This window comes from Babylonia areolata, chromosome 6 (genome assembly GCF_041734735.1).
Source record: "Babylonia areolata isolate BAREFJ2019XMU chromosome 6, ASM4173473v1, whole genome shotgun sequence".
NCBI lineage: Eukaryota > Metazoa > Mollusca > Gastropoda > Neogastropoda > Buccinidae > Babylonia > Babylonia areolata.
This window is the reverse complement of record NC_134881.1, coordinates 36789651-36850594: the sequence shown is the minus strand read 5'-3', so window position 1 is coordinate 36850594 and position 60944 is coordinate 36789651. Positions and strand designations below refer to the sequence as shown.

General features: G+C 41.2%; 2 protein-coding genes and 1 long non-coding RNA gene across 5 annotated transcripts; 1 reads left to right on the top strand and 2 right to left on the bottom strand.

Moving 5' to 3' along the window:
- Window positions 1–9671: 9671 nt before the first annotated feature.
- On the bottom strand, window positions 9672–17611 carry LOC143283391 (uncharacterized). The gene is made up of 3 exons (XR_013055397.1): window positions 16713–17611; window positions 10467–10569; window positions 9672–9850 (listed from the first exon to the last, which is right to left on the bottom strand). It is a non-coding gene; the product is annotated as an uncharacterized LOC143283391 (long non-coding RNA).
- A 5579-nt stretch (window positions 17612–23190) lies between these two features.
- LOC143282980 (uncharacterized) lies at window positions 23191–39282 on the bottom strand. 2 transcript variants are annotated; one of them, XM_076588921.1, is made up of 6 exons: window positions 39127–39282; window positions 36236–36577; window positions 34591–34784; window positions 31102–33415; window positions 29099–29209; window positions 23191–27822 (listed from the first exon to the last, which is right to left on the bottom strand). In XM_076588921.1, exons 2-6 carry the CDS (start codon window positions 36531–36533, stop codon window positions 27221–27223), a joined length of 3519 nt encoding a protein of 1172 aa, XP_076445036.1. In that variant the 5' UTR covers window positions 36534–36577; window positions 39127–39282; the 3' UTR covers window positions 23191–27220. The 2 variants fall into 2 exon arrangements, with proteins under 2 accessions (XP_076445036.1, XP_076445037.1); XM_076588922.1 differs by lacking the exon at window positions 39127–39282 and adding an exon at window positions 38782–38954.
- Window positions 39283–40105: 823 nt separating this feature from the next.
- LOC143283390 (fatty-acid amide hydrolase 2-A-like) lies at window positions 40106–56338 on the top strand. Of its 2 annotated transcripts, none has more exons than XM_076589603.1 (9): window positions 40106–40217; window positions 45913–46456; window positions 47281–47500; window positions 47763–47972; window positions 49438–49557; window positions 50239–50393; window positions 52982–53080; window positions 53600–53781; window positions 54890–56338. In XM_076589603.1, the coding sequence occupies exons 2-9, from the start codon at window positions 46274–46276 to the stop codon at window positions 55302–55304; spliced, it is 1584 nt and encodes a 527-aa protein (XP_076445718.1). In that variant the 5' UTR covers window positions 40106–40217; window positions 45913–46273; the 3' UTR covers window positions 55305–56338. The 2 variants fall into 2 exon arrangements, with proteins under 2 accessions (XP_076445718.1, XP_076445717.1); XM_076589602.1 differs by lacking the exon at window positions 40106–40217 and adding an exon at window positions 40394–40593.
- The last annotated feature ends 4606 nt before the right edge of the window (window positions 56339–60944 follow it).

Genomic DNA, 60944 nt, shown 5'->3' with positions numbered 1-60944 from the left:
TTGGAGGTGATTGTACAGTATGATTCCAGTTCATCAAACACACACACACACACACACACACACACACACACACACACACACACACACACACACACACAGATTGATAACAGTGATTCTTCATGATTGTTGTCATTGTTACCATTTAGTTGTAGTGTTGACAGTTGTGTCTGCATGAACGCTGTGTGGTGTATTGTGTATATGTGTGTGTGTAGAATGTAAAGCATCAAAATAACCAGGTCTGCTGTTGAAGACTTGTACATCTGTGACCTATTGTGATGAGATGTTGGATTACCCACTCAGTGCTTGCCTGTTCAATGCCTTCATTGAAGGTGTAATAATCACAGGGGTTTTTTTTGTCGTTTATTGTCACCAGAGTTGAAGTATGTACAGTGCTGTGTGTGTGATGAAAGTAAAATGATATAGCATGCTGAGAACGATAGCATTAGCAGTTACTGTTTTAAATCTTTGTGGACAAAATGTTCTTGCCATTTGTCACATCTGAATGTGACACTGTTGGAATACAAGCCTATTTTATATATATGTGTTGATATGTTGATTTGGTTTTGAACTAGATTTGAAGGCTTTGAGTCTGAACAAGAATTAGTTTTGCACACGTTTTCAAAGCTCTGAGACTGAACAAGATTTAGTTTAGCACACGTTTTCAAGTTCTGAAGAAGTGGTTTTGCACCAGTTTTCAAGGCTCTGAAGACGAGGCTTTGCACCAGTTTTCAAGGGTATGAAATAACTGTTGTGATGAGATTATTGATATATGTGCAGTATGATTTGGTCTGATTTACACGTCACATTTCAACAGCAAAAGTTGGGCAGCGTACCGTCAAAACTGTGTGCTTCTGTAAAGAAAAGATATATATATGACACATATATATATATATATATATATCTATATGTGTGTGTGTGTGTGTGTGCATCAGGCTGGAGTGTACCTTGTGCCATGGCTTGGCAGTATTATTATCCCTACCTGTGATTATTCATTGAGGGTGTCTGGGGAAGGGGGAGGGGTGGGCATTGTCAGTGTATGTGACAAGGGAAGCTTTCACCTTGGGAACCTTGGGTAACATTCATTGTGCAGGACTGTATCCAGGCTGGCCACTGACTGGCTGGTCTGATGAAAGTGTATATATGAGGAGTTTGTCCTCATCAACTTGATTCACTACTTAACAGCTGTATAGATCAGCATGAAACATGTAAAAGAAAAATGAAACAATGTCAAAGAACATTTGCTTACCAACTTTTTTTTTTTTTTCACTCCGGGTATGGCAGGATGAATGGACACAGATTTATACACAAAATTTAAAAGAATTGTTTTGGTGGTGGGCTGGGCAATTAATATGATTTAATTTGTTTCACACCCAACCTTCAAAGGAGATAACATTATGTCCTCTGATGATAATGTCCACTTTAACTGAATTTGATCCCAAATGTCAGATAACACTAAAGAAGGAATGTAATCACAAACAACAGGCAACTATGGAAGTTGGCTGGGCTGATTTCCCGGAAGATTGATTCAGGGAGGAAAAAATGTGTGTGTGTGTATAGATACTCTTTTTTTTCTTTTTTTAATTTTTTAATGTGTGTGTATGCAACCCCACCCTCTCCTCTTCTCCAACAAAGTGTTCTACTGACTAATGAAATTGATAGTACTTCTCTATTGGATGGAATATCAGCCTTTTGGGCAGGAAATATTGCCTCTTGGGTTCATGATTAGAGAAAATTGTTTCATATGGGGAAAAGGTCAGTTATCCGTTTCCAAGATGTTTCCATGGTATTTTCTTTTCACATAATAACATCAATAATAACGACACTACCTCAAAGAAAAGCGCAAATTATTATTAGTAAAACAAAGATGTGAACTTTGTTTTGTGGATCATTCAGAGAAGGGCAGAACTGAACGCACAGTTTTAACCAACAGCAGGTTCCCCAGACACGGCAAAACTGCCCATGTCTACAGCTTTCCTGGTACAGTGTACAAACTGCTCATTTGTTCTTTTTTTTGGTTTTCATTTTCAAACTGTTTACATACTCCAGATCTGCAGATGCCTAAACCTACTCTTGTTCAGGGTCCTTTGTCGTCTTTTCCTTAAGAAGGGACTGTAAACCAGCCAACTGTTACCACCCTTGCAAACAGATTTCTTTTGTGTCCATATTCTTATATCACATGTTGTTGATTTTCTTTGAAGGTTGTTTAAGTCTTTCCATATTGAAAGCATTGTGTCTGTTGTTGTTTGGTGTTTTTTGTTTGTTTTTTTGGTCACTTTCTAGAGCAGCTTAAGACCCTGTCTGCATTGATAAGAAATCTTTGAAAGTATTGTTGATATTTGCACTACCATTTTCATTTTGTGTGTTACTTGACACTGCAAATAGTTCCAATGCTTTGGTTCCTTTTCTGGCCTGTTTGCACACATCATGCTGGTTTACTTGCTCTTGAAATATCTGGCCTGGTAAATTGGAATTGTGTGAATGCGTGCTAGTTGTTGCTGCTAGTGGCTGACTGTGGTGTTTGATATAGCGACATGGTTTGTCACGGCATAGAATCTTCATTCAGATGCTGCTTTGTTTCATTATTCTTTTTTCACTTGTTGGGAGATGCAGCATACACACACGCGCACACACACACACACACACACACACACACAGAGAAATCGAAATCATCCCCTCAGCCTTGTTCATTGAAACTTGAAAGAGAGAAAAGCTATGCACTGAGGCAGACTGATGACTTGGCAGCACTAACAGAATCTCTCTGGTATTGCTCATTGTGTCACAAGACATTTCGCAGAGTGAAAGAAGGGAGATTATTTGGCGCCATCCTGGGTTTTTCTGTCATGTTCTGTTAGGTCTTCAGGCACCAGCATTCTGTGAGGCTCCTGATATGATCTTGAACTGCCTTAGCCTTCAGCAGCACAAACAAGATTTGAATGACTATCATCACTTCAGTATTCATATTGTAATTATTTCTGATAATCACCCAAATGTGCAGGTATAGATCATTTAATTAATGATTCTTTTATTGTCTTTGTTCAAACAAAGTCTGTGGTCCTGAATCAGACTGACTAATTGTGTGTCCATTTGTAAAGGAATTTTGATGTTTTGTACCTGTTGGAATGCACAGGACTGTTTGCTCTTTTTTTTTTCTTCTTTTTTTTAACCTTCCATGTTCTGCCTGTTTGAATTCACAGGGCTGTTGACTCTTTTCTTTTCTTCTTTTCCCCTCAACATCCCTCTTTCTTACATTTTATTATCTTCAGCTTGAGATTACCCAGCACCCAACTTTCTTAATGTATTGGTACATACATTATATATTCTTTCCCCCCCCCCCCCCCCTTTCTTACATTTTATTATTTTCTGCTAGAGAACACCCACCTTGCTGTTTGTAGCAGTTCAAACTTTATACTGTTGTTGTTTTTCCCACCCCTCTTCCTTACATCTTGTTATTGTCTGCAAGAAATTCTCCACCTTGCTCTGTGTATCAGTTCAAAATTTGTACTGCATTCTTTCTTGAACACCACTCTTTCTTACATTTTATGCTGTGCTAGAGAATACCGAATTTGCTGCATGTACCTGTACATACTTCATGTACTGTTTGTTCCCCAGTGTGTTTGCTACAACCTGCACTGAATAGGAGTACATCTGAAGCCTGTCACAGACAGTGCTACTGTTTTCTTGTTTAATTCACGTGAATTCCACATACCTCAAGGGAAAATATTGAATTATCAGTTATTCACTGTTGATTAATGAATAAACCATAGCTATGGTGCTTGCAAATCAGCCCTGAGTGGGCTTTGGTGATAGAAAGTAAATCAGCATTGGAGGAGGAGATATGAGTAACGTTGTCATGGTGTTTGTCTGTCACTGTCACATCCCATGATGATGACTTTTGGCATCCAGCAATGGCAGCACATACGTCTTCAACACGGTAGAAAATTGGTAGCGCACAAATAAAAATGTTCTTTAAAAAAGGTCAGGTTGCAGCAGAAGTCTGTGGTCTGGACATTGGTGGAAGCTGCTGTGTGTCATCTTTCCCTGGCAGTGAGAGAGACACTGTCAGCCTTCTTGTTGTGTTGATGTACTTTATTTTTTGCCACAACAAATTTCCCTGAGTGAAATTCAAGATGCTCTCTCCAGCGCTAACGCTTCACCACAGTGCAGCGCCACACTTGTTGTTGTTTTTTTATTTTAAACCTGCAAGTGTAATTGTTTAATTACCAAAGTGTATTTTTGTACATAATTTTCGCAGGGACAACCCTTTTGCAGCAATGAATTCTTTTGTGTGCGCTAAAAGCATGCTGCTCACAGGACCTGAGATTTATCATCTCGTCCAAAAGCCTGGCACCCAAACCACCACTCAGGGTACAGTGAAGAGGGCAACAGGTACATCTCATTGAACGAAAATATTGTAATGGTGTTCATACAGACAAGAAATGGTGATTTGACACAAAAGACAAGCAAGGCGCCATTCAAACAAAACATGGATATCAATAAAAGGAAGAAATGAACGTTCACAGTGCCATGCTTCTTTGCCACATTGCTCTAACTGACAAGGTTCGCTGTGACAGGCAGAGCTGTGAAGAAGTTTCTCCTTTATCATCATCATCTTTTCTTTTTTTTTTTTTTTTTCTTTTTTTTCTATCCAAGATATCTCTTTCTTTTTCTTTTCTTTTTTTTTTTTCCTTGCGTTACATCTGGATACATCATCCTATAACTACTTCTGATTGATACTCATGCTTGATAACATCTACAGTCTGACTGCTCCCTTGGAGGATTTCCTTTTGCGTCCCTTCCATGGATTGGAGTTTTTCCCCTTTTGAAGTTTTCTCTCCCATTGATTGATGATTTGTATGGATACCTTGATGGATTGGAGTTTTTCCCCTTTTGAAGTTTTCTCTCCCATTGATTGATGATTTGTATGGATACCTTGATGGATTGGAGTTTTTCCCCTTTTGAAGTTTTCTCTCCCATTGATTGATGATTTGTATGGATACCTTGATGGATTGGAGTTTTCTCCCTTTTCATGGATTGACGTTTCCCCCATTTGAGGTTCCATCAGACTGGTAGTTTTGTGACTTGGTTTAATGTTTGTTGGGGGGGAGGGGGGGGGGGGTGCTGATATACAAAGATTCCATATGGTTGTTTTCTTCTTTTTTTTCTCCCTCTCATCTGTCATGTTTTGGGGTCAAGGGCACAGGTCATGGTTTAACCCAAGAGGAGGTAAATGGTACCAATGTTTATGCAACAAGATGCTATGCCACCAGGAGACGCTGTGCTCCTGACTGAAATCGTGTTTGAGGTTTGGTTTGGTTTGTTGTTTGTTTTTGCATATTGGGTTTTTTTGTGTGTGTTTTATAGGGTGGATGGGGGAGCGTTTTTTGTTGTTTTTTTTGTGTGTGTGGTTTGGTTTTTTTTCAAACAGTTGTGTGATTCAAGGTTTCATATATGACTTTGTGACTTGCATGCTGTTAGATTTCATTTTTATCTTCAGAATTGTATATGAATACACACACACACACACACACACACACACACACACACACAGAGATGAATCAATAAATTATCAGTCATGAATCCATGTAATTGAATCAGCCATCAGTGAACTGCTCTGAGTAGATTGATCAATGAGGAGAAAAGGATGTATGATTGTTGTTGGTTATTTGTTATTTTTACTCTTTTTTTTTTTCTCTCTCTCTCTCAAGGCCTGACTAAGCACGTTGGGTTACGCTGCTGGTCAGGCATCTGCTTGGCAGATATGGTGTAGCGTATATGAATTTGACTGAACGCAGTGACACATCCTTGAGCTACTGATACTGATACTGGTTGTGGATTGGATGACCATGCCTGTTATGGACAGTGTTGTTTTGCTGGTAGTTGGGTAGTTGTTGTTTTTTTGTGCAACAGTGTTTTGTTGAACACAGTTGATATTTTTTCTTTCTTTGTTTCCTTTTTTTTTATTTTTTTTTTAAGGTAGGTAGGTTGTCCTGATTTGGCCTTGCGCAGTCGGTTAGACCAGCAACAGCCATGTGAAATGTCAAGTTACCTGTTTGTGCAAGGTGTGTTCCTGGGTTCCAAGCTTGGCGTCAGTTCAGGGTTGATGTGAAACACTTGGAAGATGGCAAATTAGCATTTCTTGACTTTCAACATTTTGAATTCTGTTTCACAGTTATATATATGCAAGCATAGACAATCGCATATACATGCATGTACACACACACACACACACACACACACACACACACACACACACACATTGTCTGATATCACTAAACATTGAAAAGACGTAAAACTAAACACACATACACACACACTTGGTTAGACATTTTAGGACAGTTTGTTTGATTACATTTTCAACATCTTGTGATATAATAATAAAGAGTGGAAAAGACATCACTGACTTTATGGGGGTGGGGGTGGAGATTTTTACTATGCTGTGGCAATTATGTTTCATATGTGTGATATATTTTTGTGTGTATGATAGTCAGTGGTGTTTGACTATGATTACATACTTTTAACAAAAGAGCAAGGGTTCCTTTGCCTGTTCAGGTCAGCATGATAACACATTGTTTTTGCACAAGAAACGTTTTCCAGAGTGGTGAAAGAAAGTTAAAGCAGTGACTTGGTCAGAGCTCTGTAACTTGTGAAAAAAATTTTAAGGCCTTTGTACTTATCCACCTTGTTGTTGTTTTTGTTTGGGGAGGGGGGTCTGAAATGTGTGTGTGTGTGTGTGTGTGGTTGGGCATAATTGTGTGTGTAAAGTGTTAGATACATACTTTGGGGTAACCCCTTGTTGATTGAAAATGACAGGAGACATACTGAGCATCATGTTCTAGCCTTGGAGCTGGAACTGAATGATCACTTCACTAATGGTGTCAGGGTCACATGTCTTCTTGATTGAGACATTTCCAGAGGGAAATTGTAGTTGGTGTGTGTGTTTTTTTTTGGTTTTGTTTTTTTGTTTGTTTGTTTGGGGCGGGGGGTTGGGTGGAGGGGTGTTGGGGGGGGGGGGGGGGTGTTGGGGGAAAATAATAATTCTATACAGTTAGAGTTAATAAAAAAAAAAAAATGTAGAGAAGAAGTGTTTCACACATTTTGTTTGTGTTCAACTGCTGTTTGATGCATCAGATTTGTCAGATGAATTACTTGAAGGCTTTGAGATTATCTTCCAGAATGCCTGGTATATTTTTCATATCCAAATTACACGAGGCAAACACAGGACTCAACCCCATTTGTCTGGCGAGTGTACACACATGTATGCAGACATGCACTTTTGTGATAGGACACCAAAAGTATTTGTTATCTAAATGTATGGGTGTGTATGTGTGTGTAAACACAAGTGAAGGAGAGAAAGATGTCAGATTTTTTTTTAAATAATCATTTTGTGCATGTATGTTTTTGCGTGTATGTGTGATTAAAGATTGACCTGTTAAAAGTGTTACATATGTGTTTGTGTGTGTCACTGGTTATGATGTGCATTTCTGCATTCATGCATGCATTCGTGTGTATTAATTCCCACACCTGTTGCCAGCATTAGCTCAAGTAGGAATCTTTGCGTGTGCAAGATTACACTTAGTGGAAATCTTGTCACACAAGGTCATAGTTGGTGGAACTCTGCAACACCCAAGACAACAGATAGCCTGCACAGTGCTAACACTTTAAACAACAGCAACACGCTCAGTGAGCATGGTGTACTTACTTACTTATTAGCAATTATGATTATGAGTGATTATGATCCTGAGTATTGCTGCTGCTCATCAAACTCAAGGTCTCCATGTTTTTGTAGTCAGCATGGGGATGGTCTTTCATTCTTGGAGTAAACTGTCGGAACAGGAGTTACTCTGTTATTTACTATTTATTGAGAAATAGTTATGTGTTGATGACAACGTATTTACAATTGATTTTTTGTTTGCTTGTTTATTTGTATATGCTCAAGTAGATACCAGGCCTTGGTGTATACCCAGTGTGCTGGTCAGGATTTGACAGCCTGTCATTTGTAACCAGAAAACTTAAAGCTGTAGACTGCAATAACAGAAAAGCATTTTGAATGGGTCACAAGAAATAATCTTTACTGCTTACTGTCCCAAAACCATGAGGATAAAGATCTTTTTTCTTTTCAAGCCCCCCAAAAACATGGAACAGACTCCCTGACAACTCCAACACTGACTCCTGTGCCACTTTTAACTCTGTCCTCTCATCTTGTTTCTTCTCTCAGCAGTACCTTTTGTTGTGGCATGTCCAGCCAAACAGGATATACTTCTGTGCATGTGGTATGCCTGACGTTTTTTGTGAATAGAAATATATATGTTTGTACACATATGCATGTATGTGCCAGTGTGTGGTTGTATGTATGTATGTGTTGTGTTTATGTGTGTGTATAGTTTGTTAGGTACATTTTGGTGTGTGTATATATGACATAGAAGCACCTAGAGCAAATTTCTTGGAAAGATTGCTAGAAATGGTGTGCATCAGTATTATTATTATAACCCTCCAGGGTCATAGGGGCACTGCGCGGTGGAATGCTGTACCACAACGCACAAGAAATAATCAGAAGGTTATTGATGTGGGAATTGCCAGTATGATTTCTTTTTTTTCCAAGAAAGAGAGAACATGGAAGAGGTAGGACATTAATTATAATTGTTGGTGCAGAATAAGAGGAGACGGAACATGTACTGACTGCAGTCTGTTAACATGTATCACATTTCTTGTCACCAGCAGGCTTGTGTGTGTATGTCTGTATATGTGTGTGTGTGTGTGTCTATGTGTGTGTGAAATTTGAACCACCATACCTGCCGAAAGCATGTAAACCACACCACAGCAATGGGCATGAATAAATGTGTGGATTTGTGTTAAAGCGGTTGGTCATTAATTCAACGTCTATTCACCAAGATGATTTTTAAACAGGGAGAAAAATGTGTGTATTTATATTATCCAAGGAACTTTTTGAGGGGGAAAAAAGTAAGAGAATCTAACTAAGCATGAAATCAACTTAGCAATGAAAAACAGAGGCGTCACTGTGTTTGGTCAAATCCATAAACGCTACACCACATCTGCCAAGCAGATGCCTGACCAGCAGCGTAACCCAACGTGCTTAGTCAGGCCTTGAGAAAAAAAATTTTTTTAAATAAATAGATAAAAATGAAATAGAATAACAAAAATTAAAAACATAAATAAATAGATAAATAAAAAATAATAGATAAATACATAAAAAAAAATACTACTACTACTACTACTAATAATAATAATATTTATAAGGCGCAAAATCTTGATGAAGTAAACCACAGTACAGCGGTGTGTGTGTGTGTGTGTGTGTGTGCATTCTTGGTGGTTTTTTTGCTTTTGGGTTGTTTTTTGTTTTTGGGTGGGTTTGTTTTTAAGTGTTATGACATATGCTATATATGTTTTGTTACAAATTCAACCAAGAGAAACTCGTCTGCCCACAGTCATCCTCACACTTTTATTCCCACAACAGGGATCTGTTGGGATGTTTTGAATATACTGTACACGGCTCAAGTTTCTTTTTCATTATATCAAATCTCATGCTCTCTGTCTCCACTCTGTCACTCACTCACTCTCTTTCTCACTCTCTCTCTGTGGCCTGCTATACCCACCTCTACATTCTCCCTCCTTCCTCTCTCTGTCCACTCCCCCTCTCCACCCCCCACCCCCACATACCACTACCCCCCACCCCCCAAACTCCCAGGCCCACCACCCCTCCAAACAGAACCCAAAAAGGAAGTTGACAAGGTTCTCTTCCTGGATTATTCCTCTTGTCCCTGCGCCTTGCATAGGCTGTGGTCTGTTCACTGTTTCGCGAGACTGGACCGTTCTTCCTTCTTGATGACGGTTCCTGTGTGTAGGAAATCAGAAATCGCTGTGGTTTATGTTTGTGTCTTTCCTGTTAAGCTAGTCACCATGTTGAGAAAAGGGGTGTGCATTTTTCTTTTCATTTGTGTGGGTGTGTGTGGGGTGGGGGTGGGGATGTTGTTTTATGTTCTGTTTTGGTTTTTCTTTTAGCTTTGGATTTGGAGAAGGGTAAGAATGAGGTCATGAAACAAAAGTTATTTTTCACTTCTTTTTTTTTTTTTTTTTACCTAATGCTGCACTCTCCTACACACACACACACACACACACATACACACACACACACACACACAAACACACACACACACACACAAATCATCACCCCTTTGCACATTTTTGTTATTTGCAAAGGAACTGTTTGAAACAAGAACTGGCAACAAAACACCCAAATGTGAGGTTCCTGACAATATTTTGCTATACATATGCATTGATTGAAATTCTTCTGGACTGGGCATAAACACATTCAGCTGGTGCTGAAACTGAAACTGAAATACTCATGATCCGACACACATGCGAGTGCACACAGACATGCACATGCATGCATGCATGCACACACACATACACACACAAATAGAAAAAATATTGTTTCACTACCCTCTTACCCATGCATTGTGTTAATGCATTATAAAATGGCATGTCTGATCGTCTGCTTATGTGAGGGTGTTGGACTGGTCTCCTCATGTTCATGGTCAGAACCACCGTATTCTGGAAATGATGCAGCCATTTTTCCCTGGATTAACAATTTTTTCTTGCCATTTTGAAGAGAAATATGTTTCAGGGTTCAGTTCATCTTACTCATACATGCCCTTTTTGCTGATCTGTGATTTTTTTTTCTTCCATCTTTTATTCATCGTGGGTGAGCTACAACAGGTGTATTCTTCCTGAGCAGATTATTTTATCAATAATGAAAGTAATGTGATATTTTATTGGTTGGCTTTATAATGTTTGTAAAGTTAATATGACCATTGTTGTTACAAATGTGTAGAAATGTTCGGGAAGGTTGTTGGGCGTTTGGGGGTGGGGGGTAGATGGGAGGGGGGGGGGGAGATTAGGGGAGATGAAAACTAAAAGGTTGGGATGTGGATTGTGTCTGTTTAAATTGGAAAACAAAATAAACAGGGTGCTGGATTGAATAATGACTTTTTAATTAATTTTATTTGTTTATTTGATTTTTCAGGTGCTAATATGAGAAATGCACATGGTATTGTTTCAGTGATGGTAGAAAAACAAAGAATGATGCTGTGTTCCTACTATGGAAAACTTAAAAGAGCCACATGCATGAAAGCTCAGTGCAGCCGCCACACACACAAACAGATACACACACACACCATGTTCTCCCAGCCTTCATGTCCATTGACTCTTAATCCTGGTGTACTCACCCCACCCACACCCATCCACCATCTCTACAAACACCATTTTCTTCCTGTTTAGTAACCCTTAAGTCTGGCTCATCCCCTGCTCACCCCCACCACCACTCGCACCATTTTCTCCCAGCCTTCCTGTCCACTGGCCCGGGATCCTGGCTGACCACCACCATCCTCACACACACACACACACACACACACACACCTCCCCACCACACACACACACACACACACCTCCCCACCACACACACACACACATACCACCTCCCCACCACACACGCACACACACACACACACACACAACTCCCCAACACACACACACACACATACCACCACACCACACACACACACGCACACACACACCTCCCCACCACACACACACACACACACACACACCTCCCCACCACACACACACACATACCACTTCCCCACCACACACACACACACACACACATACCACCACACACACACACACACACACACCTCCCCACCACACACACACACACACACACATACACCTCCCCAACACACACACACATACCTCCCCAACACACACACACACACACACACACTGTTTTCCGAGCTTTTCTGTCCAGTGACTTTATCCTGGCTTCCAAACCCGCTCCCCCTCTCCCACAATAACTGTTCTATGAAGGATCTTCCATGCGCTCAGCACCCATTTTGGCGTCTAATATTTCACACACACACACACACACACACTTTTCAGTGCACTCGGCACCCATTTCGGGACATATTCATCCCCATTCATCCGCAGTGTGTTTTTATAAATGTTTTGATAGAAGATCATTAACATAATATTATATTCATATAGTGCATTCCAACCTCACAAAGCGCTGTACAATAAATCTTCAGTCAGACACAAAGCACACAAGACTGCACACACGCACATACACATACACACATGAACACAGACGCGCAATGACGCACACACGAACGCATACATAAACCCAGAATTTTCCACTGAGTGTTGTCCCCATGAATAAACTTACCATTCAGCTTCATTCACACGTCGACTACCCTGAAGAGCTGTTGACATCGTTGTCCCATTCACATCTTTTGTGAGACTTAAATTATCACACACACACACACACGCACACACACATACACATATATACATGATACCTTATGTATATATATGTGTAATTATTAGGAGAAAAAAAGAGAAGAAGAAAAAGGTCATTCATATGGTTGAGGGAGGAATGAGTTATATCTGTTCACACCACCTTTTTGAGTGTGCGTCTGTCGTTGCCTGTGTATACGTGTGTCTGTGCTTATGTACGCGAAAGAGATTGAGAGGAGGAAGACTTTTCTTAAATGGCCAGTCACACGTGCTGGTGTTCGTAGACATCTTTAGTTAAAGTATTATTTTTCACGTTTGAATGTAACTTTTAAATGAATTAGGAAGGCATGAGCGGAGGGTGGGTTGTGTGGTGAATTGCTAGAAACATGGTAGATGGATAATAGAACCAAGGATGAATATTTTAAGGAAATAGAAGTACAATAAAGAAAATTAGTGTTAATTAAATGACTTTGGCATTAAAAGGGGAGTCGTGAATTTTGCAAAAGTCAAAAACATCAGCGTTCACAGTGACATAAGATCACAATCAACATGCTTTCATGAAAGTGGGGCAAATTCATTTTGAGAGAAAGAGCAAATGATCCTTTTTTTTTTTCAATTCTTAAATCATATTTTGATCTTTCATTCCAAATCAGTCACAGACATGTGGTCTTTGGTCATGGAAGACTTTCTAGCCGGGTGTGGCAGTCAAATGGTCAGAACATTCATTTTTCGGTCTGAGGGCCTTGGGTTTGATCCGGGTACTGGCGCCTGATAGATAAAAGGGTAGAGGTTGTTTTGATCTCCCAGGTCAACATGTGTTCAGACCTGCTTGTGCTTTAATCCCCAGTGTGTGAATTCATATGCAAAAGATAAATACGCATGGTAAAGATCCCATAATCCCTGTGCGTGTTAACAGGTGTTTTTTGTTGTTGTTTTTGTTTTTGTTTTTTGTTGTTGTTTGGGTTTTTTTTAACCTGTCTCTCTTTCTCAGACACACATACACTGTGCGCACGTAAACACATGTGTACACACACTCACGCTTGTATTCACTCTCTCTCTCTCTCTCTCTCTCTCTCTCTCTCTGTCTGTCTGTGTACATGGATACATGTATTGAGAAAAACATTTATATGTGCATATGTTTGTATGCCTCTTAGAACAATGGCAGATATGTATGATGGCCAGTGTGCTAATATCTCGATCCACCGTTGGAAAAAGATTCATCCATTCTCTGTCTGTCTGTCTGTCTCTCTCTCTCTCTCTCTCTCTCTCTCACACATACACGCGCGCGCGCACAGAGACGCACAGTGGCTAATTAAGCTACAGTCTATGAATCGCAAACACGCACACTGACACACATACACCGATACAGTCATGATCATGAGACAACCACCTCCCACCCTCCTCCCACCCCACACACACTAAAAAAAAATTTTTTAATAAAAAATTATATATATATATATAAACAACAACAACAAAGCCCACACATTTAGCTAATGGGGCTTTTCCCTCTGACTTTTTTTCACTTGAACCTCACCCATGCACGCCCTATTTATTACTAATGGAGCGTACACAGCATGTCAGCCCCACCCCCACGACATACCCTCTACATCCTGTGTCTGACGCAAACTGCACCACAATGGGAACAACCCAGCTGTCATAGCACTGGGAAGGCCGAAGGAGATGATCTGTGTTCAGTTTTAGAAAGACACACACACACACAGTCATGTGTCATATGTGTGACATGACTGTGTGTGTGTGTGTGACGGTGAAGGATCGTGTTTTCCTTCCTGCCCCTATACAATGTATCCGCTTGCTGATAAGCTTTAATGTCCTTCAGCAGATCAAGTTGTCTCACGTGTGGTGAAATAGGTCTGTCATGACGACCATGGTGGTGGTGAATGATAATGCGCTTCCCGGTTTGTTTGTTTTTTAGCTGTTGAATTTAAAGTCATGTGATATTAACTTCTTCTTTTTTTTTTTTTCCTGTGGGGGTGAGAATGGTAGTGGGCGGTTGTTGTTTGGGGAGATATTGAAAAGGATATCTTTTATTAGGTGGTGGTAATTGAGTACTGTCTGTTCATCAGTCTCTCTCTCTCTTTCACTATCAAATAATTTATCAGTTTTGTTAGTCATTTACCGGTGCCGTGTGTGCAAACAGTATAGGCCAGGTCATATTTACGTAAACTGTACACATTATGATTAAGAGTTTTTTGTTTGTTTGTTTGTTGTTGTTGTTGTTGTTGTTTTTTGTGGGGTTTTTTGTGTTTTTTTGTTGTTGTTGTTGTTGTTTTTTTTTTGGGGGGGGTGAGTTTTTTTTTCCCCCAATGAATAAGGCGTGTGAAAGCACAAAACAAACATTGTGGTGCTCCATAATCTGCATGCAACCGAGGCCACCCCCACTCCCCCCCCCCAAAAAAAGAGAAGTTTTTGGCCCTCAAAATAGAATGAAAAATTGTAGGAAACTGATCACGACGTCTGCTAATGATAACACTGCTTCAACCGTACACGAAAAATTGCTAGAATTACTAGAATAGGAAATTACCCCCCGCCCACCCCTATCCCTTAAGTTATTTTTTTAAGTCGTGAAAATATGCAAGAGAATATGCCAAATGCGACAGGTGTGTCTGAAATTTGAAATTATGCAGAAAGTGGCGCCATAAATTTCTTCTGTGAAGCAGGCGTATAACTTGGTCAGGCTGCTCTTTCTCTGCACTGTGATGACTCCAAAGATCTTTATATATATGTATATATATATAACACAAAAACAGATAAATACATACTCAAATCATAACAATTTGTAAAGAAAAAAACACACAAACAAAAAGAAAAGAGAAATATTGAACTTATAATATCATTGAGAATGAGGAGATGAAGAAAGAACAAGATGACTGGAAAGAACTGAATTTTTCCAATTTTTATGCCTAATTTGGTGTCAACTGACAAAGTATTTGCAGAGAAAATGGCAATGTTAAAGTTTACCACGGACACACAGACACACACACACAGAGACAACCGAACACCGGATTAAAACATAGACTCACTTTGTTTACACAAGTGAGTCAATAAGGAGAAAATGACGTGGCACACAGAAAGGAAGAGAAGAGCACGTCTTTGATTGGAGGATGATACAAAAAGAAAAGGGTATTTCAAGATCATTCTTGTTGGGGAATGAAATGGTTGAAGATGCTCGTGAGAAATACGGCGTTGAGTTCAGTTTTATTTATTATGATGGTGGTGAGTTTGTGTGTGTTTTTTTCTGCCTCTGTTTTCTTGTTCTTTCTTTTTTTTTTAAACTAAAATTTGTAAGGGCAGTTTTAGTCATGTTAATAGTGCTATCATACCAACACATGACTGAATTCGTGATTCTAATATCCCCCGTAGTGAGAAGCACAAAGCAGCAGTGGCTTTAAGTTGTGTGCCTTTGTCTGGCCTTAATTTCAGAGAGTAACGGGGCTTGTTTAATATTCCACACACGTCAATTCATTTGATCATGATGAAGCGTGTGGTGAATTACAATGGTTCTTTTACAGCATTATTCCTGGGAGTGAAATTATGACATGCATGCTGCGTTTTGTGTTGAAAATGGAGTAATAATACAGAAACTAGTCATCGCAAATGGTTGAAAGAGAGTGATTCTGTGGTAACTGGTAATCACAATAATGGCCGTGAAAATGACGTTGTGCAACATCAGCCCATTCATAATCACAGTATAGAACTTGTATTTTGAAAATCACATGAACAGTAACTCAAAATCACATTGTGTTGACAAAGACTGCTGTGACCGGTAAACACAGTACACACTGACCTAGAATCATATTGAAGTAATTCATTATCACCGTGTGTAAAAACAGAGCAAGCCCACTGAGTAATTAGCTATCACATTATGTTGAAAATTAGATTACAGTTACTTGTAATCACTTTGTCTGACAAATAGACTTTTGTAACTCGTAATCACATTGTGTTTGAAGTAGAGGACAGCTCCAGTAAATTGTATTATTTATATATTTCTGTTGAAAATCAGACATTCATAATCACAGTATGTGGAAAATTGAGCAGGACTATCACAACTTATAATCATTGTGTGAATATTGAGCAGGACTTTTAAAATCAAGCAAGACTATCATAGCTCATGATCACATTGTGATGAAAATCAAGCAGGGCTGCCATTACTTAAAATCACAAATGCGTTGAAAATCAAGCAAGACTATCATTACTGTGATCACAATCATACAATGTTTTTAAAATCAAGCAGAACTATGTTGACAATAGAGTGAGAGTGATACGACCATAACTGATGATAACAGTGATATATATATATATATAACGATGTGTTTGCCATACTGGGGTCTTTTTCACTTGCAAATTAGTGTTCACTCATCTTCTCCTGAACGAAGAGAACTTACTTGAACTTCATCCGTTTTGTAGTCACAAGAAACATGACAATGGCGTTTCGTTCACTTGCGTGGGTCCACGAAATCTGACTTGTAAGCACAACTTTACCCCGAACATCCTGTTCGCTGTGATCCATTGTGTTCACACTGTAAACACATGGCTTCCTTGTTTGTTTGATTTTTTTTTTTTTTTTTTTGTTGTTGTTGTAATAACAAGATTTTCCATTGGACCACAGAACAAAGCAGTTGAATACAGGTTTATTACTTTTCCTTTTGTGTTTGCTGTTTCTTCTGTGTTTGTAGTTTACATCTTCTGTGTTTATTTGTATCTAGATCTGCCAGTGAGCTTTTATGTGTTGGACCATTTTTAACCCAATCATTAACTTAAGGCAGCCGTACTCGGTTTTCATGGGTGTCTACAAGCATACGAACGAAGCGCTCCAAAGACATGTAATTGGAGAGGAGTGAAACTGAACTCTTTGTGTGATATAAGACTTTCATGCGTTTGATTCCCACCCTCTATTCAGTTGTACAGGGTTTCATGGCCATGCTTTATCTGCCCACACCTCAGTCTTTTCATACTGGTTTCAACAGAGAAAACTGAATCATTCTTTTGTCGCCCAGTGTGGGAGATATGGGCGTGTTGATTTGTACACGCGAAAATGTGTGGTGTCACTTTTAAAACTGGCAGACAGCTTGGTCTTGTATATTTATGAAAAGTGTCACGGTGTGTTTGCCATGGTGTATTGTTGGAAGGTTGTTCAGTTTGTGTGTTGCTGTAAACAGATGGTATGGCATGATGTAACTGTCACATTGTTGATGAAAGTGTTGTGGGGTGTTTCGAGTTCCAATTGATGGTGGTTTTTCATGAGTTTCATTAAAAGATGCAATTTTTCTTATCATACATTACCTTTGTTATGTGTGTGTGTGTGTGTGTGTGTGTGTGTGTGTGTGTGTGAGAGAGAGCAATTCTTGCTGGCTCCCCACCCCCACCCCCCCTTGCCTGTTAGCTGTCTGCATGCCATTGTTCATTTTGATAACTGATGTTTTCTCAAAAGTCATCAACAGTCAACAGCATCACGTTTGAGCACACAAAACTGACAACAAAAATTCATGGTTATTTCAGTATACACCGAATCTAAAGCTTCATTTTCCGAGAGGCTTAGAAAATCATTACTTTTGAATTTTCCCCGATTTACGCTAACTCCAGCAACACCACAGTGAGCACAAGCAACATTTTGAAATTTCCCTGGTTAGAAATTAGCATTACTATTCATGTAATGTTAAATTTTAAGAGGATGACACAACCGTGTACAACACGACCACTTCCGAGGAGGATCAGTTCCATCTACAGGGAGACCTCACCATCTTGCTGGGAAGTGCTCCCTACAGACGCAAGACACAGACAAAATCAGTGGAATACAGGTCATACTGCTTTGTGTAGCTGCTTCGTTTGTAGGTTACACTACTTTATGTATCAGATCATGCAGTGAGTATTAAGTGGCCAGTTTTTCCAATCAGTAACTTGGCAGCCGCCTTTTCTGTGTTTTACAAATACCACAACGAAGCGTCCAAAGACATGTCAATGGAGAGAGAAACTGATAATTTTTTGATATAAAACTATCTTTTGATCCATCATATATGAATTTCATGCATGCTTTATTGCCAACCTAGTTTGATATGGATATTAAAGAGAACAAATCTTCTATTTAGATTGATATGTGTTTTGAAACGCGTAAATGCTTTACTTAGATCAAAAGTGGAATATGGTCATATTGTGTTGGCCCCATGCTATGTGGAAGTTGTTAGTTTGTTGTGGTAAACAGATGAGCAATAAGTACTTATGAAAGTGTATGTGCATTCTAAATGAGTGTTTACAGAGTTTCTTAAATATGCATTTACCAGTGACCCGCAACAGAAGAGTCCCGACTCACGACTATGAACTGCACGGGCATACTCGAAACCGTCACCAGCGTCAAGTACCAAGGAGTTACGATCAGTACCAACAGTTTTCGTTCCCACCAAGGACCATCAGGAATGGAACAGTCTACCTGATAATGTAGTGGAGGCCAAGACCATGGACACTTTCGTGTCAAGGGCCTCCAAACTTCAATAGGGCAGCACTTTATTTCCGGGGCCCGGGCTCCCCTGGATGAAAGGGGGGGGGGGCTAACGCTCGTGGCTAGGCTTCTTCTTTCTTTTCTTTTTTTTTTCCTAAGTCAGATTCCCCCTTTTTAAATGATAGAATAATCACAATGATAACTGTGGCCGCTGAAGAGGAAGAAGAAATGAAGTAGGGGCCTAGCTCTCGCACTCAACTTTCGCGTGCATGCATGACGTTGAACCAACGGGAGGAAAAGATAACACCTTGCTGACCTAGGGGGCTTAACGGTCGCACACAAACATCAGTCTCCTAGACCGCACCCCCGTATTGTGGATTGATGCCCTGTATAGGGATTAGCACTGGATTACGGACAAGACACGACAATAGAAGGCTGGGGAAACGATGGACGGAAAAAGGGAGGGTATGGGGGGGGGGGGGGGGGGGGGGGGGGGGGGGGGGCTATTCTTGAAAAAAAAAAAAAAAAAAAAGAGGTCAGTTTGAAAGAGCTGAATGCAGGGTTTTGAAGAAGTGAAAAAGAGAGGTTGTATTTTGTATTTCTTTTTATCACAACAGATTTCTCTGTGTGTGAAATTCGGGCTGCTTTCCCCAGGGAGAGCGCGTCGCTACACAACACCGCCGCCCACCCATTAAAAAAAAAAAAAAAAAAAAAAAAAAAAAAAAAATTCCTGCGTGCAGTTTTATTTGTTTTTCCTATCGAAGTGGATTTTTTTTTTTTTTTACAGAATTTTGCCAGGAACAACCCCTTTGTTGCCGTGGGTTCTTTTACGTGCGCTAAGTGCATGCTGCACACGGGACCTCGGTTTATCGTCTCATCCGAATGACTAACGTCCAGACCACCACTCAAGATCTAGCGGACGCGTTACCTCTAGGCCATCTCTCCACTAAGGAGTTACAATCAGAGTGTAGGGTCAGAGACAGACAAAGAGCGACAGTTGAATGTGGAGTTTTTGAATCCAGGAACATAAAAAGAGAGAGGAGCTGAAACTGACCATATTTGTGATGAACGTAACAGGCTTCAACAGGACATAAAGCAGGAATAATAGATTATAGTTAGATAAGTCTCATCTGTGTCTTTTTTTCTTTTCTTTTATCTTGCAGAATGAACTTGGGTGAGGTAAATTGTCTAACACACACACATGCACGCACACACGCACGCACGCGCGCGCACACGCACACTAATTATGAAATATACATTACCAACTTCAGATGACTTTAAAAACTCGGTAGTGTACAAAAAAAGTTGATTTTTTAATTCAGCATATGAATATCACATACTTTCAAAACCTTGTGCATTTTCAGTCATAACACTAGTTTTCTTTTTGTTTTCTTTTGTTTTTCTCTCCAGATTTTATCTTTTCTGTAAGAACATTGGTATCACATTATTCCACTTGCGTATGCCTACGTAGCATCTGGCTAATAATAACAATATCAATTTAACCACTAGTGTCTAAGACTGGACATTAACAAGTAGATTAATAATCTTAACTTAGAGTTATTTTAAGTTTTTTTTTCTTCCAAAAGCCGTAAGCTGACACTTATACATGCATCTGTTGATAAAAAGATTCCAAGGATCTAAAATCTGCATGTCAGAGTCCCAGCACAATTCTTACCACACAATTGTGTGACTGACACTTGATTTTGCTTCTGATCCAGGTTACTTGAGCTTTTTGATAATTTACTTTCAGGCCAGATGTGTCTGCAAATATAGTAAGAATTCTAACAGCTTAAACAAAGGATTCTTCATTTCCATCTAAGTTCAGGGCTACGTCATCAGCAAACTGCGATGGCCTGACTTCTTCATTGATATGAATACCTTTTATTTTCTCATTTTCATGCAACATATCTGGTATCTCCTCACACAGCAAGTACTAGTAAGGGGATACTGGGTTTCCTTGTCTTACACCATGATGAATACTGAACAATGATAATATGTGTCATTTACAGCAATACATGTGGATATGTCTGCATAGGAAGCTCTTATCGATTTATTTCAGGGCCAAAATTGTAATTGAAACTTTAAAAAATAAACTTCCATGAAATAGTGGCAAATGCCTTCTAAAAATCTACCAACAATGAAAGAGCGGTCATTTTCCTTTCATTGTTATACACCAACATGTCATATAAAGTTGGATGTTTTCCCTGCCTTTCATAAAACCGTTTTGGCCAGTGTAAATAAACCTTGGAAAAGCAGTTTTTAATCTGTTAGCAATACATGATGTATGTAATAAGGATATTGGAATCCAGTATATCTTTTTAAGCAATCCAATGTATCTTTTGTATTTTTCCTTGCATGAAGAAGAGTTCTACAATGAAATTGTGACAGAGATGAACATGGAAATGGCACACTGCATGGTCTGAGTGCCTAGGATGTTCTGAACATTTTTTACACTGCATGTAGCTGGGTCGTTGGGATGTTGTAAACATTTCTTACACTGCATGTTGCTGAGTCGTTGGGATGTTGCAAACATTTCTTACACTGCATGTTGCTGGGTCCTTGGATGTTGTAAACATTTCTTACACTGCATGTTGCTGGCACCTGGGTTGTTGCAAACATTTCTTATATAGCTTAGACTGCATGTTGCTGGTCCCTGGGATGTTCTGAACATCTCTTACACTGGTGGTCTATAAAGTGGGTCCCTGAGATGTTCTGAACATTCCTTGAACTAACACAATAAGTGAGAATGAAAATCTTGTTCCAAAGATTCAGTCTGATGCCAGCCAAGATCATCTGTAATAAAGAATTGTTTCTTTTTTGTCACTTCTTGACCTAGAACCGTAGATGACTATGTCTGGAAAGTCTGCCTGCATGCCTTTGTGTGAAGCAATGCAGATTTGATAAGTATGTGCAGCAGTGGGGTGATCCTCTGAAGGTACTCTGGCACCTCACAAGAATTATAGAGGAAGAGTAAACGAGTTAACCTTTAACTTTTTTTTTCAAACCTGTGTCACAGCATCAGGAGGGTGAGTAGCATGGTAAGCGGTAGTTCCCTGTGGACTACTGGTGCTGAGAAAACAATGGAACATGTGACTGTGTTCAGGAGTGTTGAGATCGTGGTGCGAAGAGCAACATCACTGTCAGTGCATACGATATGGCAGCAAAAAAAGAAAAGAAAAAACTCAAAGAAAAATGACTACTCCCCTGTCATTTTTTTTTTATTCCCCAGAACAATCTTAACAAGGGCAGTCCAAAGGAAAATTTAAGAAGAAATTGATTTCTTCTCAATCGTTTTTTCTCCCAAACAATCTTTAAACAAAATGATTCTAAAAACATTGATCAACTTAAAAGAAATTTTAAAAACATTAATTAAACTTGGATACAGATTACTTTTTTTTTTTTTTTTTTTTTTAGTGTGCAGAAAGTGCTGACAATCAGTAACAACACATTTTCAAAGTCTGATTTAAAATGAGCAAGATTGCTGTTGTAAATCACATTTTCATAATAGTCTGAGTTTGTCACATGACTGGGCTGTTCTTATACACAGTGTCTGTGGCTAACAACAGCATAATGTCACAGACAACAAATTCATTTGAAATCATAGTATGTACTCAACAGACCTTTTGAAACAGATATAAATACAACATTATAAGACCAGTTAACATCATGCTTACATTTTTTTTTAAGTGCAGATAATGTAAAATAAGTGGGAATGAAAAAAATGTATATTATACAAAAGGAAAACGGCTGTACTATACTGAAGGATCATACAGCCTGTGGTTTGTTTGTGTAATGAATTTTCAGTCTATAATCCAGCTACCTGTATCACAGTATGCATATCTATGTATTCACATTCTAAGGTCATATTCATACATATTCTAGGGTCATTTATGTATTTCCATAATGACAAACATGTCCATATTCTAAGGACATAAATATGTGCAAGTTACCTGTTCACCATAAAGTACATGATTACCAGAACAACAACAATTAAAAGTTTCTTGTATACTAAACCAGAAAATTATCTAAACTGAAATACACAGAGAGTTCAAAAATTCCCCTTCATTTATGAAAACCAAACTTTACAAACAGATTTGTTTGAATACATGGACAAAATACATGATGAAAAATTCATGATAAAACAGGAGCATAATTATACTTATTCAAAGAATGCGCCAACTGTTACACAAGGCATTTACTTGTAAGATATCTACATTTCACGTCCTGGTTCTGATAACTATATTTTACTTCCTGGTTCAAATGATCTCAACAAATGAGTGGTTAGGGCATTGGATTGTCAATGAGGGTCTTTGATTTCATCACACTGTCAGTACCTGGCGGATTAAGGATTGAGATTTTCCTAATCTCCCAGGTCAATACATATGTAGAACTGCTAGTGCTTTAATTACCCCTGTGTGAATACACATGCAAAAGATTTGTTAAAGATTCCGTAATCCAGGTCAGTGTTTGGTGGATTATGGGAACAAACATACCCAGCATGCATCTGAAATAGGAGAATGGCAGCCTAAGTGGCAGGGTTAAAAAGTCACACATTAAAGCCCACTCCTAGATAAATGGGAACATGGGAACCGCAGCCAACGAAGAGAGAAAGAAAAGACTTCCTTGATCCCCAACTCACGTAAACATCCAACTACATTCCACTTCCTGGTTTCAAAGTGCAATGCTAAAGGAAAGAAGGCTGTCTTTTTCTTTCGTTTTCTTCAGAAGGGATCTGGGCCAGAAGCAGACATGACCAACAATCAACAGAAAGAAAACTATGTCCACAAAAAAGTCTGAAGAAAAGACTGTCTGAGACTGTCTATTCAAATTTTGTTTTGTCCTGCGTTCACTAAATTTTGGTTGTTGCTATTCAACAACATCTAATTCCTTCCATGTGTGTTTGTGTGTGCATGCACATGTGTATGTGCTCTTGTGTGCTTTGTGTCTGACTGACATTGTAGTGTGAGGTGTGGAAGCAATATACAAATGTATTCTTCATCTTATTAGTATCTTTTTTTTTTCACTGTAGCTTTCACTTTCAAGTCTTAATCATTATCAGCTGGTTGAAAATGCTATCACATATTATTTTTCTTCTCATTCTTTTTTTCTTAAATGCCTGTCCTTGTAATCTTCATTCTTTGACCTCCTCAAGATGATGTTCAAATATCATACTATGTGTATACATTGTAAAAGACATATGCTAAGGTGTGCAAACTCTACAAACATTGCAAACTGCTAGATACATATATCACAAAAACATGCAAATAATTCAGCAAACTGGAAAATATGTTCATATGCACAATACTGGAAAACTGGGAACTCTGTACCATAACAACGCTCTCTTTATTACCTGCCATCAGTGTATGACTTGGCTGATGACTGCAGCACTCTGGCAGTGAGGCAGCGAGATTGTAAACAGTGAGAAGGGCACCAGTTGCACATCCTGAGCTGTTATGTTATGCCGATATACCTGGCCAGGTTTATGGATAAGGGGTTGTGGCATACAACAATATGTTTTGATTTCTTTTTTTACATTTCTTTTTATTTGGATATAATAAGCAGAATGCTTTCTGTTCAGACTGGTTATATTTCAGTGTAGTTACTGATTTCATGAATAATTTTTTGTATGTTCTACATGCTATCCCTACAGCTACAATTAGACTGTCACCTGAGTCTTGGCCATAAGCCTCTCAACTGTTTGGCCACTCAAGTAAATTCAGCTAAAACACTGACACGTGTATAAGGTAAAATCACTGATGACAATCATACAGTTTTGTATTACTGCACCACTCTGCCAAATCTTTTTTTTTTTTTTTTTTTTGCTGCCCCATCATCTGCACCGTTTCAGCGGCAGTCCACAGGGAACCATCAATGTTAGGTCGCCAGGAGGCCACACACCACAGGAAACCCTGCACTGCTGCTGAGTCACTTCGGTGGTGTTCAGTGGTGCCTGTTCTGATTTAACATACTTAGGACACCACCTACTAAGCTCCCTACTAACGAAAATAATGGCTTAGTCGCGGAGCCAGACTGAGTGAGCGTCCCTCCCAGAGTGGAGACCACCACCACGTCCCTTAAACAACAGCCCCCCATGAATCTGCCGACACTGAAGACTTCAGTCACACACACACACACACACATCTACATTTGAGCAACATGAAAGAATAATGAGGCAATGAGAGTAAATGATTAACAAACAATAAAGAGTGGTCACTCCCTTCATACACAAGGTACACAACTTTAAATCAATGCTGCTTATGCTACCAGTTTGTTTCAATGTACCTTTTATTTACCTGTGTGCTAGCTGAATCGGTAGCATAAGCAGCACTGACTCGAAGTTGTGTACCTTGTGTACGCAGAGAGTTACCACTCTTTTGTGTACATTATAGTGGATTTTTCTTCCACAGCTTCCATGTCATTCTAACAGCAAAGAAACAATGCCATGTTACACTAGGGGTGAAGGAGCGCAAAATGAAAGAAACTCAATAAAAGCAACATGCTATAGAAAAAAGTGAAAAAGACTGAAACCCTCTCTATCTTGTCAGGCAATAAGACATGATATATCACCACAGCCATATCCCATGAAGAAACAAAGCTGTATCTCCCATGCAGTTTCCAGTGATATAAAACATACATATACATAAGTGTCAGTGATAAAACACTTGCACTGTCCCAAATACTTGATACAGGTAGTCAAGAGATTTACAAGGTAAGACTTTTCATTATGTTCACCTCATGAAGCACTTACATTTATTTAGACATTGCTTGATATGCTATTCTTTTAAAATGTACGTATGTATGAATACATGTACATGTATGTGGATGTCACTGTTTGCGTGTGTGTGTGTGTGTGTGTGTGTGTGTGTGTGTGTGTGTGTGTGTGTGTGTGTGTGTGTGTGTGAGTGAATGTGTGTACAAAAATGTATTTGTCTCACTACATCTGTACTGTTCTTGATGTATTAATTTCTGTTTTGCTTGTCTTTTTATGTGTTCCTATGGATTGAGTAAAAAATAGAAAAAAAAAGAAAAAATGTGCTAGAGACAATACCAACCATCCACAACAAACCACCACCAACAAAATTGTAAAGACACAAAAAAGATTAGAATCTGTGTTATCAACTGTAAAGAAGACTTTTTCTTCTTCTTACGTGCATGACCATTTTTACTGCAATGGGGGACAGCAAATACAAACATCTGTAGGGGGGAAGAATAACAACATAAATACAACAAAATAAACACTGAAATAATTATGTCAAATAATATCTAATAATAAGGCTGAAAACACACACACAAAATTTTTAAATGATGCAGCAAATTGAACAGGCAACCAATGACATCCATATTTATCTTTGTCCTTGGGCAAACTGATTGCTCATTCCAATTCTATCCGTCCTGTTCTTTATGTCATGAAAAAGACAGTGCATTCTTAATGATTATTTTCAACAATATATACATTATATGTCTATATTTAGAACACTAACATCAATATATTTACAATATGCAAAATTGACAGTGTCCTCTCTCAATTATCCAGTCTCAACAGCCATGAGTGTCATCTTTCAGATATTTCCATCATTCTATCATTCTATTACATCCATGAGGGTTGCCTTTTATCAGAATTTCATCAATCTATGGCCTTGTTACATCCATGAGGGTAGCCTTTCATCAGTTATTTCCATCATTCTATGGTCTTGATACATCCATAAGGGTCATCTTTTATCAGATACATCCATCATTCTATGGTCTTGATACATGTATAAAGTTAGAGATAGGAAAAATCACGTGTGTACAATACTTTATGGCTTTGTCACGTGCATTACGTGAGAGCAAGGGAGATGAATACAATCCAACTCCCAAAACTTTCAGGTTATAAGCTCATCACAACCCAGTGTTTCATGAGAGGAAAATGGAGTGAAGGGATCAAGACAACTTTCTCGCAATCAGTCTGTTAAGCATGAAGAAACAATTACAACTTGATAGGCACTGCATATTACATGTCCTAGTAGGTGATTACTTACCATCCTTATTCTGGAGACAGAAAAAATACAAGAGCTGTGGCTTGTAATTCCAGTGATGCAGTTCATGAAAAACTATTAAATATACATCGACAAGATCAAGGTAAAGAGTTGTAAGGTTGGACAGCTGAGGGCTATGGGTGTTTAACACATAAGTAACACATGTTTCTCTGAACGAAAACCAAGGTAGAGATCTAAGATTCTCTGTACATCAAAATTCAAAGAATCCTCTCAGGAATAACAGGTGTTATCTTAGTTGAAATGTGGAAAGTTTGTGTCAAGCTACAGCTCAAGACACACATACAAATCCAAATATTGAATCTGATCCAACTGAAATCAGTTGCAATGAACAAAGACAACAATATCAAGCAAAGTCACATCAAGCAAAAAACCAAACAACAATAAAAATGAACAAAGAACAGTCAAAACAGTGCTTCCCATTTCTTCACCCGGTTTCTTCATCACCATAGATGGACCTCCTGATCATTTCATCATTGAATCTCTGTTCCTGCGCACAGCTGTTACAGAGACCTCCTTTGTCGCGGTTCCCGTAGTTGGTGCAGGAGGGATTCAGGCAGTTCCCTGTGTGGCGACCCGCCACGCGGTAATACGTCTCCCCCAGAGAGGGTGACCAGCGTGGAGCTGCCACGTTTGGGGGGCGGAGAGACGGTGGGGGGAAAGACACCTGGGAAGGAGGGAGAACGTTACCTGTTCCATACAGGGTGATGGAAGTGGGCGTGATTCGAACCTGGGAGGCATACCCCACGCTGGTGACCTGTGGTCGGCCGGTGGAGGCAGCCAGGCGGTGCGTTGCCTTGGCGATGGTGGACAGGTGTTGCTGGTAGTGGGTGAAGCACATGTCAGCATGACCGGGGTCTCCGTACAGTCTGCAGCCAGCCGCGGTGCAGGGTCGGCCATGACGATCCTGGGGCGTCACCACGTAGTTGAAGTCTGGCGGCACTGTGATGGTGCCAGATGTGGGCTGGTGGTGCTGGTGCTGGTGTGCTGGGGACGGAGCGGAGTGATGCGTCTCCTGTTCCACCTCCCCTGTGGAAGACAGGAAGAAATGTACAACACTGTAGCCACCAGGGGAAGCAATGGAGTGATGATCACTCTTCAATGATGAAACATTTACAAGAAAATGAAACAGAAAGATATGATCCATGTAGATAAACATCAAAACAGAAAGAAACATCTGTCCACATACATCTCATCACTCAGTCTGTAGTTTGACATATGTCTCATCAATCAGTGTGCATGTCCACATATGCCAAAGTGTTACTGTTGATTAATCCAAACAAAAGTCTGTCAAATACAACAGCCAACCAATGCCTCAGCTTCAATTTCCTGGCCACTTTGATCATGCCTGTATTGAGGTTAGAGTCAAGCTGTTCAATGTCAGCAAAATCATCAAGGGTCACCCGCTGGAGCTACCTACTAGCTGTTTCCACTCCAGGGGAAGTATCCACTGGTTCCACTGATCAAGACTGTCACTCAATGGCTTAGCGGTGGCGTCCTGTGCATGTTGGATTGGAGCAGGCACCACTGAACACCACTGCAGTGACTTAGCAGCAGCGCAGGGTCTTTTCTGGTGGGTGGCTTGTTTAACCCAACAACAGTCACAGGTCCTTGTGGACTACTGGTGCTTGGATGCCTTTCCATCTTTAATATCTATCACACTCAGGATACGTTGCACACTTGCATGTGTGCTCCAGACTTTGGACTCTGAAGTAACATGCATGTCCACCAATGATTTCCACTGATGATGGCACAACATACTGTCAGGTGCTGTTAGGAAACTGACATGAAAGCAGAAACATGCTAGAAAACTGACATGAAAGCAGGAGCATACTAGAAAACTGACATGAAAGCAGAAACATACTAGAAAACTGACATGAAAGCAGAAGCATACTAGAAAACTGACATGAAAGCAGAAACATACTTGAAAACTGACATGAAAGCAGACACATACAGAGGAGGTGCAGTTAGAGAACTGACGTGAAAACAGACACATACAGAGGAGGTGCAGTTAGAGAACTGACGTGAAAGCAGACACATACAGAGGAGGTGCAGTTAGAGAACTGACGTGAAAGCAGACACATACAGAGGAGGTGCAGTTAGAGAACTGACGTGAAAGCAGACACATACAGAGGAGGTGCAGTTAGAGAACTGACGTGAAAGCAGACACATACAGAGGAGGTGGAGTTAGAGAACTGACGTGAAAGCAGACACATACAGAGGAGGTGCAGTTAGAGAACTGACGTGAAAGCAGACACATACAGAGGAGGTGCAGTTAGAGAACTGACGTGAAAGCAGAACTTACTTTGGACATGTTCCCTGTAGCACCTCGTGCAGTAACCAAAGTTCTGCGGAGCACCAAAGTAGCTACAGCCTTCAGTCACACACTGCTGATGTTCCGTATTTCTTGATCCAGCTGGAAAAGGGGGGAAAAAAAGAAAAAAAAAGGAGAGAGAGAGAGAGAGAGAGGGGGAAGAGAGAGAGAGAGAAGTTTATAATAATAATAATAATAATAATGGATACTTATATAGCACACTATCCAGAAATCTGCTCTAGGTGCTTTACAAAAATGCTTTTGGTAACATAAAACATTATACCTATGTTACATACACACACCAAAATGTGACCACACACCCACACACACACACACACACACACACACACATGCACGCACGCACGCACACACACACACTGCATACATACATTTTAACATACATGTGTATCTAACAGCTACCCTAACACATACGCACACATAGGCAGGCACAAACTTACATTTACACACAAATTTATCATCATGAATACAAAATAAACGAAAAGGATTCTTACAAAAGCACATTATCCAAAATCCTGCTCTAGGTGTTCTACAAAACACACTTTACACACAGAAAGTTACATAACACATTACATCAATATTACATATATCTGGTGTCCCCCAAAAAGTGAACCGCTTTTTGACAAGTATTTTCTCAGTGATAGAGAAACCAAATTCATTGAAAATTTTCACACAGTAACCTTAGGGTATCATCAACAAGTCTGCAAAATATCTAAACGTTCGGACGCAAATTATACGAGTATTGTCAAATTCAAAAGAGCATGTAAAAAAATCCAAAATCTTGTGGTCTAGGGGTATTAGTGTTATCTAAGAAAAGTAAGTACAGTCCTACTTGATTCTGCTCAGTTCCTTTTCTTTTTCGTTTTTTTTTTTTTTCAAAGACATCCATCCCCAGTTTCTTTCTTCACAGCTTTAGCCTTGGACTGCCGATCACTCCATCACATAAGGTTAACAAGGAGACTGAGATGTTTTCCACAAATTCATAATCACGTTTCATAGACTTTGCTGGCCTTACACAGAGCCACAGTCCTAAAACCATGGAAGGTTGCACAACATCTGCAAATACTGATCATAAAAAGCACTGCCAAAAAACAAAACAAAAATTGGGTCTAACAAGTTAGCTCTGTTTTGTTGTTTTTTTTCTTCATAAACACTTTTTTTACCCAAAAAAAAGCAAGCAAAGATGACATGCACATTACATGAGTTAAAAACAATTTAAAGAGAGATAAGAGGTAGCAGAGAGAGATTAGCATAGAGAGATTAGAGGTAACACAGAGTAGAGGTAGCACAGAGAGATTAGAGGTACAGAAATGCCAACCCCTGTCAAGTGTTTAATCAGGAAATTTGGTAGGGACATTCTGAATTTTGTAGGAGCACTCAGACTCCAAGCCATATCAGCGGACGTACATCTTCAAGGCATACAAAAATTTGGGCCTACTTGCAACATGGTGTAACTGCTAGTGCTACAACTGAGCAGACTGGTTCAGTCAATGCTGTTTCAATGTAAACACGCATGCAATTAGCTGAGCATCAGCACGTGAGACCAAGGCTAGTAGTAACTACCCTGGCCTCATGATTGATAGGTGTAGAGCATCTGGATAATGTTACGACAGAAAAACATGTGACCATGCTATGTAGTCAAAAATGAACTTGTTGAAACAATTTTGACATGGCGTAACGTCAGAACAAACTGCGATCAAGCGTAACAAAATGCAGCAAAATCGTAACAGTTGGCATCTCTGGAGGTAGCACAGAGATCTGAGGTAGCACAAAGAGATTAGAGGTAGCATAGATATTCATGGTAACACAGATATAAGAGGTAGCACAAAGAGATTAGAGGTAGCATAGGTATTCATGGCAGCACAGAGGTAAGAGGTAGCACAGTGAGATTAGAAGTAGCACAGTGAGATTAGAGGTAGCACAGAGAGATTAGAGGTAGCAGAGACACACTGTAAGTCCAGTAACACTGATCCTACCTTGCTCAGAGGCTCCTGCAGAGGCCCCCTGTGCCTGGCGCGCATGTCGCAGGATGTCTTGACACTGCTGGCACAGCTTGCCTGCCTCAGGCACGGCATTTCCGCAACCAACCCCGATGCAGCGCTGTGTGGACGAGCAGCACTCCGCCCCTGAAGCGATCAGGTCGTTGTTGCCCACCTCACTCTCCGGTTTCTCTGGCAACCCTTGCGGGGGGCTCTTCTCCACTGTCTCTGTCACTGCAGCAGGCTGAGAGTCGGCGAACCTGCTGCCCTGCATCCAGCTGTTGATGTAGGTCGCAGGAGGGATGTTGCTTAGGTCTCGGAGGCTGGTTGGCTGACTCTTGCTTTCTGGGGGGATCCAACCTCCTGCCAGTTTGGTGTAGGTGGCACAGGACTTGGGGCCTGTGGCAGGCCTCACAGAGGGGTCAGAGGAGGAGGAGGACTGAATGCTAAACATCTTCTGCTCCGTCAGACTGAGCGGCTCCTCTCTTTTCAAGGGCTCCGTCTGGTTGGCCAGTTCCAGGTTCTTCAGGTCCTGACTGACGTAGCACATCCCACACAGGTTTTGGTGGACCGCTGGGCCTCTACAGCCCTGCTTCCTGCACTCTGCCGGCGTGTCACCCCCTTCCCTGTTCAGTCCCCCCTTGAACAAGGTGGCCGCTGAAAGCAAGTTCTGCTCTGAATCTGAACCACTCATCTGCTGCTGGCTCTTCTGCCCACTGACTCCTGCCTCCTGCTCAGTGGAAACCGGCACCACAGCAGGCCCAGAGGAGGCCAGTGTCAGGGGCTCTCCACCCATGGCTGATCCCCCCTGTTCAGGGTGACTGGTTACTGCTGTCGACGCCTGTCCGCTGCCCAAAAGCTGCAGGATGTGTGGATCCTCAGAGGAAGGCAGTGGGCCAGGTGCTTCCATGGCTTCTTCCTGCGTCTGGGTGCTGGAGAGAGGGGAGTGACCTGCCCTTGCCTCACCACCAGGGGGCCCTGTCACAGGAGGCTGGCTCAGTACTGATGGACTCTGGGCTTCGGTTCCAGAAACTTCTCTGCTCTCCTGAGGCCTCTGAGCACTCAGGCAAGTGCCAGGCTGTGCCGCTGTTTTCTCTCTGTCAGTGGAGGCCTGTGCCGATCCTGCAGACTGTTCAGCCATTGCACTGGCCTCCTGGGCCTCCTTCTGCTTCTTGCTGGCGCATTCATAACAGTAAGGAAAGGTTTTCGTGGAGCATCGGTACCCACACTTTTCTTTACACCTTTCGTTCATCATGGACAGTTGGAGCTGGCCCTCTCCTGCAGGCATGGAGGCCAGAGGTGCTGTGGGGAGAGGTCTGCTTCCGACAGCAGCCACATGCCGTGACTCTCTGATGGTGTAGGTCTTGAAGCAGCTGCTGCACATCATGCCCAGGTCGGGGTCCCCGAAGAACTTGCAGCCTGGCATCACACACTTCTCCTCCGGTGAAGGGTTCAGACTGACACTCTGCTCACCAAAATTTCTGATTGGCCTGACACTGGGAGGAGGGATATTAATCTGATGCTCCATTTGTGCGGCAGTGTGGAGGGTCGGATCCCCCAGACCCATCTGAGGCGTGTGCGCTCCCTGCAGCTGTTCTCTGCGCACATTCCGAATCAGCCATTCGGGAGGACCTGACGCTGACAGCTGCGGACATTCCTGTGTCCCTGCCGCCCCAGTGATGGCGGCGTTGTGGCTGTGATGGCGACGCAGAGAGGGGAATGGCTTGGTGCCGTGCTGGAACCGCTGCACACAGTCCTGGATGAAGTCCTGCACCAGACTGAGTTCTGCTGGCAGAGAGTTCCCCTCCAGCTCGGCACACAGCACGTTCTGCACTCGTCCCTCCACCTGCATGACCGTCTCCCGCACCTTGAGGTACCTCCTCAGAAGGTGCCCCACTTCCGGCTCCTCCTGGGGCAGCAGGAACCGGACAGGCAGCTGCTCAAAGCGGCTGTTCACCAGCGGCGTCAGATCCCTCTTGGGATTGGACTCCATCAGGGTCTGGTTGGGGTGGTCGGCGAAGAGGAGGGGGCAGAAGTGGCTGTGGGAACAGCCCAGAAGGATGGGCATGCGGCACGTGTCCACACACTCCCACTCCAGGGGCAGGTAGATGCCACCCCTGTCGTCATCCTGAACGCTCAAGCCTCGCACAGTGCGCACCGCAGAGTCCGCCAGCACGATGATGGGGCGCCGCAGGATATTGGCCAGAGTGTAGACGTGGATGGGTTCCAGAAAGCGGTGAGGGACAGCCACTGACTGGGAGCGATTGGGTTCCAGACACTGCCGGATCTCTGTCCATTCCTTGTTCATCAGCTGAAAAGTGTGTGGGTGAGGAGAATTACAAATATGGCATGGAAATGCATCATATTGTCAAACATGGTGATGCCATGCTACTGCAGAGACTTTGGTATGCAGTACTGGCATTATAAATCTGAAAATATGATATTCCAATAATATTAGATGAATCATGATTGACCTCACTGAATTTACAGAATACAAAAAGGTTATGTGTTATGTTGCAGCAAGTCTGATAACCTTTAAAAAAGCCACATAGACACACACATGCATGCATGCATACATGCACACGTGCCCGCAAACACGCATGCTCACACAATATACATTAATAGTGTCCAGGAGGAATATAAAAATAGCAAAAGGGTAGGAGACTGAAGTCTGTGTGAAAAAGATACAAACTTACAAGACTGTGAAGAACAAAGTACTTTAACAAACTGAGCCAGATCACTGATCATGTCTCAAAACTACTTCAAGTGACAGAAATGTTCAGTAAAGGTCTCTAGTATTCATATACTTCACACTAACACTGACAAGGACATTCTCTCTCTCTCTCTCTCTCTCTCTCTCTCTCTCTCTCTCTCTCTCTCTCTCACACACACACACACACACACACACACACACACACACACATATATTTCATCATTCTGACAGAAAATGTTTTTTCATAATCCACAGAAAGCATAGATTACAATCCATAGCATAACAATAATCACTGAGAGAAGTAAAACCTTGGTGCTAAAAATACACCACAACCACCATCACGACGCTATTGCTGACATAAACAGTGATGGCACAGGATATGGTTACACTCATTATGTCAGATAACACCACTCTTCAGCAGACTTTGGTTAAACCCACATCTGTGCATGTGCAGAAATATTCATCTAACACATTTTTTCATTTCACACAAGAATGAAATGTGTGTGTGTGAGTGTGTGTGTGTGTGTGTGTGTGTGTGTGCGCGTGTGTGTGCGCGCGTGTGTGTGTGTGTGCGCGCGCGTGTGTGCTCATGGGTGTCTGCTCATAATCTGACACATACATGTGCACCTGTTTGTCCCAGTTGTGGGCAAGTTCACAAACATTATATCTATAAAACAGCACCCCTCTAAGTAATTATATATAAATTAAAAACAATGTCCTCTGCTTCAACATTCAAAACTCGAACCACATCAGAATCGAACCTATACCCTTACCTCAGTGCTGGTGTCCAGCAACCTGTCAACAGTTTGTGTCAGCTGTCTCTGCCAGTGATGCAGCCAGCGATCTTGGAATCGATGATCGTGATCGACGCTCAGAGTGAGGCACAGGAGGCGTCGCAGCATCAGACTGCTGTCAGTGACACCCCACACTGCCGTTCCCACCGCATGAAGCAGGCAGTTGCCGTCCTCTGTGAAAGAAGAATAAGAGGGAGGTAGGGGAAGAGGGGGTTGGGGATGGAATAGAATTCAATCAACCATAAGCTTCAATGACATGAATGCACAGATATTTAGGGAAAATGAAAGTTTCCATCCTCTGTGATAGATAATATCAGCAGAAAAATAAAATCTGATAAGCCATATGCTTGAATAAAATGGACTGATAGAAAAGAGGACGAAAAAAAAAAAAGAAGAAATTTTAGAATAAACTTATTTATCAGACTGTCTATCATGGCAGGAAAAATGAAATTGATCAATCATAAGCTTGAATTACATAATTTGTACTGATATTTTGAAGAAAACAATTGTTACCCCCTCTCAAAAAAAACCAAAAAAACAAAAAAACCCCAAAAACAAAAAAAATGAAAATATACTTGAAAGGTGAACACCATAAATGTACACATGTTTAAAATAAAAAAGCAGACAGTTGCCATTCTCTATGACTGGGATTAGAACAGACAGTGAACTTAATCAACAATAAACTTGAATGATGTACATGTATACAATACATTTAAAAAGAAAAACAAAAAAGACTTTCAAAAATTCAAAATTTCAAAATAAAAACGAATACCATCAATGGTAAATGAAATACATATTTTTTTTATCCACATACTTTTCACTGATAAATAATACTGAATATCTAAACCTTGCAACTGACTTTTAATAAGTTCAATTTAATTGAATATCTCATTTGACGAAATGGGATATCAAACTATTGGTTAAGTCACTGAACTCAAATGACATCAGCGCATGCATGGTAAGATATGTTACTGTCATGCTGATTCTCAAGCCTTCCCACTATACTGCCCTAACAGGCAGATTTAAGATGACATACATTTGTTTCATTATTTGTTTAACATTTAATTCATTATTTGTTTATTTGCTTATTGTTTTCCAAATAATTGTGTACTTATTCATTTATTTACATTGTTAGAGATTTAAGTGGCATACATAAATTTCATTATTTGTTAATTTGCTTATAGCTTACCTACAATTTTTTTTTTTTATTATTCATTTCTTTACTTCCTTAGTTATCTTAAATGGACATATATGACACTGAAACAAAATGAAAATACAACCAAAAGTATACAATACATGCTAACAGTAATGCTGCTATAAATCCATACCAAGTAATCAGAATCACATGAAACGTTGTTGTTTTTTGTATGACAGGACAGGAAATATATCCCAGGTTAAATCAATAGTGCAATGATATATATTTGTCTGCTCCTCTGACAAATGTCTGTGGTTATCAAATACAAACATCAATGTATATGACATGCTTCATAAGTATACTGGATTTCACTGCATAAATTTATGAGTCACACATCTTGTTCAGTATGGTTTTTCATAATCTAGCTGTTTATATATCACAGGTTTTGGAGAACAAAGAAAAGGGAAAGGGAAAGGAAACGGCACTTACTGGGAACACTGACAGGAAGCAGCGACCTCACGTTCCGGCACCAGTTGATCAGACCCACCTTCACCAGATCCTCCTTCATATCTCGATCCACGATCGCAGATAAAACCCTCATCTTGAAATCTGGCTGCCATTTTCTGATGTCTGGCAGTGAGGTGGAGTAGAAGGATGTACTGTTGCGGAAACAGGCCAGTTGCTTTCTCTGCTGGCTGTCATCCACATTTTCAAACAGCCACAGTTCCACCACTTCCTTTTTGTGGGGGTTGCTCTCTTCAAAGCTCGAGAGAAAATTGGATGGCATCGTTGTAGGTTAGGTTGCTGCGATGTTCAGAGCTTGAATCATAACTGGAAAAGAACAGCAGCCTTGCTACAAAGCAAATTCTTTCCATTGATTTTACTCTTTTTTTTTCTGTGCTTCAGAAGTGAAGTGCTTACTGCATGCACTACACTTTCTATAGTCTATAAAAACAATATTCCTATTATTCATCACCAAATATCATCATTTAGTATCAACTCCAAGAGAATGGAAATATAAAAGTATGATATACATTTTCTGGAAAACAACAACTTGTAACAGCATGTATCTTTTATAACACAACAACAGCAAGTACATGTACCTTTTAAAAGACAACAACAACAGCAAGTACATGTACCTTTTAAAAGACAACAACAGCAAGTACATGTACCTTTTAAAAGACAACAACAGCAAGCATCTTCTAAAAGACGACTGCGTGTATTATTTATGAGACAAATGCACACAGAAAAATAACAAACTGATCAACAGAGTAGCATCTGAAATACAAAAGCAAACCAACAACCCTTCAGTTATTTTGGAAATGTCTTTGCAAAGATGGCAAGGAAAAGTGAAGAGGTGGGGGGAGGGGGTGCGAGAACTGTGGATCAGATTAGCAGCTTGACTTTGCTGGGTCTTGCTGAATCAAACCTGAAGCACAGGGCTATCTGTTCTGTGCCTGACACAGCTCAGTTTCATCTCCTGAAATACAGCTGCAACAACTTAGAGAGTATACAGAGAGTTTGACTTTCAATCTGTGGGTCCTGGTTTTGATCCTGGCGAATTCAAGTGGAGATTTTTCTGATTTCCCAGGTCAACATATGTGCTGACATATGCTAGTGCCTTAACAATCCCTTTTCTGTGTAGCACATGCAGAAGATCAAATATGTTTGTTTAAGTCCATCTCATCCATATCAACATTTGGTGGCTAATTGAAACACCAACATATCCAGTATGCACAACCCCCAAAACAGAGTATTGATGCCTAAACAGGTTAAAACAGTCATACTTTTTAGACATATGAACTTGGGGGTGGAGGGTTACATGAATACAGAAAGCAAGCAATCTCCTAAATGAACCATGTCTTTCGACGGGCGCAATATCCGAGTGGTCAAAGCGTTGGACTTTCAATCTGAAGGTCTCAGGTTGGAATCTCGGTAATGGTGCCTGGTGGGTAAAGGGTGGAGATTTTTTCAATCTCCCAGGTCAGACCTGCAGACCTGCTTGTGCCTGAACCCCCTTCGTGTGTATATGGCAAGCAGAAGATCAAATGCGCACGTTAAAGATCCTGTAATCCATGTCGGCATTCGGTGAGTTATGGAAACAAAAACATATCTAGCATGCACACCCCCTAAAACGGAGTATTGCTGACTACATGGCAGGGTAAAAATGGTCATACACGTAAAAGCCCACTCACGTACATATGTGTGAATGTGGGAGTTGCATTCCACAAACGAAGAAGAACAACAACAACCATGTCTTTCAATAACACATTGACAAAATAATTGATTAAACAAATCAAATCTGAATACAGGAAGCAAGCAATGTCCTAAATGAACCATGTATTTCAATAAAACATTACAAAATAATCAATAAAGCAAATCAAGTGATAGAATGGACATCAATCTTCTTGAAAAAAGATGCCATCTTGAAATTGTACAAATCTTTGGTGGTGATTCACTCAGAACAGGGCAATATTACTTGATACATTTAACTCAAACTCAGTCCCAAGGAAGGGCAAAAAGACATGCAACAGAATTACTGACTGAATGCAGGGGTCATATGAACTACAACTAAAACATATCACAACATGACTTAAATTTGCTGAAGCTGTGTATTGTAAATACATTTGTGGGGACAGAATACTGGAACATTTTGGAATTCCTACCATGAATAGTAACAAAACAAGCATCATGTTTTATATGTAGACGTACATATACATAAATATATCAGTATAATATCCATACTTTGTTGGCATATAATTGGCCCTGTGCTTCTGAATCAAGTGTAAAAGATCACAGTTCACACTCACAATTATGTGGTAGGACACAAAAGCACTTCAGAAAAGACTGGTCCAACAGTACTGTCCTTTCTATCAGCTCCAAGCTACACTGGATAGGTCAAATTATGTCTACATTTGGTCTCTACATCCATATATATATATATATATATATTTGACTTTCAATAAAAACAGAAGCGATTGCAGTGACGTTGACGAACAATGTCACAATATGCGTTACATGTGACAGCCACGCACCTTTTCCTTTTATCATCGTCCTGACTGTACAGCGGATGAGTTTCAGTTTCAGTAGCTCAAGGTGTCACTGCGTTAGGACAAATCCATATACGCTACACCACATCTGCCAAGCAGATGCCCTGACCAGCAGCGTAACCCAACGCACTTAGTCAGGCCTTGAGAGCACAACGAATGAACACACACACACACACACACACACACACACACAGGCTTCCCTGTCGGAATGGTTTCAGTTACACACAAGTTACAGTTTCAGATGACACGAAACGCAACGCGGGTTCACTTTATATTTCTCAAAGATTTCTGATCATACAAGTAAGCTGAATTCAATAATCGACCACTTACCGTTGATTATCACAATAAACACTTCGACGATACTACGACGAAATTTGCGAAATATATCTTGCGTTCTTCCTTGGCGTTTCACAAGTCAGTGATTGTTTCCTGAAAGACCACGAAAGGGGATTCCCCGCACATTCCCATTCTATTGTTGATTGGTGGAAAGTTCGAAAGAATCACGTGACGTGGCTTGTCGACAAGCCCATAAGTCGTTCTTCTCCGCAGTAATAAACGAAACAAGAAGCGAAGAAAACGTAAGGGCGATAAAGAGGGTGGGAGAGGCTGGGGAGGTGGGTGAAGGGGGCAGGAGAGAGAGAGTGTGTATTTATCTGGTGACTGACCTTATGGACTTTGGGTCACTGATATCCTTTCTCATTTGGACAGATTTATTTATTATCTTGAATGGACTGAATGACCACAAACACACACACACCTAAAAACTCGCGCGCGCGCGAGCGCGTGCACACACACACACACACACACGCACACACACACACTGTCACACAAACAAACACACTCGCTCGGTCTCTCTCGCGCGCACTTACGCAGTGAAAGAAAAACGTAGACTGTGTAGCGGGAAAAGAGGAAGGGGCGTGGGGCGGGAGTGGGGTGGGGGCTAGAGCCGGATACACTGATGATATAATCAATAAGACATCTTCCTAAGCCATTGCTTGGCTATTTAAACTATTCGCATTGCCAACAAACCGGAAGAGTCAGTTTCAAATACACACAAGATTACAAACTGACTGATCCTGAACGTTATTTTCAGATCAGTGATATTATCTTCAAAAAGTGATGTTGAACCTGACCCATGAAACTGACTTTCACACTCATTAGGATGTTGAGCTTTTGCGCAAGTCAGGCGCCGCGGAGTCTGCCCTTTATTTTATTTATTTATTTATTTTTTTCACAGCAGATGTAGTTCAGCGTGTATGGATTAGTTCATATGCTTTAACAACCCCTTGAAACTGAAACTGAAACTTGTGCTCCCACAATGATTGTAATATCGCAGCTTCGCGTTCAGTTGCATACAACTGGTAAATAAGGATTATAGGGGGTGTGGGCACGCAGAAATTCATTTGGATTTGCTTTTCTATGTAAGCTAATGGGAAGCAGTCGATGTAAGTTGCAGAAGTAGCGTGAAGTGAAACATGTGCCTTTGACTTTCATTGGTGTTTCGTCCAGTTTCGAGTGCCTTTGTCGTGCATATAACAAAAGTCACTTCCGTACATATAGTCTTTAATTTGAGATGCTGCAAAAATCGAATATGAAATAATCATGTTCAATATCCTTAAGTTAACAAAAACAATATGAATCTTAATCTTTTGATGAAATTGTTGGCAAAGAAAGAGAAAACGAGAGAGAGGATTTACGACTTTCTCGGAAAAATGTGACGTTTCCTACCAACATGAAACCGAAATCAAGGCCCGAAAGAGTCATGTGAATGAATGGTTTACCAACTGGGTGATTACGGTAAATTAAAATGTTACTGTCAAAAGTTCTCTTTGGATAATTATCATGTATCATGTTATATCTAATAAACTTTTACTTAATTCAACTGCATATTTATTGAATTTTTAAAAGCAGGGTTTGTTGTGCTTTTTCAGAATTTAGGTCTGGTTCAGGGTAATATGACCTATTCACCGCAAAATCAATCGGTCATTTTTAAAACTAATAAGAGGGTCAGGTAAACAACCCCTTATTCCCGACCCGGCACCCCATCAGGCCATTCCACACCCACAAAATCTGTAATTGAATTTGTATTTTGTGTGTAACGGTCTGAGTCTCACTGCGTTACGTAAAGAGAGTAAATGAGTGAGAATAAGCCCGTTTGGTCACGCAGAGGTCAGTCATATCATATCATATCATATCAAGGCGTGCAGGCCTGACGAGGCCTTTTGCCCGCTTGATGTGGGGAAGAAAAAGAGAGTCCCCACATATGTCTGATGCATTTTTCAACATTGAGTGCGCAATGCTTGAAAAATCAATAAATATGTAAATGAGTTTTGTAATTTAAATTTTTCAAATGAATATCAAGATAATTTTTAAATGTATTCACTGTTCCTGCGGAAACAACATCTTGTGACAAATTGTTCCAAACATTTGTTACTCTGTTAGTAAAGAAATGTGCAAATCTGGAAGTTTTAACTGAAACTTTTAATAGTTTGTATGAATGGCCTCTTGTGGTACTGTTCTCATTCAATGTAAACAAAGAGTTTATGGTTCTGCTGTCATATAATCCATGTGTCATTTTATACATCTCTATTAAATCACCACGCAGTCTTCTATATTCTAAACTAGGTAACTTAAGTGCTTGCAACCTACTTTCATAGGCCATATCAGCAAAGCCAATGATTCTTTTAGTGAATCTTCGTTGAACATTTTCAATACTGTCTGTATGTTTCACTAAACCCGTATTCCAAACAACATTCCCATATTCTAAGACTGGCCTGACTAATGACTTAAATAATGGCACCATTATGTCTTTACTTTTACACTGTATGTTTCCAACTAGCATTCCGGTCAATCTATTGGCTTTTTTAATGGTTTCATTAATATGAACATCAAAAGAGAGACCAGAGTCAACAATGACTCCAAGATCTCTCTCCGATGAAGTCTCCTGCAAGTCCGTACCATTCATATAATACTTATAATGTGGATTATTTCTGCCTACGTGTAAAACTTTACATTTATTGTTATTAAATTTAATTTGCCATCTATCAGTCCAGTGTACTAAATTGTCAATACTAACTTGTAATTTCAATCTACCGACATCAGAATCTACTTCCTCATAGATCTTTGTATCGTCTGCAAAGATTTTCACAAAACAGTCTAGTATGTCAGGCATGTCATTTATATAATATACAAAGAGTGTGGGCCCCAAGACACTGCCTTGGGGAACACCACTACTCACCTTAACAGGACACGATGACTCAGTCCCTACTGATACGTACTGTGTTCTCTCATCTAAGAAATCTTTTATCCATTCCAACAATTTACCACAAATACCGTACCCTTGCAATTTAGCAATTAACCTATTATGTGGAACTTTATCGAACGCCTTCTGTAAGTCCAGATAAATTACATCCATTGGTTTATTGTTTTCAAGTGACTGCATCCAGTCATGTACAGTATTCAACAACTGAGTCACACAGGATCTACCACTGGTAAAGCCAAACTGATAATCAGACAGTAAGTTGTTATCAATCAAATGTTTATTCAAAGTATCACATATGAAACCTTCAAAAACTTTACATACAACCGATGTCAAACTTACTGGTCGATAGTTTCCAGGGTCTTGTTTGTTACCTTTCTTAAATATTGGTTTTACTTGTGCTACTTTCCATGCCTGTGGGATCTTACCATATGATACAGTCTTAACAAACAGAATCTTTAAGGGAATAGCTAAACTATTATGTAATTCTTTTAGCAAATAAGGGTGCATTCCATCAGGACCAGTGGATTTATTTACCTTTAACTGTGAAAGTTTGTCACTAATAATCTTTTCTGAAACTTCAACATAATTTGTTGAAGCCTTCTGCTTAGCGGATGTGGTGTAGCGTATATATTTATACGTAATATTATGGATTTGTCCGAACGCAGTAACACCAGTTTCATATCATATATATCATATAAATATCAAGGCGTGCAGGCCTGACAAGGCCTTTTGCCCGCTTAAAGTGGGGAAGAAAAAGAGTCCCCACATATAACAGATGCATTTTTCAACATTGAGTTTGAGTAACTGAATTGAACTGAACTGTTTGCTGAGTCATGATGAACACGGAAAACCAATATTATATTTTCTAACCTTTATTCTGCAGTGTTGAAACACTGATTTATGCTGACTGCTCGGGATAGTAAATGTTTGCATTAAGGTCAGGATCAGGATATAATACGTCGCAAAGGCCAATATGGCCATCATCCCAACCATAGACACTAATATCTCAGCGGGAATTCTAGTGTCTATGTCCCAATGGACGCAAGGTCCATCAAATACAAAGGAAAAGGTTGAAACAAAAGCAAAGCATTACAGCAGAAATGCATTAGATCTGCAGTGTAACTGTCACTTGCATTTGTCAAATTCCATTGTTTTAGGAAACCAATTTCCTTTGTGGAAATAAAAATCTCCACAATCGAAAAATGTCTTTAAAATTTTCTTAAGTACCATGCCAGCATAGGCCAAATATGCTAACCTGTTTAATTCATTTCTAATGTTTACACAGTAAAAAGATTAAATATACTTTACTAATAATAGTATTGCTACTGGTATGTCTAAGTTTGGTTACAGAAACACAAACATGTCAAGAACAAAGTACAGCGACTCAAATAAACAAATAAAAAAGTTCATCATGCAAATAAAAGTGCACTTGTGCATATCTTAATCAGATCTCGATTTATTGAAAGGGTCACACTTGCATAATTTCAGTGAGGTAAACACGTAAGTTGCCCATGAACTCTGAAGAAATGTATAGGATTCATGTTCTCCAGATATTTTTGAATGGGAGAGATTGAAACTGTTCTGTCTTCTGAACAGTCATTTGAACTTTCTCAATATTAGGCAGCTTTTGAATGGGAGAGATTGATACTGTTCTGTCTTCTGAACAGTCATTTGAACTTTCTCAACATTAGGCAGCTCATTTCAACAGCATTCTCTGTGATGTGGTTGATGATTTCTTACAGCAAGATGTTCTACATGTATTGAAGCCATTCGTAATTGAGGAGACTGGCAAAAATTAAAAAGTTAAATTAGCACTGTATCCCAATGCAGTTTACATAATGCAAGCAACAGTGTCTTTGTTTAAACATACCTCATTTCATTTCCTGGCATGGTACAGATTTTGATTTATTTTTCACATTGTTCGTCTGCTTGATATTGAATTGCTGTACAACAGCTGTAAAGACTATAGTATATTTATATTTTTCTGAGTTTGAAACCGCAACTGTGATTGTTCTGTTGGAGAATAAGAGAAATCCTCAAAATGCCTTTTAGTATGATCAGTTTTAAGAAAGGTGACTGATTAGCTGCCACATCAATGCGTCATTTATTCATTTGTATGTGTCAGTGATGGATGACTGACAGGAAACCTTAACCCTGCTTGTTGTATGAATGCACTTTACTACAGTTATCCTACTCCACCCTGTGGAACAGACTGATACTCAAATTGCAGCTAGTTCCCAAAGAACAGTCAGGGAAAGGGACAACCCTCCTGCTGCTGAGAGTGAGACAGTACAGTTCCTTGACACCTCCCAACACAGCCACTCAGTGCCTCCCAGCAAAGCCACTCAGTGCCTCACAGTACAGCTGCTCAATGCCACTCAGTGCCTCCAACACAGCCACTCAGTGCCTTCCAACACAACACAGCCACTCAGTGCCTCCCAGCAAAGCCACTCAGTGCCTCACAGAACAGCCACTCAGTGCCTCACAGTACAGCTGCTCAGTGCCACTCAGTGCCTCCAACACAGCCACTCAGTGCCTTCCAACACAGCCACTCAGTGCCTCCAACACAGCCACTCAGTGCCTTCCAACACAGCAACTCAGTGCCTCCCAACACAGCCACTCAGTGCCTCCAACACAGCAACTCAGTGCCTCCCAACACAGCCACTCAGTGCCTCCAACACAGCCACTCAGTGCCTCCCAACACAGCCACTCAGTGCCTCCAACACAGCAACTCAGTGCCTCCCAACACAGCAACTCAGTGCCACTCAGTGCCTCCCAACACAGCAACTCAGTGCCTCCCAACACAGCAACTCAGTGCCACTCAGTGCCTCCCAACACAGCCACTCAGTGCCTCCCAACACAACACAGCCACTCAGTGCCTCCCAACACAGCCACTCAGTGCCACTCAGTGCCTCCCAGCACAGCCACTCAGTGCCTTCCAGCACAGCCACTCAGTGCCTCCCAACACAGCCACTCAGTGCCTTCCAGCACAGCCACTCAGTGCCTCCCAACAGCCACTCAGTGCCTCCCAACACAGCCACTCAGTGCCTCCCAACACAGCCACTCAGTGCCTCCCCACTCAGTGCCTCCCAACACAGCCACTCAGTGCATTCCAACACAGCCACTCAGTGCCTCCCCACTCAGTGCCTCCCAACACAGCCACTCAGTGCCTTCCAACACAACACAGCCACTCAGTGCCTTCCAACACAACACAGCCACTCAGTGCCTCCCAACACAGCCACTCAGTGCCTTCCAACACAACACAGCCACTCAGTGCCTCCCAACACAGCCACTCAGTGCCTCCCAACACAGCCACTCAGTGCCTTCCAACACAACACAGCCACTCAGTGCCTCCCAACACAGCCACTCAGTGCCTCCCAACACAGCCACTCAGTGCCTTCCAACACAACACAGCCACTCAGTGCCTCCCAACACAGCCACTCAGTGCCTCCCAACACAGCCACTCAGTGCCTCCCCACTCAGTGCCTCCCAACACAGCCTCTCAGTGCCTTTAGTGCCTTCCAGCACAGCCACAGAGCCATTCATTGCCTCCCATTACAGCCAGCTGCCCTCTCCTCCCATCTGCCCAGAAACTGATGGTCAGAGTGATGACCGATTGTCAGTAATGGAAGAAGAAACGCTGCCCACATTTCACACCGGAAAGTGTTGGGATGAGATGGTTATGATGCACAGATATTATTCTCAGTTCACTCAACCTTCATTCAGAGTTGAGATTGTTTCAGAACAGGTTTATTCATCAAAGAATGTGCATGATATTGATGAATGCCTCATAAATAACTTTGATATTTCCTGCATTTCCACTATGATCAAGTCCTTTCCATCTTTGTCCACAGGGTGGTTGACAGTCCTTTCCCTACTCAGGTGAAGAACAGAGGAAACAAGCAGGGAACTACAGTGGCTGACAGCAGAGAGCATGACTGCAGTTTGGACCTCAGCTGAGTGAACTCACCCGAATCTCATTGACACTGGATGCATCAGCTGTACAGTGATTAGATTGTCGGGAGATGGGTCATATACTGTTTGATTGATCTTTAGGTCTAGGTTTAGGTCAGATCTGTTTGTGTTCAAAGCAACATCTGTTGAAAATTAATCAGCTGATCGTCCTGGATTTTGAAAAAAAAGAGAGAAAGAAAAACAAAAATAAGAATTACAAAGATATTTTTTAACGTAAATTGCTAAGTCTCGAGTACAACCATGTCAGTGCTGCGCAGCATTTTATATTACATTCTGTCTGCGGTCACCTTTGTAGCAGGACCACTGGTTTGGTTAGTCTTCCGTCTGATCTATGGCCTCAAAGGTCAGAGTGTGTCAAAGGTCACCGACCCACTGCTTCTGGCAAGCGCTACGTCTCTCGCCAAGAAGATCCGCTTGCGTCAGGTGAGTGATATCAGTGAGTAATTGTGTCAGTGTGGATTGCGCATTGTCTAATTTAACACATGCTGTTCTGGTATACTCACAGCATCTGTATGACTGAGAAAAAAAAAAATGGTGATGTGCAGGTGTATGCTTTGACATGGTACTTAGAATAAAGCATCAGTATTTTCGCAGATCAAGACCCAGACAGTCAAGATCACTTACCTTAAATGAATTTTGTGAACGGATTAATAAATTGAAAAATACTTCACCTGTTTTCTTTCCTGTATATGTCCACTTGAATATCCAATGAAATTACAAAAAGCAACATCAAATAAACAAACAAACAAATTAAAAAAACCAAACATACTGTATGTATGAATGATTAAATTATGGGCACATTTGCAATAAATGTTGGTCAGTTGCAATATAAGTCACATTCCAAGATTCCATACTGATAATGATTCCAGGCCCACATGGGCTTTTTGCCCACATAGATAAATAAATCCAGATCTTAATGAAGTTGATATCTTCAGTTGTTTTTTGTTTTTGTTATTTTATTTTATTTTATTTTTTTCAGATTAATGAATCCAAAACGTTATGACTGTGTTTTCCAAAATGAGGAAATTAAGTGATTAAGCTCTGGATTGACTGATTTATTACGTGTCTTTGTACATTCCTGTTCTTTTCCAGATGTTTTTTGCTTCACATTATTTTTGGTTTGAGATTGACATTGTTTACATCCCTGTGGTGGGCTGGGTTAAATGTTATAATTGTAAGCAATAATGATAGATACATGACGAATATATTTTTCTCATTTATTTATTTGTTCATGTTTTGCCCTGCAGGTGACAGCAGAAGAAGTGATGCAGGCGTTCATCCGAAGGGCCCGTGAAGTGAACCCCATCGTCAATGCCATTGTGGCCGAGCGGTATGCGGAGGCTCTGGAGGAGGCAAGGGAGGTGGACAGACTTCTGAGTGGAGGTTCGATTCCGGAAGAACTGAGTGAGCGCAGCAAACCTTTCCTGGGCGTTCCACTCACAGTCAAGGAGGCTTTTGCTTTGGAAGGTGTGTGTGTGTGTGTGTGTGTGTGTGTGTGTGTGTGTGTGTGTATCTTTTTGTGTGTTTTTTTCACCCCTAAATGTTTGTGTGTATAGCTTTTGATGGAGGTTCCCCCCCACATTATTGTGTGTGTGTGTGTGCGTGTGTGCGTGCATACCAGTGGGTCTTGTAAGTATGTCAGATTAAATGTAGTTTTAGGGGTAAAAAGTCTTCCTTTAATTGTGAGAAACTTAAAGTTAAACCAAGGAAAAACAAATACCATCACCAGGGATGCCAAACTGCTCGGGTCTGGTGAGCAGAAAGGGAATGAAAGCGGACAGCGACTGCCCGGCAGTGCACCGCCTGAAGGAATCCGGCATGATCCCCTTCGCCTGCACCAACACCAGCGAGCTGTGCATGTGGTACGAGTCGGCCAACAATGTCTACGGACGCACCAAGAATGCCTACGACAACACCAAGATTGTTGGGGGCAGCTCAGGTCAGTGGATGGTCTGCATGGGTGGATGGTCATGTGGAGTCATAGATAACTGTCACATGTTTTGATGAATAACTGGCTTTTTGGCAGTAACTTGTGGCTGTAAAAAATGTGTGCAAAAGGAGTCAGAGTTTAGGTGAAGGTGACGAAGAGAAATAATTATACAAATATGTATTCTTTCTTTCCATCAGCGATTAGTTTTCTTTACAACCCCAACAGAGCAAATTTATCCCTATGCTTTTCCAATTGTCATGTTCATATTTCTGTTTTAAATTATTTATATTTATTTTTCCTTCATACTCGTATATATGCTGCGGAGGAAAAATATCCATTCTAAACAGTAGTATTTTTGAATTGTTCAGTGAAAAAGAAATGAAAACATGACTTCTACTGAGAAGAAGAACTGAGAGCATCATCACACAGATATTTACAAACAGAATGTCGTGAAGTACATTGTAACACTATCGGTTTGATCTTTGCTTATTTTGTGCACAGTTTTTGATGAGTATGACAGTACCAAACATTGAATAAATGCACACACAAACACACACGCAGACACACATAAAAGTATTGACCATATGAACTTGGATGAGTGTGTTGTTATTATTAAGCCTGTTGGCCCTGTAACACGAAGGTGTCTGTGTGACAGTGAGCAGTGGGAAAGGACACACACCACAGTGAAAGCGTAGCAGGTTAGGGTCCAGGTTGTGTTTGAACAAAGGTGCCATTATTTCATCTGTGAGTGGAGAACATCATTTTTCTCTGAAAGCAAACACACATTTTTGTTGACTTGTACCCAAGAATAGATTTTAGGCCAGGCAGAGGTCTCAGTGAAGTGAGACTGGGTTTGAAAGTGTGTGGATGTTTGCAAATAGGATCTCTGGTGTTTATCCTCAGTGCTGTACGTTTGCCAATAACAGTTACCCTCCAGTAAGTCATTGTCCTCAACAGATGGTGAGGTTGTATTTTTTCCAATAACATTTACCCTCCAGTAAGTCATTGTCCTTGACAGATAGCGAGGTTGTGTGTTTGCCAATAACAGTTACCCTCCAGTAAGTCATAGTCATTAACAGATAGCGAGGTTGTGTGTTTGCCAAAAACAGTTACCCTCCAGTAAGTCATTGTCCTTAACAGATAGCGAGGTTGTATGTTTGCCAATAACATGCGCACCCCCGAAAAGTTAGTATGGCTGCCTACATGGCGTAAATAAACAAAACGGTCATACAAGTAAAATGTCACACGTCTGTCTGAATGTGTATGTGTGCGTGTCTGATTGAATGACACAGGAATGATGAGCGCCCAATGGCAGCTGTCAGTCAGCTCTACTTAGGTAGGCAGCCTGTTGTGCAAATGACCCAGAGTTTGTAAAGCGCTTAGGGCTTGGTCACCGACCGAGGATAGGCACTGTGTAAGTATCCGTATCGAATCAAATCAGATAACAGTTACAGTAAGTCATTGTCCTCTACAGGTGGTGAGGGCTGTATCATCTCCACAGGCGCCTCCCTTCTGGGGGTGGGCTCTGACATTGGTGGCAGCATCAGGATGCCGGCATTCTTCAATGGCGTGTTCGGACATCGGCCCAGCAAAAGTAATTACGCCCATTGTTTTGTTTCTACACCTTTCTCCTTTTTATAATTCATAACTAGGGAAGGGGGAAGAACACCAGTGTTATTTCATCTGTGTTTGCCTGTGCCTGTGTTTGAATGCAGAAGATTTAGAAGGATGCTGTGTGTGTGTCTGTGTCTATGTGTTTGCGTGCCTGCTTCCATGTGTGTGTGTGTGTGTGTGTGTGTGTGTGTGTGTGTGTGTTTTGTTGTTTTTATAGATCTTATGTTTTTACTGTTTGATCTGTAGCTGTACAATGCTTCTGGATGTGTAATTTATAATCTGTGATATGCTACTGTTTGACCTGTAATTATAAAATATTTCTAGGTGTTTAATTCATAGTCTGTGATATGCTACTGTTTGATCTGTAAGATATTTCTAAATGTATCTCCATAATCTGTGATATGCTTTTTGCATGTTACATTCCAGTTTGACTGTTTATGATGAAGGTGATCATTATAATGTGACTATTGGTATGTTTTACATATGTTTATATAAACAAAATTGTGTTTTTTTATGAGGCTAGAATGTATTTTCTCATAGGAGATCATAAAAGTACTTTTGACCATACTGTTACAAGGCCACATTGTAATTTCTGCTGTGGGACTAACAAGGTACACTTGACTAGACATGACTTGACTGTTGCTGCTCTGTGGCCCTGCAGACTTGGTACCCAACGAGGGCCAGCACCCTCCAGCCACAGGGGGCCAGGTGGAACTGCTGGCCACTGGCCCCATGTGTCGCTACGCCGAGGACCTGACCCCCGTGCTGAAGATCATGGCCGGCCCCCAGGCTGCCAGGCTCAACCTGGACACCAAGGTAAACTGACTGTCTGTCTTGTTGTACACAGAGAGGAGGCTTGAACCCAGGACCCTCGGATTGAAAGTCCACCACTCTAACCACTTGGCTGCAGTGCTTGTCCGCTTTCCCTCAGACCAGGACTGTTTCCATTTCCACAGCTCCCTTTCACTGTTACTCCACTTTTATTGTATGGAAAACAATTCTGGAAGAAAAAAAAGAATTAAAATCATTATCAGGAACGCGTTGAATACTGTGTTGCCTACATGAAATGGAACCATAGAAAGTGACAGTGTCAACACTTTCTGTGTATAGGCTCTATTGTATGCATTTTTTACACCCGATTTTTCTCTTCTTTTTTTTTTTTTTATCTTCTTTTCCCTTTTTTTTTAATTTATATGGTGTGTCCACATCATGGGAAATAAAAGAAAAAAGATTGGATGCCTGACTTTTGCAATAACTCAGTGTGCTGATTAGACCCAGGTCTGTCTAAGACGTTAACATAGAAATAAAAAAAACTTAGAAGGCTAATGACTGGATAAAGAAAAAAAGGGGGACACACTCTGCACCTGCATGTGTGACAGGTGGACATGAGCACAGTGTATGTGTGACAGGTGAACATGAGCACAGTGTGTGTGTGACAGGTGGACTTGAGCACAGTGTATGTGTGACAGTTGAACATGAGCACAGTGTGTGTGTGACAGGTGGACGTGAGCACAGTGTGTGTTTGTGTGTGTGACAGGTGGACATGAGCACAGTGTATGTGTGACAGGTGAACATGAGCACAGTGTGTGTGTGTGACAGGTGGACGTGAGAACAGTGTGTGTTTGTGTGTGTGACAGGTGGACATGAGCACAGTGTGTGTTTGTGTGTGTGACAGGTGGACATGAGCACATTACTTGTGTGTGTGACAGGTGGACATGAGCACAGTGTGTGTTTGTGTGTGTGACAGGTGGACATGAGCACATAATTTGTGTGTGTGACAGGTGGACATGAGCACAGTGTGTGTCTGTGTGTGTGACAGGTGGACATGAGCACAGTGTGTGTCTGTGTGTGTGACAGGTGGACATGAGCACAGTGTTTGTGTGTGTGACAGGTGGACATGAGCACAGTGTTTGTGTGTGTGACAGGTGAACATGAGCACAGTGTGTTTTTGTGTGTGTGACAGGTGGACATGAGCACAGTGTGTGTCTGTGTGTGACAGGTGGACATGAGCACAGTGTGTGTGTGACAGGTGGACATGAACACAGTGTGTGTGTGTGTGTGTGTGACAGGTGGACATGAGCACAGTGTGTGTGTGTGTGTGACAGGTGGACATGAGCACAGTGTGTGTGTGTGTGTGTGTGTGACAGGTGGACATGAGCACAGTGTGTGTGACAGGTGAACATGAGCACAGTGTGTGTGACAGGTGGACATCAACACAGTGTGTGTTTGTGTGTGTGACAGGTGGACATGAGCACAGTGTTTGTGTGTGTGTGTGTGTGTGTGTGACAGGTGGACATGAGCACAGTGTGTGTGACAGGTGGACATGAGCACAGTGTGTGTGTGTGTGTGTGTGTGTGACAGGTGGACATGAGCACAGTGTGTGTGACAGGTGGACATGAGCACAGTGTGTGTGACAGGTGGACATGAGCACAGTGTTTGTGTGTGTGTGTGTGTGTGACAGGTGGACATGAGCACAGTGTGTGTGTGTGTGTGACAGGTGGACATGAGCACAGTGTGTGTGTGTGTGTGTGTGTGACAGGTGGACATGAGCACAGTGTGTGTGTGACAGGTGGACATGAGCACAGTATGTGTGTGACAGGTGGACATGAGCACAGTGTGTGTGTGACAGGTGGACATGAGCACAGTTTGTGTGTGACAGGTGGACATGAGCACAGTGTGTGTGTGACAGGTGGACATGAGCACAGTCTATGTGCGACAGGTGGACATGAGCACAGTGTGTGTGTGACAGGTGGACATGAGCACAGTGTTTGTGTGTGTGACAGGTGGACATGAGCACAGTGTGTGTGTGACAGGTGGACATGAGCACAGTGTGTGTGTGACAGGTGGACATGAGCACAGTGTTTGTGTGTGTGACAGGTGGACATGAGCACAGTGTGTGTGTGACAGGTGGACATGAGCACAGTGTTTGTGTGTGTGACAGGTGGACATGAGCACAGTGTGCGTGTGTGTGTGTGTGACTGTCGGACATGAGCACAGTGTTTGTGTGTGTGACAGGTGGACATGAGCACAGTGTGTGTGTGTGTGTGTGTGACAGGTGGACATGAGCACAGTGTTTGTGTGTGTGACAGGTGGACATGAGCACAGTGTGTGTGTGTGTGACAGGTGGACATGAGCACAGTGTGTGTGACAGGTGAACATGAGCACAGAGTGTGTGACAGGTGGACATGAACACAGTGTATGTGACAGGTGGACATGAACACAGTGTGTGTTTGTGTGTGTGACAGGTGGACATGAGCACAGTGTGTGTGACAGGTGGACATGAACACCGTGTGTGTGACAGGTGGACATGAACACAGTGTGTGTTTGTGTGTGTGACAGGTGGACATGAGCACAGTGTGTGTGACAGGTGGACATGAACACAGTGGTGTTTGTGTGCGTGATAGGTGGACATGAGCACGGTGAAGGTGTACACGATGGACAGTGATGGAGGCAGTCTGTTCACTGGTCGGGTCAACCCCCAGCTGAAGGAGGCACAGCGCAAGGTGTGTGATGCTGGATCTGTGTTTGGTGTGTGTGTGTAGGAGGGAGCAAGGAGGTGTGTTGCATGTGTGCGAGTGTGTGCGTGTATATGTATTTATGCGTGCATGCATGTCTGTGTGTGTGTGTATGTGTGTTGTGCATGTGTGCATGTGTGTGTGTGTGTGTGTGTGTGTGTGTGTAAGCAAGCCAGTGTCGAGGGTGTTCATGTGTGTGTGTGTGTGTGTGTGCATAAATGTGTGTGTGTGTTCAAGTGGGAGGAGAGTGCGGTGGGAGAGGTTTGTATATATGCGTGTGGTGAGTGTTCTCTCTTTCAGAATAGTACTTTTAGTCTGTACCTTTAACCCTCCCCCACATAAAATTGGTTCAGAGGGGTTTGCATCTTTGAGAGTGGTAGTAATATATATATATATATATTTTTTTTTTTAATGATTAAATTTTGTGTGCATATAAAAAAAAAATGTATGTGTGTGTGCGTGTGCTTGTGTATGCGTGTGTGTGTGTGCATTGTTTGTGTTTTGCAGGCCTGTGACTACCTGGGCAGTGTGGGGGCCACCACCAAGCCGGTGAAGCTGGGTCTGATGAAGTACAGCCTGGAGCTGTGGTCAGCCAAAATGGTGTCTGGCCAGGGCACAAAGTTTGCCTGCTTCATGGCCGGTGGGGAACACTCTGGGAAAAAGGTCAACTGCTTCACAGAGATCTTCAAGTGAGTCTGTGGATAGTGCCTCCCTTTTTTTATTTTTTAATTTTTTAGTTGATTTATCATGTGTGTATTTTGTTGGTTGGTTGTTTGGAAACTGTGTGCACTCCATCTGTAGTAGATCTGTTCATTTGAGTTTCTCAAGGAGGCGTCACAGTGTTCAAACAAATCCACATGCGTTACACCACATCTGCTAAGCAGATGCCTTATCAAAAGCGTAACCCAATGGGCTTAGTCAGGCCTTGAGGAGAGAAAAAAAGGATACATAAGCAAATAAATGAATAAGTCATCATATAAATGAGTAAATTAAGTAAATAGGGAAATAAATCTTGAGAAAAAAAAGTAATAAGTAAATGAATAAGAAAGGATACAATCATACTTTTAGGGATGACGGTAGTTGAAAACATTATGATGATACCCATTTTTATTGCACCCTGCTCACGGCACTTTACATGAACACACACAAACGCACACAAATTATCATTATGAATTCTTATAGTGCATGTATAATACTTAAAAGATAATATTGAACAAATATGTTAACATCCACTTTTGCAAACTTTGATGACTGCAACAGCAAGAAAAGACTCTTTTTTTTTTTATTCATGTGAATAAGAATTCCACTTTCACATAAATATGTTAGTTTTGTTTTGTTTTTTGACATAAAATCAAGAAACATCGCAGACACATACAGATACCACACACACACATGCACGCACGCACTCTCTCTCTCTCTCTCTCTCTCTCTCTCACTGTAACAGTGATAGAAACAGCACAAAAGGATGTGACCTGATGTATGTCTGCCCTGCCCCACACAGGTGGCTGTTGGGTCGGTCAAACCACACCCTGCTGGTCACAGGTCTTGGCATGCTGGAAACGTTCACCACAGAGTGTAACAACAACAACAGCAGTAATAACACTGATGGTAATAACAATAATAATGATGATAACAGTAACCCACACAGATGGCTGTTGAGTCAGTCAGACCAAACCCTGGCGGTCATAGGTGTTGGCATGCTGGAAATGTTCACCCCATAGTACAACTACAAAAAAAAAAAAAAGAAGATAATAATAGTTATAACAATAATAATGATACTAACAATAACCCACACAGGTGGATGTTGGGCCGGTCTGACCACACCCTGCCGGCCATCGGGCTGGGCGTGCTGGAGACCTTCACCCCTGATGACGACCCCAACGTGCCCCGCCTCCTGACCCTGCTGGATGGCCTTCACCAACAGCTGACCACCCTGCTGGCTGACGACGGAGTCCTCCTCTACCCCTCCCACCCCGAACCCGCCCCCTACCACAACCACCCCCTCCTCACCCCCTTCAACTTCAGCTACACTGGCATCTTCAACGCCCTGGGGTTTCCTGTCACACAGGTTCCCCTGGGGCTGAGTCGGGAGGGGCTGCCGCTGGGGGTTCAGGTGGTAGGGGCTCCCGACCAGGATCGCCTCACTCTGGCCGTCGCCGCACAGCTGGAGAAGGGATTCGGGGGCTGGGTGTCCCCCCCCGGCAACCAGTGAGTGAGGGGTTGGGTGTTAGGGCTGTCCCCCCCCTTTCTCCCTTCCCTGGACTTCAGTGATTGATGATGATGATGATGATTGTTGCATCACTTTTACATGGCGTGATTTCCTGTACAAACGTTGCTCCCCTCCAGCGGTTAATGATTAATGATGGTGATAATCACATCACTTTTACATGGCGTGATTTCCTGTACAAATGTTGCTCCCCTCCAGCGGTTAATGATTAATGATGGTGATAATCACATCACTTTTACATGGCATGATTTCCTGTACAAATGTTGCTCCCCTCCAGCGGTTAATGATTAATGATGGTGATAATCACATCACTTTTACATGGCGTGATTTCCTGCACAAATGCCACCCAAAGCGCCTTGGAACATGATCCAGTTAAGGGCAAACATGACATTGAAAACGTCTCTGTCGATTAAAAAAACAAACCTGTCCAATGCTTTCATACATGTGTAGTAATCAGTACTCACAGGCAAAATATAGCAGCACATTTCCAAACTCAACATAAATAAAAATTGTCAGGGAAATGATGCTTAGATTAAAATGGATGCATTTCATAGAGGAGACAATATCCGCATGCTCACCCACCCACTCACACATGTGCACACACGCAGAGAACTGCGGAGGTAATGGGGGGAAGGGGAGGTGGTGGAGGGGATAGATGTATCCCTCTGGCATGTGATAGTGATTGAATGGGGTTGGGGTGGAGGTGGGATGGGGTATGATGAGGTGGGGTGAAGTTGGGTGATGTGTTTGTGGTGGTGGAGGTATTTTTGCATGAAGGCACTGCACTGGGACTTTGTTCTTGCTGTTATGTATATATTTTTTTTTTAACCAGTTTACTTTTGGAGAAAGAAAGAGGAGGGGAGAGTAGGTTGGGGGAGGGGAGTTTTGAGGTAGATTTGTTCAAATGGTGTGTTGTATTCTTTTGGTGGAGGCTTGTTCATGGAGGAACTGCACTGTTTATTTATTTGCCTTTTTTTTTCCCCCTCAGGTTGTATGAGGAGGAATGGGAGGGGGCGGTAGAGGGGGGCGGGGGGGGGGTAGAAGGCAGATTGGGGGTTGGGGAGGGGGGATTTTTCTATCAGGTATATACAGTGGCTGATGGTGGAGGAATTTCACTGGTTGTTTTTTTTTAATTTTTGTTTTTACCAGAAGTTTTCTTGGGAAGATTGGGGGATGGGATGGAGTGGGAGGGATTCAATGAGCAGTATGTGGAAGGGGAGGGATTCTGTCAGACGTATGGAGGGTGAGGGGAGGGATTCTGTCAGCCGTATAGAGGGTGAGGGGAGGGATTCTGTCAGCTGTGTGGAGGGTGAGGGGAGGGATTCTATCAGCTGTGTGGAGGGTGAGGGGAGGAATTCTATCAGCTGTGTGGAGGGTGAGGGGAGGGATTCTGTCAGACGTATGGAGGGTGGGGGGAGGGATTCTATCAGCTGTGTGGAGGGTGGGGGGAGGGATTCTATCAGCTGTGTGGAGGGTGGGGGGAGGGATTCTATCAGCTGTGTGGAGGGTGGGGGGAGGGATTCTGTCAGCTGTATGGAGGGTGAGGGGAGGGATTCTATCAGCTGTGTGGAGGGTGAGGGGAGGGATTCTGTCAGCTGTGTGGAGGGTGAGGGGAGGGATTCTATCAGCTGTGTGGAGGGTGAGGGGAGGGATTCTGTCAGCTGTGTGGAGGGTGAGGGGAGGGATTCTATCAGCTGTGTGGAGGGTGAGGGGAGGGATTCAATCAGCAATGTGTGGAGGGGGGGATTCATTCATCAGTGTGTGGAGGGGGGATTCAATCATCATGGGGGGTTTGGGGGGGGTTCAATCAGCAATGTGTGGAGGGGGGTGTGTGTCAGTAGATCCTTTGCAGCTGGCTGGGTTGACATGGCTTTGTTTCTGATATGAGACCAAATTCCATAAAAGTCAGTTTTACTTTCTGTCAGGTTCTGCTTCAACAGAGTGTGTAGGTCTGATCAGCTGATTTAAATCTGCATGTAATGCTTACGATTGCTACTGCATAAACTGGACAAAACTAACAGAAGTGTTAACGCCATGTCATCAGTGGTCAAATCCAAACCTGAGAAAAAGTTTTCTTCATCTCCCTTAACTCTGTGAAGAGTCATTGGGGTGTGTACACCAGATCCCTCCAGGTCTGTCGGTTGTGTGTCAGAGCCTGGGTCTCTGCAAATGGTTTTTCTGTCCATTTCGCAGTGCTATCAGTCCATTGTTATTTTTCTTTCACAAAAAGTAGAGCACCAGTAAAAGGGCAAAACCTCATGTAATATCACAGTAGGTCTTGCCTTGGACATAGCTTGACGCTATCTTCTCTGCCATTCATGTAATGCGTGCTAACCCAGGCTCAAAAGTGGAATGGTTGTTTTTCTTTCTTCTTTGCATTTTCTTCATTCATTTCCTCTCAGGGAAAAGTGGTGGTGGGGAGGGGGAATCTTTTGTTGTGGACCAGTGTTTTGTGTGTGGATACATCTGTTAAATTAAGCTTCAGTTGGAAAACCAGTGCATGTGGGGGCAGCATTGCTCAAAGTTTGTAGATTTGTTGTTTAGCGGTGTTATTTACAGTGTTACAATGTACTCTGTTGCTGCTTGATGTTGTTTGTTTTACATGTGCAAGTAGTATTTCTCTGTATGAATCTACGTTGCTCATATCATTTTATGGATCTGACCAGAGCCAGCATTTAATAGATTTTTTTTTTCAAATGGTGTTTTTGTTCATCCAGGAATTAGATCCACAAAAAGGATACAAAACAAGATGCTCAAATACAAGGTTGTGTATTTTTGTTCTCAGACTGTTTCTGGCTATAAACCTTTGGAACTCTGTTTGAATCCCAGTGCATTTTGAGTGCCTCTGCAATTTCATGCCTTTTCAAGTGTTTTTGGGGTTGGTTTTTTTTTCGTTGTTGTTATTGACGATTTGAATTGGAAAGCAAAAATTCACAGATTTCTTTGAAAACAACTAATTTCAACTTGTGGCTTTGTTACGATTTTGGGATTGGTAAAGAGTTCACTGAAAGAATGTCATGATTACTGCAAAAAATATTTTCTGAAAATAATCATTTAAATAAGCAGTCTGCAAAATGAGAATTGAAGGGTAAGTTGTTTGAGTGTTATAAGTTCCCTTGTTGAAATGTGATGGTCAGCCACATTCCTGAACAATACATCTTGGTTGGAGAGAGATTATTGTTTTTTGTTCACATTTATAATTTTATTTAAAGCTGCACTTCAGTTAAAACGTGTGCAAAAGACATTTTTTTTACAATTGTGCAAAAATATTGTTGCCAACTGAGACAAACCAACCTGATAATGTTGAAAGAAAAACAAATCAGTGTTTTTTGTTAGAAAGGCTTGAGTGTGTTCATGCATGTTGTGCAATATTGATGAAAAGCACTGTCAACATTTGAAACAAGAACAAAAAATGAATGCATGTATTGTTATGAGTGTTACTGCCAACTGGAACATATCTTATGTCAGCATTTTTATTGCCAACTGATGGGTTCAGTGTGTCTTGGTGTGGACACAGCAATATTATCATTGATGGATGAGGTTCATCATGCACGTTTGGTTGTTAGACAGCAAGGCCAAAGCTGGCTTGTACAAGCGCTCTAAGCAGTGCAGAAGTTTGCTTTGCGCTACGAATTTTCCCTCTTGTGTCTGTGCTAATTCCATGGACTTAGAAAAATTCTTAGCACAAAGCAAACGTAGTGCTGCTCATACAAGGTTTGGGGCCGATGGATTTCTCATATCTTGGTTACCAGACCATGTGTAAAGTAAATTTTGTTGTGTTTGTATGGTTTTTTTTTTTTTTTTTTGTATTAAAGTTCATTGTTTTTGTTAACTGTCGTTTTAAAGATCATTCTCCCTGACAGATGGAAAGGCAGGAATGCAGAATCGTGTAGATACTGGATACCATATATATATATATATATGTATATATATTTATATTTTTTGTTTTTAACCTTACATTATATTTATATATGTTTGAATAATCTGTTATATTTATATGTATGTTTTTATATATTTGAATATTCCTGTTCATGCTGTTGTAAAGTGCTTTATACATCTTTAGATCCAAAAAGAAGCCTTTTTTAATATTTCAAAACTACACTGTCAAAAAAAAAAAAAAAAAAAAAGAAGGAAAAAAAAGCCTCTTTTCATATAATTTCAGAACTACACCTATCTGAGCTCCTTGACATGACTTTTAAACAGATTTTTTATTCCATCCAAACTGGGGTTCCAGAGACAAAGTATTTTCTATTGAAAATCACATTGTTTTGTGTATTTTTTGTTTTGTCTTCCTTCTAGCTTCCAGAAATGTGTATTATATCTTCTTATTTGTATTGTGAACAGTTCTTTACTGTGCAGATTCTTACTTTCTGAAAACACTCTCAGCTTAATGTTGGTGATTTCTTTGTCATATATTTGTCCACCCCCACCCCAGCAAACTATGCTTGGTATCTGAGAGCTGCATACCATGGGTACATTTATAGAATGGAACAATACATTCAGACTAAACATCACCTGATGTGAGGATGCTGATTACATACACAAAATGATCATTGTTGACTACTTAAAGGAGTTCTGAAGTTTTGTTGATCTTCAGATGATGATGCTAACTGATTGGTTAGAATAATGTGGGTGAAAAGTACCTGGCCAGTGGGGATGAAAACAAAAAGAAAAAAAAATCAGTTAAGGAATACCTACCACATATCTATCAACATAGATGATTTTTTTATGATTAGGACATTCTTTTCCTGAAATTACATTTAATTTTAACATACTTACCACAAACCACGGGAGGTTATTTAAATATATAAATATGAATGTCTCACTCAAAAGTTGGTTTATTATCAAGCTATTGGACTGGGGGCAAACTTTAGGAGTCTTGAAGTTCATGGGAACTTGCTTTGTGTGTGCAGCATGAGTGTTTCAGGTTAAATTGTGATTTTATTGAGAATTAATACACTCAAGTTTTTTGTTAACGATTTCTCTTGACCAAGAGGCTCTGAATGTGAACCCACCAAATGGTATCCTCCTGTTTTTGAAACTGCCAAACCGTCTTTGCTACTTTTGATCCAGTTTATTCAGAAACTGGCCAAAGTTTACAATCCAACATTCCTTTTTAAATTTTTTTTTTTTTTTTTTTTTTTGTTTTTGTAAATACATCCTAACCATTTGTTGACCCTTTAACAGTTGATCAACTTGATGAAAAACAAACAAATCCCCGATAGTCACCAAACTTTTGCAGTAGTCAAAGGTGAAGTTGTGTCAGTCTTCTTTGAAACCGTTTTTGTGGTGATAGCTGCATATATGATGCATGAAGATGACACAAAATAATATCTGGAACTTGAGTCCCAGTGCCCTTTTCCTTCCCCATGTCCCACAGTGATTTTGACCAGCCTGTGTAGCATGGGTATTCTTTTACAGCGCCATGTTTGCTTCATGTTATCAGTGTTCCCAAGTCTATGGCATTAATGTTGACTTGGCACTGCAAAGATGGTCATGCAGCTGATCCCCGTTTCAAAATCATGGTCCACCTTTCCCCAACCTCCCAGGTCATTTTAACTTCCAGCATGATTTCATCATCCCCAAGTCCATAACCGAGTGTTTCTAACCAGTTGGGGTTTTTTT

What these genes read in the sequence shown, in the direction of transcription:
- LOC143283390 (XM_076589603.1), top strand. Translation starts at nt 46,274, where the DNA reads ATGTCAGTGCTGCGCAGCATTTTATATTACATTCTGTCTGCGGTCACC. An exon ending in AGAAGATCCGCTTGCGTCAG is followed by an intron (nt 46,457 to 47,280) that starts GTGAGTGATATC and finishes TTTGCCCTGCAG; the next exon opens with GTGACAGCAGAAGAAGTGAT. An exon ending in GATTGTTGGGGGCAGCTCAG is followed by an intron (nt 47,973 to 49,437) that starts GTCAGTGGATGG and finishes TGTCCTCTACAG; the next exon opens with GTGGTGAGGGCTGTATCATC.
- LOC143282980 (XM_076588921.1), bottom strand. Translation starts at nt 36,533, where the DNA reads ATGCCATCCAATTTTCTCTCGAGCTTTGAAGAGAGCAACCCCCACAAA. An exon ending in TGCAGGAGCCTCTGAGCAAG is followed by an intron (nt 29,210 to 31,101) that starts GTAGGATCAGTG and finishes CCCCTTTTCCAG; the next exon opens with CTGGATCAAGAAATACGGAA. An exon ending in CTACAGGGAACATGTCCAAA is followed by an intron (nt 27,823 to 29,098) that starts GTAAGTTCTGCT and finishes TGTCTTCCACAG; the next exon opens with GGGAGGTGGAACAGGAGACG.